The sequence below is a fragment of the Coturnix japonica genome, chromosome 10 (assembly GCF_054131305.1).
Source record: "Coturnix japonica strain WE chromosome 10, WE-NBRP24, whole genome shotgun sequence".
Taxonomy (NCBI): domain Eukaryota; kingdom Metazoa; phylum Chordata; class Aves; order Galliformes; family Phasianidae; genus Coturnix; species Coturnix japonica.
In genome coordinates, this window is record NC_140672.1 from 10,879,758 (window position 1) to 10,949,728 (window position 69,971).

Here is a 69,971-nt window from a genome sequence, read left to right on the forward strand (position 1 = left end):
GAAACGCTTGATTAGGTTAATTGAATGAGATTCAATGTGGTGTGTGTGTGGCCAACTTAAAAGCTTTCTAACTTTGTCTTGGGTGGAGGTAACTGTATGTCAGGAGTATGAAACACTGAGGGGGCACTACTGAATTAGCAGGGGGAATCTAATTTCTTTCTGTAACAAAACTCCAACAGCACCAGGGTGCATGTGAAGACAGGTAAACCAGAAGAGCACGTCGCTTTCAGGAGGACTGGGAAGCATTGAAAGTACTGGGATGTCCACTCTCATCCATTCATCATCACTGAACAGTGAATTCTTTCCCGTTTCTGTCTGAGTTCATATCCAAATCCAGAGTGATAACAGCGGTCACAGGGACCCAGCTTGGAGGAGAGTTTGTGTTTGTGATATCCGTGATGGTGTACCTTGTAGCAGCCCAGTTATCTTTTCTATCATCTTTTATACCAAAGTCTGAGGATCCCCCAGGGAGTCCTAGTTGTCAAGCGAGGTGCTTTCATTAAGCCATGATGTGAGATTGATAAGCCATATTTTCCATGCAAATTCGTGCCTTATAGGATAGGATATAGCAGAGTCTGGTGTTTGGAAAGACATTGCAGGAAATAACCTTGAAATACCAACTTCTTGCCTCTTTTATTATGTATGCTGGAGAGTAAGGGTTCGTAATGTCTGCTGGGGAGCTCTGTCCTCCTCCTGATTTTGGTTTATGGTCATGCTCTGACGGTTGCCCTGTGCCCCTATCCGCTGTGTCTGGAAATAGAACACACAAAATGCAGCCCACTGTGCTCCCATTAATAGGAGCAGCACCCATCTCTCTGTAGCCCAGCACTGAGGTTAAATGCAGCAGATCTGAGTGCAGCAATTGCCTGTGTTAGAAGGGGCCAGTTAGATCCTCCATCCTGCAATACAGTTCACAGGACTAGTTGTGGCTTTTGGGAAGGGACTAAGGGATTAAAAAGTACAATATTTACTTTCATCTTTGTTAGCATCTTTATTTTTGCAGGACAGAAAGACAGTGATATTGAAAGTCCTTCTTAAAGTGCTAAGCCTTATCTTATAGATGCACCTGTCTGCAGAGAGGCCAGGAAAGCACGTGTTGTCCAAGCACTGCAGAGAACCACTCAAAGGGTTGAACTCTCATTTTAATTACTAGCTCTGCTTTATACGATGTCTTTAGAGCTAACTTTATAAGAACCTCTGCATCTGGATTCTGGGATGATGAAGTGATGGAGACTCTAGAGGGCAGTGCAGTATCCTTGTAATATGAGGAGCTCAAGTATGTTTGTTTCTTTAATACCAATCTTACTCATTATGATGATTGTTTAAAATATTTGGCAGTAGTTTAGGCTTTATTTTAGAGAAGGTTTTGGCTGCTGAATAGTTTTGTGCAAAGAAGACCTGCTCTTTGTCAGAGAACTCCAGACATTACACTGGCTGTGCTGAATTTAAAAGCTTTTAATCACTTGTGGGATACTCATGCAGGATTTAATCAAGCAACCAGCCTAACCTCAGCATTCCTGTGCATCCACATCTGAGCTATTTGTTCCCACACTGCTTTCCTCCACCTCCAGCAGCATATCTTTATGACTGGAGGTGCTATGTGCTTTCCTTGTGTAGAGAAAAATCAATAAATCATTATGTCAGCGAAACACAGCTTGAAAAGAAACTTCCCTGTTCTGGATGGTTTCGAATTAAATTTGGATGGGAACTCAAATGTGCCATCCACACGTCTGCGGATAACCTTATGAGGCTGCTTTCAAAATGATAAGGTGGTGATTCAGGTTGGCAAGCTGCTGCTCTTAAGGATATTGAGCTACAAGCTCAAGGCTGCTTTAGCTGTCAGAAGGGGTCGGTAGCTCCTTTCTGCTCAGTTCAGCTGGCTGAATTACCTAATGAGCATTTAACACGGGCTTTTGCTTTATGACTTTTTGTGTTTCTGCAGAGTGAACCAAAGCCCAGGTCTGGCAGTGCAGGAAGGCTGCGGAGCTGGTTGTCCTCTGGGCATTTGCTTGTTGTGAGCTAGTGCAGGAGCCATACTTGGGTGCCTGCAGTTCTTTTTGGAAGTGTGTGTGTGCGCGTGCAGATAATTATAGAGAAGGATGGAGGGCATGCTTGGCATACGTGACCCTCTTTCCCTGATAGCAGAGAAGAGGTGCATGCAGTACCACCTGCTGTTGTACAGCATCAGCAAGGCTCGCTGCTGTGCTCGCATCCTCCCAGAGGTGCCATGGGGCTGCCCCTACCTTGGGCAGCACCTGCACACTGCTCACACAGGTGCACAGAAGAAGAGGATCATCCCAAACAGTTGCTCTGGGTGCATGCAAGAATCTCTGAGTGAACTCAGCATTACAGAACAGATCACTCTCCTTTGATGTGCATCATTTCTGTTTAGGGGCATTCCATTAATACCATTACCAACAGCTACTGCCTTGTGTGTTATGTCAATTACAAAATGAGCATCCCTGGGCAAAGTGTTTTCACTTCTCTTTGATACTTTTGAAATAATCTGTTTGTTTTCTAACTAAGATGCACCTTGTCAGGTTGAGCAAATTAGAATTGATAGGTAAGGATAAACAGGAGATAAGACACAGGGCTTTAAATTACAGAGCTGAAAAATAAGACAGAACATTCTCTGGTTTCAACCATCCCTGACTGTGCTCAGGGCTGTGTTGGATGGAGCTCTGGGCAGCCTGTTCTGGTGCAGGTTGTCCCTGCCCATGGCAGGTCTTGGAAATGAATGAGATTTAATGTCCCTTCCAACCTAGACTGTGCAGTGGTTCTGTGAGCTGTCACAGGTGTTACTTGGAGCAGCCCAGCTGCAGGCTCATGGAGCTCTGTAGGGGCACAGCAGGTAAATCAGCCAGGTCCATTGCACCCTGGGATCTGTAGGGCATTTTTTCAGGGCTAGCAGTGGTGTTGGTGTGTTCAGCTGGCCAAGTGAATGGATACTGTCTGTTGGACAGCCCTGCTTTTCAAACACTTGTTCTTAAGTATGTTACTTATCAGTAAGTCTTTCTGAATCCTGTTGACTGCTGAGCGATGTGTTGCATAGGTGTTATGTAGAAATGACAGTTAATTTATGTTTGTGCCAATTAATTTCACTGTTTTCTAATTAGTTAAGGTGTGACTTTAAAGTGGATTAACAGAATGATGATAAAACTCCGTGTACGCACTTTCCTTGTGAATGGAGGTTATTTCTCTGCCGCTTAAAACTGATCTGCATGTGCTATCTTAATAGATTTAAATTAAAGGAGCAATCAGCTTAATTGTGTACTGTTGTGATTCAGGGCTGCTTTGGCTTTTGAAGAGGAGATATTGCAGAAGGCCTTACTGCTGTTGAGCTGATACGCTGTGAGTTCTTGCCTTTAGCATTTCTTCTCTGTGCATCTCTGCCAGCCCTTGTAAAGTGAGAGGCCCCTTCCCTGCTCCCGCTGCTGCCCTCATTGTCTACTTGGCATTCTCACTCTGTTCCTTGGACTGCTGGTGCTCCAGCTGTTCAGCAGCCGAGGTAGAACAGAAGAAAAAAATCAATATTTTTTTTTTTCCTGCAATTTGAGAGTCCAAGCAAGGCTGTGAGGTTTTTAAGCTCTTTTCTTGCTGTTTTCCTCCAGTTGATTTGGTCCTTCATTAATGGGGGCAGATCTGCCACTAGGCACTGAACTTGGCCTGTTTTGATAACAAAAGATTAAAAAAAGAAACCCTGACACACACAAAAAACCTCCCTGTAATAGTTCAAAAACAGCAGAGGATTCAGTATAAGCAGGCTGTGAATGTGTAGATTTCTTACGCTGTGCCTAGAACTTCCATTTACCAGCTATAGAGAGAAGTTAACTGTCCTCCTAATGACAGATACCTCTGTCAGCTGGGTCAGTAGGGAATTAAACAGCCAGCATCCTGTCTGTGACAGCAAGGAACGTCTGCGAGGAACACAGGAGCAAGGCAGACAAGAGCTGCTTCTGCTCGCATGGCTTCTCCCAGCTTCCATGATTTGCAGTCCTCAAGCAGAGATGGTTATCAGCTGCTTTCCTTCCCCGAGCTACACAGATGTGAACTGCAGGCTGGCAAGGTCACTCTGCTTTCCTGTAAATGGCAGGCATGTGCAAAGTGTAATGGATAATTCCATGATGTCAACGACCAAAAGCAAACGTCTTGCAGGGTGTAATTGTTTTTTCTATAGTGTCAAGAGCTTTTATGTGTTCAGCATAAATATCTTCATATTGATTGGGTGGAGGAGATAAAAATCGATGATTTACAATGCTGAAGTGCTTAGAACATGACATTAAAATGATTCTGGAAGACTTAGCTCATAGGAGACATAGTAAATACTCAGGAGGTACAGGAAATGAAGAGGCTCTTCCCAAGTCCTGAAATTAAGCAATAAATTTAATAGAGTCTGTCTTTTTCCACCTAATGGGTTTTAATACTGACTTTCCTTTAGCAGATTTACTCTCACTTTTGATGTTTGGCTGTGGTTGGTTTGTAACTGTTTTGTTGTTGTAGTAGTTCTTGTTATTTGGCTGTTTAGAACCTGAGGCTGATGGGAGGCTGTTTTATGAGGAAACTTTAGCTTGAATGAAATGGGCACCAAACCCTATTCTGACTGGCTTTGTGTACTGATCAGCAAGAGGGTGTCTTGAACAATGGCATCTTAGGAGCACAGATAATCGTAGAGAGTAATGGTGGAAGGACCACAGGTCCATTCCCTTGCTCTGTGTATAGATGAGCTTATCTAAATCACTCCTAACAGATCTTCCTGCTGCATCGTATCTAGTAAATTTTGAGATCATATCCTTCTGTTTCTATACGTAGTAATATTTGTACATTTCCCTCCCTTTTCAGCCTAAATTGATCCTTTCTTTGCCCTCTCCTTGTGCACTGAGATATTTCTTCACCTTTTGTTATATTATTCTTTCAGTGGGTATTTACATTGCTCCTTTCTTTATCCCCATTTTGCTCCCATACACTAGAAGGAGTATGGAGAAGTCCTGAGAAGTACAAGAGGAGGGGTTGCTTCTCATGCTTCATGCAAGGATGATCACAGCTCCATTCTACCAAACACAAACATCTCCTGTCACGTGGGATTTGCAGTGTAAAGGCAAGAGGAGGGTTGTGCAACTCAGCAGTGCCAGGTGCAGATGGAGCTGACATCTCTTGGCTGTAGGTGCTCTGTAGTTATAGAAGACTCTTCACAGGTGAGAGAGTTTCATTGCAGAGAAGCTTACAGGCTTTTCTGTGTCTATCCTGAAAATGATTTGTTGGCAAGATTAATTCATATGAGAATTTGATTCCTTCAGGGCTGCAGAATGAGAGGCTGGAGAATGGGAATGCAGTAGTGGCTTGTGCTGCAACTATTTGTATTTTGTTTTTGTGTCAAGCAGGAAAATGCTGCCTTTCCTTGCTAACAGCAGCTGCCATTAGTAGCTGTTCCTTGAAGAGGATAAAGGAGGAGCTCTGGGCTTATTGCAGCTTCTTCTCTGAGGATCTCAACTTGAGTTTAGGTTTTAAACCAGAAGGAGAATGTCACTGTAGGGATGAAGAATCCTAGATTGCATTGTTAGAGGAGCAAGAGTCCGTGTAGCAGCACCTGCCAGTGGATTGCTGGTCTGTTTTGCTGGAAGTCAGATGCTGCATTCTATGTGAGGGGCGTACAATGTGGGATGTTCCTAAAGCTCATCCACATGAGCAAATGGCCCAGAAGGCTTTACTCTGTTCATCAGACATCTGTAAGTAGCAAGGCCGGGCAATTACCTGAAGTAGTTTTTCCATGGTTCTGTCAAGAATTTGTGTGCTGCTGCCTGCAGATACAAGTAAAAGGTGGCATAGATCTGCTGTCTCTCTCTGTCTTTCCTGAATCTATATGGAGGAAAGAAAAACTGTTCACTCAAGACTTTGTGTCTCATCAATGCACGGGTCAAATTTGACTTTGGCTGCTTGCTTTAATTGCTGTTTAATGGAAAAGCTAGACAAAGCCTTTGGAGCAGCCAATAAGTCAGTAATACATATGGCAAAATGAAAAAGCACATGCATTCCTCAGATGACATGAGAACAGCTGGGGGTGTGATTTGCTGAGGTCTTTCCACCTTTCTTCCCCCAGAAGCTCAGGGGAAGCTCCGTCTGTCCCTTCCACTGCTTTAGCCCAGCTGTGCAGAGCTGTGTGTGCTGACTGTGCATTGCCCAGCACTACCAGGGAGCTCTGCTCAGGATGAGGCCACAGGGACTCTTATTGTTGGGATTTTGCAAAACCAAAAGGCTACTGCTAAACAGAGGAGAGTGCTGTGAACTGAAATAATTAACAGTGCTTTCATTATTGAAACATGGATTGCTTTGTGTGTGCACTATGAGTACTACAGAGTTTAAAGGAAAGAGTGAAAGGTGTTAATGATGCCTCCTCATTAACCTAATCCTTCAGATGGGTGTTTCGAGGATTAGGTCCTGTTTTCTCTCCTTGCCAGCAAAGTGATGCATGATCTGTATTCCACCCCTTCCCTGCTGTGCCTGCTCTTTCTTAGTGTGGCTGCGTAGCACCTCGCGCTGTGGTGTCCCAGTCATGGTTGACGTCTGTGAAAGTGATAAAGCAAAGCAAGTCTCAGTGTGCCAAAATGGGCTTTATTAATGCATACAGATGCGGTTGTCGCAGAGCTCCAGATGAATGAAGCAGGTCTGTCAGTGAGCAGGAAGGCTGCCTGCTCAGTGCTGCATGTTTCTCACCAAGGGCTGCGTGCACTGGATTCTTGATGGGAAACCAACCTGGTTTCTGGATGACTGGTTAGCTGTGTTGATTTGCTTATACCTGCAAAGCCATGAGGGATGCAAAACTGCCCTTTGTTTGGTTTTTAGGGGTAAAGATCTGAACGAAGAGTCAATCATGCTTTTTGTTATGTGATTAAATAGGTCTTTCTTCTTAGCACATCTCCTCTTCCTGTGCCTCTCCCATTGCTCCAGTTTGTGGTTTGTTGCGGGGAGATGCTGGGTAGAATGAATGTGTGGTGGTTTAAAGCAGTCTAGGTGGCCCAGCCATGTGGTTGCTGCTGGCTCACCCACCACAAGGTCAGCATTGCTGGTGTCACTTCACATGGATGAGTGGAGTTGTCCCAGCCTGCCCTCCAGGCAAGGTGCTCAGCAGGAGCACAGGCCTGACTGCAGAGCTGCAGCAGGATGCTCTGGGAAGAAGGCCATGCTTTTTTTTTTTGCTGCCTGGCTATCACCACCTGCTGTTCTCTCCTTCTGCCACGCTAGGACAACCACAAACCCTGTGGTGCATCCCATTCTCCCCCTCCTGCGTGCCCTTGTAAGAGCCTGAGAGAATGAGGATCGTAGTGTGAATGCACAGCAGTGATTGGGAACATCTGCTCAAACCAAAGAATAAGCAGAAACAGCAATTTTGCAAAGCTGCTGGGAGTTTGGGGAAGTGGAAGTGATGAGTAAGAACTTTGCTGTCCAGTCCCATCCACCAGCAATGAGGTGTGTGGGGTGTCCTGGTCCAGGCACAGTCTATGCAGGGCTGGCAGTATTCCCTATTGGGGCAGCTCTCCTTGCAGACCCTGCCTGCCTGGAATGCTTGGCTGGAAGAAAAAAGATTAGTAGAAGCAGAAATTCCTACAGCATGCCTACCTGCCAAGTGGTGGTTTCGGTTGGCCCATGATGCTGGAAAGCAGCTCTTAGCTTGGGCATGTGTCCATCTCCATCCGATCTGTGCAGCATCCAACCCCACAGAAGAGCAGTGAAGAGACTCCTAGGGCCTGTCGTGTAGAAGGTAAATCACCATATGGGAGTTGGTGGCACAGTGTGGCTGCGTGAGGCATCTGGGGCGGGAGAGAGGAAACCCAGGGCCTGCACCTCTTAAAGTAAACTTTTGGAAAACACTTTTTCCCTCCCTAACAATCTTTCTATGATCTGTGAGGTTGAAATAATTCAGCCTTGGAAGATAGTAGTGAAGATGGAGAATTAATTTTCCTTCTCATCAGTGGTCACCTCCTGCACTGCAGCGATTCAGAATGACAGCCCACCTCATTAAAACTCAGCGCGTGTGTACTTGATATTAAACAAATCAGATAGCTCTGAGATTGCTTATTTATTCCAGAGAGATAAGGCTGAATTGAACCAAAGCAGCTTGCAGCCCGATGTGTTTCAGCTGAAGGCTGCTAATGACGCATCCTAGAAATACAGAGCATCAGCAAGTCCTTTGTACCTTGCTAATATTTCCCCTGCAGTAACATGAGTGCAATTATAGCTTGGAAGGATGGGAGCTGGAAGGCTGGAGGAGAAATCTGAAAAGAGGATTTCATGATACGAAGTCAGGGGGTGTATGTGGGTGAGTGGGGAGCGGTACCTATAAATAGTTGGTGCTGAAAGCTGCTTTAGGATTGTATGGGAATTTGGAAAGATACAGGTGAAACACTTGTAAATGTGCTTGTTTTACAGAAAGAGGAGAGCAGTGTGCATGCAGGTTGAGGAAAGGAGCAGAGAAGCTGGACAGGAATCCGTGGGAGGGGTGAGAGAAAGCGGAGCCTTAATGGGGAGAAGCTGGGGAAGAAAGAGATGAGTGTGAAGCTGTTTGCGGGAAGGGATGTAAAACTACCATGTGGCTGATGGAAAATTTACTGTCTTGCTCATGACCACCAGGGAGGAGAGATTGCTGCTGCCTGCCCTCCCTCCCCCCGGTTCATCTTTTGATTTATAGTAATAAGAAACTGTCCTTCCTAAGAGCAGATCATGGGGCTCAGCCGAGGGATTAGAGCCGCACCGCTGACCTCTGAGCGTGCTGTGATGCCGGTGAGTCACCGACTCATCCTCTGTATTGGCAGCCTGATGGATCCCCTGGCAGCTTGTTGGTGGCATCTTTGTGTTGCTGCCTGAGCTGTGCCTGTTGTGCTTAAACTCTGACCTGAGGAACAAGTTCATTCCCGGCTCTTTGTGTTTCTCTCCTCCTCCTTTTCTCAGCTTTTACTTCTTAAAATGTAGACTTCTTTGACAGATCATCTCCATGGTAACTAACAGGACCGGGCTGCCTACAGAAATTGTAGTAATAAAGTGGATGGTTTTTACACATGATGAAAAGATGATGAAGCACAATGATAGGTGATAAAGACACAGGTAATTGCTCTAGAATAATATTGCTGCCAAGAAGATGACTGAACTTCCCACACAGAAGATGAACAGATGGCGTATTTATTGAAATTCGTAAGCTGCGAGCAGGAAAAATGTAATTGATGGCTGTGTAGGTTTTGTTTCAGTTTACTATATGTTAAATGGAGCTGGGGAGCAGCGTGCCAGCAGATGGAGCCCGTATGCAGAGCCACCACTCTTCTCTTGGGGAGCTTGTTTTTTGCCTTAGCTCAGAATTCCAATCAGAGTCATAAAAGCAGCAGAACTGCTAATTGCTCTGATGCATTTGCTGGTTTAGATCTGTCGCGTAGCCCTGTTTTATTTTAGAAAGGGTGTAACACTTTTGTAAGAACAGTTGTGGTAAATTATCTCAGCCTGCTGGGAGGGCTGGAGGAGAAAGCAGAGAAGTGAGTACTTGTGAAACTTGTGCTCAGTGCTGGCTCAGGTGCACGGTTGTGTTAGTAAACAGCAGCTGGAGCTTATTTGCTACCTCAGCTGCTGAAGACTCTCCTCTGGTAGGACGTTCTGTTTTGCAGAAGCCATGGGAAGACAAAGGCAGGATTTCTGCTCCAGTTGGAAAAGACCAGTGAGATCATCTGTCTAACCCAACCAAAGATCACCTAGTCCAGCTTGGTCTCAATGGCTCCCTCGCCTCTTTGTGGTGCTGTGCGAGGGCTCTGAGCGTGCAGGGCTGTGGCACCCCTAACTAAGGGCTAGGAGCCCTTAGTTCCCAAAAGATCACAGCAGCTCGAGCTGAAGTGCCACTGCTTCCTCAGCTGCTCCAGCACCTTGGTGTGCCCTGCTGGCTCCCCACGAGCATCGGTAAGAATGTTGTGTGCTGCTTGGTGCATCATAGGGCTCTCTCCCTCTATGGTGTGGTGCTACTTTATTGATTGGGTAACTCGTTTTCTCATCAGGTTTGCTAAGGAAGCCACTTCCCACCTGGGTTTACATCCTACTGCTCCTGCTCATATCGACTACATTTGTAGGACTTGCATGCAAGGGGTTTGGAGGGGGAGTGTAAATAAAAGAAAAAAACAGGGTCTTTGTCTTACAGTGTCAATGAGACTGAAAATAAATGCAGTGTAGAACAGACTCTCTCCAAGACGCTCTGCCCCAGGGAAGAGCTGTAAATTGCAAGTTCATCACTTGGCAGTGTTTGTGTCAAACTCACCCTGCCTTCCTCCAGGTTGTCAGAGCACCCACATCTTCAGTGGCACCTGAAAAATCTGATTTGTATGCAAATTGCTCCTGTTTAGGTTAAGAAAACCAGCTCGCTGTCATTCCTTTTTTCAAACTTCTTTCCTTTTCTTACAGAAAAGGAGGGGGAGAAGGAGTATGGAGAAGGTGTATCACTTAAGTAACAAGATGAAACAAAATTGCACTGGCAGGAGAAAGATGTGCTTTTTTGAGACCTGTCAGCCAGCCAACAAATGGAGTATTAAGTTAAAGAGATGCCAGAGATGTGCTATGTTAATAAAAGAGAGGATAGGAAAGGAAAGGAAGAACGTGAATCTAAGCCCTGAAAGGAGACTGGCTTACCAGCCGTATTTGAGCAGTTACTCGAGTGCATGGAGTATGACTGGAGTTCGTTCTGGGCTGTTTTCTGCCTCAGATGTACTGAGGTTTCTCTCATTTCCATCCTTGTCAGGGCAAAAAGAGCCTGTGGGGCAGAGTGGGGCTGTGGTATCCAGAGCCCTTAGTGAAGCTGCAGAGCCCCCTGAGAAGCTCTCAGCCTCCGTGGTGATGTGCACAGACATTGATGATGTGTGCAACCGAAACTGGAATAGGATGCTGTTGGATCACTGCTGGAATAACGTGACCCAACCAAGCAAACTGCAGATCACTGTGCTTTGAGCTGGGGCTGGAGGAGATTGCAGCCTGGTAGAGGGCTCATTAGAGAGCAGCAACCTTTCCCTGCACTGCTTGGCATGAATTAAAAGCCCCTTAGTAAAATGAGCGTGAATAAAGATAAGGCTCCAGTGAATGCCTTGCCTTAGTCTAGGTGAGTGTTTGGGTTATGCAGTGTTCCCAATGCTTCTGTGCAGTTGAGCTGCAGGACCCAGCAACTCGTAGTTGCAGGTGTGTACACAGCGTGGGGCCGACATGCTGTGCTGTTAGTTGCCAGGTGATCAGCAGCACGAACCAGCTTTTAGGTTCCAGTTCTGCAGGGTCTACTGCCCGCCAGCTTAAGGCAAGTGATCAGGAAGGTGCATTTGACAGGTGAAGCTACTGGAGCAGTTTGTTTGTTCAACTGAGTGAAAGCTGCAAACCAAGTGTTTATTTCCCAACTTCTGCTGTAGCTGCCAATCGTGTGTGCTCAGATTAACTTCAAAACTAAAAGTGTTTTTGAAAGTTAAACCAGTTAAGGCAGTACCAGAAACTTGGCTGTGAGGTTTTTTTTATTACCCTGATTCCACTGGCATCTCTTTCTCCATCTGACAAAGTCTTGAGCAGAAGCTATTGCATACCTCTGCTTCTCACTGCTTTAGCATAGCTGGGTTAAAACCTTTTTGGATTTTGTACTTTGCATTGACAAGCAAGACGTGCAGCATGGGTTTGTAGCAGCAGCACTGCTTTTGTACACTCACTCACTGCTTTTCACATTGCTTTATTTGCCTTGTTACTGAGGCACCGATCTATTTTCAAAGAATTATTCGGAGAGTCGTTGAGATCCCTTTTCTGAGTGGAAATAGCTGAATTGGGTCTTTCAGGTTCTCTGCAGGTAACACTGATGCAACATTCAGCTTCCTTGCTCTAGGCCGGTCGTTATGAGTGTTCCTGGTGCACCTTCATCATCTTTGACCCCAGCAGCTCTCTGGAAGGCGTCCTATTTCTGCAGCACTTGAAAAGGAATTGTAATGAAATTTTTATGCCGTCAGGAAGTTGCTTACCACAGTTGTTTCTTGCTCTGCCCTCTTATGATTCTACATTTAACTTGCTACAAGTTCCCGGTCTTTTATTTTTACTTTCCTCCTTTGAACGTGATATTCAGGTTCTGAAGGACAGGTTTTTTTCCTTTATTCTTTGCTGTCCTCAGTCATCTTAATCCATCGTGTAACCCCATCAACAAAGTGAAATTCAGCTTTTGTTGTTGCTGTTCATTTGGAGTGTTTTCACTTGGTGATACAGGTGGCCTGCTGCTTTCCTGTAATACCTGTACGTGCTTTCTTGGAAGTGCTTCCAGCTTTTCAGCTCTTTCCTTTTACTGCTACACTGGTTTTTATGCAGTTCTTTTTCAAAGATTATGGCTTTCATTTCTGTGGGCTTTTTCTCTTCTGCAGGGCTGCTGAAGAATTGCCTTCCTTTGTGCATCTGAAGACTGGCTGCTTCTCTGACACAAGTTTTTAACTCATTATTTCCAATATCTAAATGGTGTTTACATCACCCTGTCATGATATTTTCCCCATCTGCCTGTTTTAATTGTGGTTTCAGATTGCTGTTGCTTGCTGTTTGCATACCTGTCTCCCTTAGCCCTGCAGCCAGTATCCCAAACTGGTTGCTTTTGCTTATCTGTTCCTTTTTTATCCCATCACACCGCTTCCCTACTGGCCTTGCTTGCTGTGCTGCCCCTCTGCTCTCCATGTTTGGGGATTTTCAGTGTCCTCTGGGTTTTTTCTGCCTCTGAACCTTCCCTGCTGCCTCTGTGGTTCACAGATCAGGAGCAATTCTTAATGAAAAGCTGGGGACTGACAGTGGAAGCTGCCCATTCTTTCCAAGCATCTTATTTACAAAGTACTTATATTTACGTGTTGTTTTCAGATAAATGCTTTTCCAAGTGATAGGAATATGGAATATTGCAGCTGAAATCCACTTATAAACAAACCTGTGTTGCTACACTGTTGTATAAGCCCAGAGTTTAGCTTAAGTACTGCACATGCTTTTATCCCCTCCCCTCCAGCAGAACTGGAAGGGTTCCTGACACAGGGCTGGACTGATTTGCAAAGGCTCATTAATGGTTTAGGTTGGAAGAGACCTTAAAGATCATCTACTTCCAACCCCCCTCCTTAGGCTGGCTGCTCCCCACCAGCTCAGGCTGCCCAGGGCCCCATCCGTGGCCTTGGGCACCTGCAGGGATGGAGCACCCACAGCTCAGGGCAGCAGTGCCAGCACATCACCACCCTCTGAAATAAAGGAAAGGCAGTTTGCTCTTTGGGGTCTGACAGAGATCTGCAGGGTAGCAGCAGAGGGATTTGTAGGGAGTCCCCTTCATGGCCTCGTGAGGTCTGGGGGTGTCACAAGAAAGCAAGCTCAGAAGGAGCAGAAAGAGGGGGACCTTCATGCATAAGGTGGTCAGCCTGGAGGGGTCCTGGTGAGGAGGGACTGTGTCCTCATCTTGTGCTGAAGCTCTTGGAGTAGGTTTTGATTTACATCTCTGATCTCCACCAGACCTTCACCTAATTGAGTAGATTGACCCTGGCTCATACACAGCAGGCAATTAATCATAGACTGACTAATCAGCTTTCTCAATGGCTGGCACCTTGCAGAAAGGCTGAGAATCGCACACTACCTCCACTCACCAGTTTCAAGATTTGTAGCCAGCTAATTCTATTGAATTCTGTGGATTTACTGTAAACTTTAATTATTATAAGCTCTGAAATGTAATGAAAGTTACTTTGCTTAGCTAACCAAAGTGGTTATTTAAATACTACGTTCTGTAGATGCTTTAAGTAATTGCACTCAATAGTTTTCCACGCTGTTAACATTTAGCTCAAATCTGTCATATCTATCTAAATGCAAATCCCTTGAAAACCGAGTACCAGAGTGTAGAAGTGTTATAGAAGTGTTATTTAAGGTTTAAAGGTAGTTTTATTCAGATGTCTTCATTTTTCTCTTTCCTCTGGTTCACCTTCTCACTGCCCTGAACTGTGGAGGACCTTCATGAGCTTATTCATTGCTTCCAATGACTGCTGGACAAGTGGAGCCCGGTCACGTTCTCCTCTGCTGTGTGCTTTATAGTCCTTGGTGCCTGTGTTGTAGAAGCTTCTATACTACAGCCATTGCTCATTCTCCCACTGGACAAGCTATCACTGAGCACATTTATCAAACACTGAAATCCATTCTTATTATTAAACAAAAAAGGGGGAATATGGGAGACACACTACAAGAAATATTATGCAAGGTTTTGCTTGTTTTGCTTGTGCTGAATTTTTTGAAAATATTATGTAAGGTTTTGCTTGTTTCGCTTGTGCTGAATTTTTTGAATCGTGTTCATAGAGATACAGCTTATGTGGATCGTCATTTTGAGGCTTCCCCAGTGCTAAAGGAACAGCCTATGGTTAATGTTTGGAATATGGCCACAGGACTTTGGGACTGTCCCCTACCACTGACAACTTGGGGTCGTGAATATGCTCGTATTTCCACAGGGACTGGCCCTATGTGGGATCCAACATGATATCTTCGGTCTCATCTGAAGGCAGAAAATAGCATCCAGCCTTTATAGTAATTGTAATTGTGTGTTTCTTACTTAGTGGTATTGCTTTGTAACTTGCTGTGTTATAGATAATATTAGTAATAGTTTGACATAGTGTGTGATTTTCTGTTCTACCAATGCAGTCTCAAGATTTAGAGTTTAAGGCATTAGCTAGGATGTTGTGTGCTTCTTCTATTTTAGTAATAGATCAGATGTGTATTAAACAGGATTTGATCTAATCAATGCTAGAATCTACAGGAATAGCTCTTTTAATGTTTTAGTACTGTTTGGTTATGATGTTATTAGCCTATTAATTAGCTTTTCTTAATTTGCAAAGACAAAACCTGGAAAGGAATCCCAGGCAAAGAGATGACCCTGTATCATAGAATAGATACCTCTCTTACATCCAACTAATTGGGATTTTTGAAATATAACCATGCATCATTTTAGACAAAAGTGCACGCTAATAGAACTAAATTTGATAGTTTATTCTGTTTTCCAAGCAGGTGTTCCACTTGGGCTCTATATCACGCACTGGCCATGCGGATATGGTGTACAACTGGAAGAAATCCTTCAGACCCTGAATGCAGGAGAGAATCTGTGATGGGTGAGAGAGGAAATGTGCACCTTGAAGCAGGGGACGCCCTGCTGGCACTACCTGTCGCATCCACCACCAACACAGCTTGCTGTTTCTCAAGGGTCAATAAGTAATAATGCCCCTAGTGATACTCTAGTACGTTTGTCCTCTAAAATTGGTTCTATTTGACATGTTACTTCATAAAATTGCACGATCATTAATCAATTATTAGCCCGGATAACTCAGTCGGTAGAGCATGGTTATGAGCATCTTAAAAGCATTTACTGCACAAATTTTAGTGGTCATTAAATTCAATATATCAGAGTATATGAAAATTGAAGACTTTTCCTGATCAGTTACAGATTAACACAATGGGACCCTCATGGATTTATTTTCAGGTTACAGAAACTTAGGTTGCAGTACAAACATGTTTGTTCTTTTTAGTGGGTTTAACAGTAATGTTGTTATGTTGTATTTGACTTGTCTCTTTTTTCACTTTTAGAATATTGTCAATCGAGGCCTTGATTGAGTTATAATAGTTATGTTAATAATTTAAGTAGTGTTGCTATTCTATTGGCAGTATTGTAAGAAGAATTCTACGGAGCGTCCGTCATGAATCCAGATGAGAAGTTCACAGAACAGCAGCTACGAAGCAGGATAAAACTACATGAGAACTGATTGAACAAATGAACTGAACTGCATGTTAAATATGATTGATCGGTCGTTAAATCAAACCCTTTTTCAGCCTAAAAGAAAACGGGGGAAATGTAGAGAGTGTTTTTTACAGCTAGTTAGCTGAGAAGGGTCGTAAACATGGTGCAGCTAAGCAAGCAGCCATAACACCTGCAAGGACAGCAAGAACAACAGGATGCCCTGGGATGGTGAGAAACTAGCCATGGTTCTGGGAACTCAGCAAGGGAGTAGCTTTCAGTTGATAACAACAAGCTGTTAAGATACTCGGGGACAGTATGTAATTGGGAACCAATGATGAGCTCCACTTTTGCAATATGTATGAGCTAATTATCCGTATTATAAAGGTACATGCAGCCAAGGAATAAATGAGATTCGCTGATCATGTCAATGACAGGTGTGGTCGTCTGCTTTTCTCCCGCCGTTCTGCAACAAACACCTATATACAAATTTAAGAACACAACGGAGTAACTGTTACCGTTTATTAACAACCAGTTTTAATAATACGATAAAAGTATGTCCTGAGAAAGGGGAACAAACACGCTTCTTCAAGGTTTTTTAGCTGTTCTGGATCTCAGCTGTCGCTTGATGATCAGATGATCACTTTCCTTCTTTTGTTCCTCAGATTCCTGAAGAAAACATTTCAAAAGTTACTCATCTTTTCACACAAGACTGACAAGCTCTTCTTGACCCACGCAAACATATTTCTTCCCCTAAATGGATTTCAGAATGGAATTTGCTTATTATATTTTATTCAGAAAACTATGGGATACCGAGATCATTTTAATGCAGCTTAATCACAAGGAACAAATATGGAGAATGTACAAAATCCTGTTTATCTTAAAAAAGCACACACATCTGAGGAAAGCCTGAAGGCAGCTTTCATTTTGAAATACTTGTTTTCAAAAGAGTATTATAATACTTGTTTTGTGAAACATGAAGCGTTCAGAAAACATTTTTAGCCTCAATCCCTGTAGCTATGACTTGCCCAGAATTTCAGTTCTCGGTTCAGTTCCATGTTCTCAGAACTACAGTGAGAGAAGAAATTGTCTCATCTTCTTCATCCTCTAACAAAAAAAATATAACATTTTGGTTTCTGCCCCTATCATTCGTCAAATCATCAAAGAATTCAGAGGGATATTACAGTATGGGCAAATGATCACTATGCTGAACAGAAAAAGGACTCTAATATAATTAAAAGATGCAGTTCCAACAGAGCAAGAATGTTCTTAGCACAATAGCTGCCGACAGAGTCATGAAACTGGCACATCAGATCCTTGCAAGTTGGCTTAGACAGGAGATCATAGTTTAAGCATACCTAAAAAGCTGTCTAAGTTGTGCTCTAGAAAAGCGTGTAGTAGAATAATCCCACTCCGACACACTGAAATTATCTATGATTCCAAATTAGAAGACATCTCCGTGATTGCTACATCACCTACTTAGTAAACTGTAAGCCAGCCAAACACAGAGATCTTTGAGGACAAACTAAAACAGAACAGACTGAAACCTCCAGTCTGTTTGGACTCCTTAGTAGTTTATTTTAAGCCAAGACTACAGTATAATCACTTACCGAAGAAGCAGGTATATCTAGAGGGCCAGAAACGACAATGGAATACAGCTTCCTTTTGCATCGTTTTGGCTTGGTCTCTCCTTCTTCGAGACTTTCAGGTTCGTTTGATTTAGGAGAACTTACTGCTGACATCAGCTTCTTGGCTAGAAGAAATTTGTTTTGATACATAAACCAATCAACTTACTGGTTTTGTGAGTCTTTAAATCACTGAATGCATAAAAAGCTTCGTAACAAACTTGGTTTATAAATGACACGTAAAATTTAAGTGAAAATACCCAGAAACTGTATTTGTTCATCGAGGTTCTTTATTGCTTCTATAGCTGAAACTGTTTATAGGTTCAGGTACGGCAGCTTAAAGCACGCATTAAAATGGAGTATGAAAGACAGTCATGGCTCAGAAGTCGCTGGAAGTCAGAAACTTCAGCAGGAGTTAAACAACAGGCCTAACTTTCGTGCTGACAGAAGCACAAGACAGAACCAACTTTCTCTGTATACTTGTAGGTTTTCACAAATGTAATAATGAATCTCTGAAGAGACGAATAAATGCATTTACTTCATAAATCAAAGGACAACTTAACATGGCAGACAAGTCTAAGAACACATACATTAATAGCCTACAGCAGAAACAAGCCATTCTACAATGTCTAGAAAACATGGAATAAAACTTATTCTACACCAACCTTTAGAGTGTATAATAGAAGGAGAGCTTTGAATAAAATCTCCAACTTTTTGCAGTGTTTCATCCTTCTTTTTAGTCAGTCTTGAAGCATGTACTCGCTTTCTCAGGAAGTAGTCTTTTCCGGATTTCTGTTCAACAGAGATGTGAACATGTGAAACAAGAGCATTGTTTAAACTTCATTTTAGTTCAACGTTATTTTAAGTTGACATTTTGAGCTTTACTACTGACACCTCTGTTCATTATGCTGATGATACCACAACGGCAAGTAATGTAGACAATTTTATACCCTTTAGGGAGTTGTCAAAATCTCAGCTATTTCAAGGCATACGTTTCTTAAAGTTTCTTAATAAGGCAGTAGTTTCTTTAAAAGTAGCTCCCAAGCTGTGGAGTTGTTTCTTACATAAGCTGTTCTAATTACATAAAATAAACAAACATACAAAACAGAAGACAACAGACGGGAAAAATCTACTACTCATACTCTGACCATGCCAAGGATACTGCTATCACATGTGAACATCTGTTTTTAATAACTGCCATGCATATTAATGATATGAACCTTAGTTTAATACAAGGGCTTCACTTACAAAAGCACACGATAATACACTAAAGCTTCTCTTCCCAACTATTCAGTGTGCAATATCCTTCCCTCCAAATCATTACACAGTACAGCCATTACACGCTCTGGGGACAGACTGACTTGCCCTTTGGTTAGCTTATGGAATTTAATAGGAAGAGCTCATAAGCATGTAAGATTCCCATTCAGGTATACACATAAGGATAAGACACTGCTTCTTTCGTGTGACCACACAATTACAGGAAGTCCCAAGCTAGCTTCAAAACTAGAACAAAAACCAACCATTTTCTCGTCACTTGCAGAGTGTGAATTAAAAGCCATGACAGATCTTGTATTTTTCGTGCTCTCACTTTTCACAAAATCCTGGGAAAATAAGACAAGTTTCAGCCATGATTCTTTTGGAAAGAACAACTGATGTCACAAAAGTGAACACTTTAAACACTTTTGCTAATAGTAGGGAAGTATTTGCTAGTGGTAACTATTCCACTGTAAATCAAATAATAAATAAGCATTCAATTATAAAAACAGGACATTAAGATATCAGTATTAGACATCTCATGATGTCTAAAAAGCTGATTTATGTCTACAGGTTTCAAAGAAAATACACAATGGAATTAAGAGAAATTCCCTTCTCTTAAACCATTATCACTGAGCTTGGCTATTAGTTTTGTTCATTAAAGCAGTTCATTGATTAAATTCTTCAACTACTTTACTGAGGTAGAACTAGCATTTTAATGCTTAAATGAGAATGGTAAAAAGGCATCAGATATTTTGTTTTCTGTTGGGTCTAGGTCATACCTCATCCATGTCATCACTTCTTTTCTTTTTTGCCTTAGGCATTTTCACTCCTAAAGGTATCATGCTGCCGTGCTGCTTTATCTCCATCTTATCAGGTTGCAGAGGTGTCAGTGGGATTTCCAGCTCCGGTTTTGGGAACCGACTAGTTTTGCCATTTTCTGCGGACACTCCAGAAGAGTCGAGGACAGTTTCCAAATGCTCCTGATAGCACAGAAGAATTTTAAGTGCAAGTGTTAAGGTAGCCATGAGATTAAAAAACTATAAAGCATTTGGAAACGGATATGTAAGCATTCGATTTTCCTGCTGTAAGAACACTTGTAACAGAAGGAGTCTATTTCAGTTACAGCAGAGTTTTACCCTTCTTTCCTAGAACTTGTTACATTTAAAATTATTTCCAATCTATGATCACAAAAAAAGTTCTCCATGTTAAACTGAGCCTGATACTTTACAAGTCATTTTTTCTCAAGGGCACAGACAACTACACTTTTTTTTAATAGAGAATGGTTGTAGAACTGACACGATTTTCTTCATCTCAACTCTGCTGCGTCAGAACTGGGCAGGAACAGGAGCATTTGATTCAAGTGTTCGATTAACTTCCAGCTTAATCTTAGGGAATTTGCCCTTCCTCTTCTACACTAGAGATGTTATTTACATAAGTAAGGTCCAGCTGGCAAGGTGCAAGCCCAGTACAAGTCATTAAAAAACTCCATTGTTATCTTTTCCCTGGAGATAATACAGACATTCAAGCAATGACACCGTACTTAAGCTGAAGGCTATCATGTACCTGCTCATGGTCAAATGGCAGCAAATGCACAGCTAAGTGACAGGGAAATGTCAGTATGCATTTCCCCAGCAGCACTTACTGTCCACAATCCACCCAATCCTGTTTTTCTCAACAGGAACAACAAAGTCAGAACTGAGATCACCTGGACTCCTCCTTCTCTATGGCAGGAATTCAGCTAGCATATCAAAAATGAGTTCAGATGCTGGTTGAACACATGGAAGACAGGCTGCTGGGGACATCAGAAAATGGGAGATGGCTGCTTCTACTGCTGCTAGTAACTAGCAAACTCCAGTGTCCCAAACACAGACTAGCAGCTTTTACTACTTACACTGTTCCGACCCCCTGAGGGGAGTCTTCTTCCTCTCCAAAAGTTACCAAAGATTGTAGAAAGACAAAAAGTAGTCAGAGCCACTTTATCAGGCTCTGCTAAGAATCTGAAAGGAGTATCACCACCCACTGTATTTCCAAGAATTAAGTTGGTTAATAAATACTTTGTTTTTAAAATATATGTAACTGCTATTTTATGAAAGTTAGCAATTAAAAACTTATATAGGAATGATTAACATCATCTGCTAACAAAACAATATCCAGAAATCCTGCAGAGGAAGAAAATAAGTTCAATTTGCTGTGCCCGTTTCAGTGGCTCCATGAATTTTTTCCAAGTAACTTATCTAATCATGAGCCACTTCATAAGCATTAACATGAGGAGAGTTTTCAACAGCACCTGACAAAAATTCATCACACAATTGTTTCAACAGCTTTTATTCCTATCAAAGGCTATAAGAACAGGTGATCTGATCACCTTGAAAGGGATAAATAAATTAAAACTTGGGAATTGTTTAGAGAACATGAGATCTTTTCCTACTCATTCCTTATCAAAAGCAATACAATCACAACATTTTCAGATCTGAAGTTTCATACTAACCTCAGATTCATTTAATGAAGTGAGGCTCCTAGTACATCGACGTGACAAATAATTGTCTTCAGCTTTGCATCTTAATGGAATACTTTCTCCAGTTTTAGTTTTGCTTTGTTGTTTCCTAGGCTGTAAATATTTAAAAGGAGTAAAGATTAGGCTATGCATTAGACCTCCAAAATATCTCGAGTTTTCTAAAGTTACAGTGTAAAACCTCAAGCTCAGACGCCACATGAACACGTAAGCTGAAACACAGCACAAGTGTGGGAAGGTAGTAACATCTATTCATTGTGTGATCTTCAGATACACCCTACTGGGTCTCACTAACAGTCTCAGGCAGTATTCTGCCTCCAAAAGAGAGAAAGCGAGACATTATTTAGGGCCAAAATCTGTAACGCTGGTCGTTTTGTCATCCATTCCCCCCATACTCTGCACGCTCACAGCTGCTATGTTAGAACACCAAAGGCCAAACCTCTCCCTAATCTTCAGCATCCACATACGAATACATGGAAAACTGCATGGAAAAGTTCCATAATGTACACAGAGAGATGGTGTTCTAGTAAATAAAATATTTTTTGAGAAGATGAGAGCTTGTGTTTGAGTGGAAGACAAAAAGAACCAACAAGTAATCATCACTGAATATGTAGTTAAAGGACTATATGCTAAGAAAAATGATTCCAGCTCCAGTATCTCCTAGGAAAACAGAAGAACAAAAAGGGGTTAACAAGATGTTAAGTACTGACTTTCTATAAATATAATCATACCTTTTCATTTACAGAGTCATTCCTTCTACTTTGTCTTTCTTCAAGTAAAGGTATTTCTGGCAAACACTGAGGGCTACTGTGGTTAATGCGTTGTTTTAATTCCTTTATAAAGTCATCTTTGTCAGCCAGTTCTTTTCTTAACTCTTCTATCACAGTTGCATTATCCTAATAAACAGTAAAAACTGCTGAGTTGTGGGATTGGCAAAAGGAATTAACACACACAAGCAGTATTGCAATTACTTAGTAGCATCAGTTTTAGAATTGCAGGCTAGAACACTTAACTATTCCAGAACAGTAACATTTCACGGATTTGTACGGTCACTGTTACAAGTGCAGTAGTCACAGAATTGCCTGGGAAGTTGTAATACAATATATTTTGATTCTTCTATTTTACTTATGTGCTCCAGCCTTCATCTCCCTTAAGATATAATAACCCGAGTTTTTATTTGTTCCCAAATCCTCGGTACTGTGACAAAGTCGGCAGTTGTAGGGGAAGTTTTGCTATGAGAACATCTTTCTTCTCAGAGAAAGTGAATCCAAACATTCTCAAAAGAGCACAACTCATTTAGTCTTCTGTTTAGCTTCTGAAATTCTATGCTACGGCTTAGATTGGCTATCCTGATTAAAAGCTGGATGTTGAAATAAGAAATGCAACTTCCAGAGATCATCCCCCCTCTGCTTTCTGATGCTTCCCTTAATCTCTCTCCACGTCCCCTTCTGTCTTTTCATGCCATTGTAGATACTACCTCAGAGAAAGCAAAGAAAATAAGAAACCTGAGACAGAACTACTGAGTATTGAGCCTAGCTTGGGATCCGGAAATGCTGTGAATTATCAGAAAAAGCTACAGATGTCCAGTCTGATTGTAGGATCATAAGCATCAAACTGACATCTGCTTATCTGAACTACTGAAAAAATTGAAATTTTAGTAATTAACAGAAATTCTGTTTCTGAAGAACAAAAATAAAAGCTGGTGCTTTTTTTGGTTAGTTGCACATGATGTCAATACGACAGTGTTCAAGAACAGAACCACACCCAGAATACAAAGAGCAGGTACAGGAGTTTTACAGAATTTGTGGGTAGCTAATCAGGTAGGAGGAAAGGAGAGCTGACCTTGCTTGAATCCTTTAAGGCAGATTGTCTCAGTTCTGCTATTTCTGTCTCTTTTTGTATGACATTAGAAGCCAAAGTTTTGAGCTGTTCTTCCAAAGCTTCAACTAACTGATCTCTCTCCTCACGCCACTTTTGAAGATTATGGTCCTTTTCCTCCAGCTCCTATATTTCATGTTGAAAGAAAAGCATACACAGTAGAAACAAGCAGAATCTTTAAGACAGCCTAGAATTAATAAGTTTTTCATATAGCATAAATAAGGACTCAAGCTGATAAAAAGAGTTTATGGTAAGACATTTCAATTAACATATTGTGATGTCACTCAACAAGATCAGGTTACATGCATGTATTATATATGTATTTACTATGCAGATTATTGTATTTAAAGCAATCTGCCAGTGCTCTGTAGTGACTAATTATTTGAATATCTTTCATGGCCTACCACTAATTTCAGTTGGCCACTTTCATTTTGCTCCAATTTTTTTTTTTTTCTTTGACCTTTTTCCTGTTGCTTGGAAAACCTGCATCATTCATTTAATAAAAATTAAGAGCAAGAAAAATACCTGTTTAAGTTGTTGGATAGTATAGTCTTTATAATCCAGCTCATCCTTAAACTGGTTATTAATCCTTACAAGTTCATCCATCCTGTTCCTGAGGGATTCCTCCACAGAACGCATCGTGGACACCTGTAATGTAAGCACAGCTCACGGTTCATTAAAAGACTTCTGTAATACAACCTGGCCAAATACTTCTTTGTTAAATAAAGAGGAATTCACAAACAAGTGCTGAGTAGGAAAACGACAGCAAGTGCAAGGTTACCAAGGAAGACATGAATTCATTTTTAAGCTTCAATTTTCCACCCCAAGCACACCCAATAAACTTTCAGACTAAGATCCTGCAAAATGGGTTTTAAAATATCTTCTTGTTTAATAATTAAATTTTAACTATTAATATCACTGAAGCTGAAATTGAAGAAAAAAAATATACATGCTTATATTAAAGAGCCTCTGGGAATTAGTCTATTTCTCTTCAAGTAAATAGCATTCTTCTTCTCAGTTATCAGCGTTTTTTCACAAGACTTAGGTTTTAGTCTTTGGAGTTACCACGGATACCAATGGCAAGTCACCAGTAACGTAGAGATAATAACAAGTCCCCTCCAGAGGCAGATTAGCTATTCTCTTCACAAACCTTATTCCAGACTACTAACCAACTTTACTTTCCTCTGTTCATTATCTATGCGAAACCATGTTTTAACTTCTGGTCCCCTCTAGAGCTTCAATGGCAACTTTACCTAAGATTTGCTGCTAGCCACACTAGTGTGAAATTTCCAGCTTCATAGTTAAAGTTTGAGAAGTTTTAACAGCAGAAAGCCAAGCATAATCTTACAGAAAAAAATATCTCAGTTGACTACAAACCTCGCTTTGTACTTGCTGAATTTGTGTCTCGGCATCAGAATGTTTGTCTTTTAGATCTGCATACTCTTCTTCTTTCCTCTGCAAATCTTTTTTCAAATTCAGTACAAGGGCAGAACTCTCAGAAAGAATATTTTCTAGCCTTATGTTAAAAATAAAGAGACAAAGAACATTACTGTTACACATCTCATGGAAACAGCAATTACAGCTTCATCCATGCCCTGCCTGTTGGTTTCTATTTGTAAATAGACTCTTAAATCTATCTAGACCAGTGACAAGATTTAAACAATTACTTTTGAATTTCAGCTTGCTTCTCATAATCAGATGCTGAAGCAATAAATTATTCAGATGCTATTCTGAGGGATATACAACAAAACCACCAGAAATCCCCATATTATTCTTCATTTCCTTGCACACTCCTGTTTTCCCTTGGAACTCAAGTAGCATACCAAAGCATCCTAAGGTAGTAGTTTGGCCATTGATAAGCATGCAGATGCATTAAGTCAAAGGGATGTTCCCATTAACTATTTTTAACTCTAGTTCATTCTCAAAGGGCTCTAAGTTAACTCAGTGGTTACTTACGATTCTATACGTTGCACTTTCTCCATTTCACTCTTTTCCTTTTCCCGAAGAGAATGTTTCATCTGCTCCAAGCTTTCATTTAAAGCCAAACTTTTGAGCTGTTCTTCCAAAGCTTCTACTAACTGATCTCTCTCCTCACGCCACTTTTGAAGATTACGGTCCTTTTCCTCCAGCTGGGCAACAAGTCTTTCCTAAAAGAAGAACAGATGAACAGTGAACATCACCTACTACACACTGAACTGTTCTAACACTTCGGTAGTTAGCACCGTTTTACAGTCTTAGTAAATGTATGATCTCTTCAAGATCCACAGGAGCTCTAGAACTAGTTGCACTACAAACTTAAAGAAGCAAAACCATGCTTCTATTAGACAACCTACATTACTCTCCTTGTGAAAAAATATTAGTATTATTTAACAACTTCAATTTGCTCATTTAATGATTACTAATGAGCTTTAGGAAAATAAAGTCACAAAGTGATAATAATACTAAGCTCCTCACATCCTTCTATGCTGCTTGTAGGTCCAGAAAGTCAGGACTAACTACTTCCAGATGTAAAAGAAGCTTTGCAGAATGTACAGATTCACATGTTTAAGAAGTTACATGACAAGAGCCCAGCAAACAGCTCAAGTAACTCAAGTGACTTTGTTATCAGTCACTATTTGGAAAGTGATAAAGGAGCAAAACTGTGGCCGTTTGACCAAGTATTTTTATTCAGTATCTGGAGAGAAGTTTGTGGGGTTTCTTTAGAAACTCAATTGCCTTTTCTTCCTTATAAAGGCTTAAAGGCCTTCTGCTTTGCAGAAAAGAGAACAAACAAAAGCTATTGTACAAAATACTTTCTTAGCCTCATTAAATAGTGATCTATTTTTCAACTGTAATTTTCTTATTGATGTCCCACATACGTGACATTTCATTATGCACTTATGAAAGATCTTTCTATTTGTGGCCCCCCCATTCCTTCCTTTTCCAAATCAAGCAGTTCTCATATGGGCTTTGCCATATAAGAAAGCAAGGGGACTTGGACAAGCTGCTCTTATGCACCCTTACTGTTAATACTTGGTATGTAGTTGTCTCCAAACTACAGGCACCAGACAACTCTGCCAGGACCTCATCACTTACAGTTTCTGCTTGTTGCTTTCCATAATGTTGTCGGTCCTCAGCAAATTGTTTCATTTCTTTGTTGCGAAGATTCTCAGCTTCTTTTAACTGATTTAGGAGCTCTTCTTTCTCCTCCAGCCACTTTTTTCTATCAGTTTGATACTTAGTCTCACTTTCCTGTTTCAAAGAAACCAAAAATGAAATAGTGAGTCATTAAGGAATAAAAGTCTTAAAAGCCAGGTCATCATTAAATAGACTTGTTTCTGCAAGATAACAGAAACATTAGCAGTTTTTACAACAGAATAATCCCAAAGGCAGGTATTGGATAATCATTAGTTCTTTTCCATTAAAAAATAATCATTTCCAGTATTTCTTATTCAGACTGGAGAGCCCCCATAAAACATCTCTTTTTCTTTATAAATGTTCACACAAGCTTTACAGAACTTACACCAAAAGTCAGTATAAGAAAAACTCTTTTAACTTAAAAACTTCTAACACTTTACACTGCCTTGCAGCAGTTGTAGAAAAACTTGCAGCTCCTTCAGGGTTGAAAGACAAAGAAAAGCAACACAGTTTACACTGTAGGAGTAGTCTCCTTTCCTATCAAACCTACTGGCAGACATTCTCATATATAGGACAGAGCACCTGAGAAACTGCTTGGAAAAAATAAAAGTCTTTTAACCAGGGAAAATTAGTAGACCCGCAGCCCAACAAAAAAGGCTTCCTGGTGATAAAGTTAGATGATGATTTCGATAGCTTATATTAGTTGCACAAGCAACTAACAGAAAACAGTTTTGACAAATACACCGTAAGTTACAATTTGCTTTGACTTAGTATTCCTTTCTTGCAAACAACAATTGTATAAGTATACTCTGCTTATAGCACATTGACGTGGTATAGAATGAAGCAATGAATGTTCAACTTTCCCCTCTTCTTGAAAAAGTGAATTGGCTCTGCGCATTAAAAAAAATATCATGAATAAGCTTACTCAAGGTGAAGGAGGAAAGAAGTTCAAAACCATTCCACTAACAGAGTGGATGTAACCTATTGTATACTCACTTAGAAAACTCCCACTGCCAGCCCATTACTTTTATTTAAAAAAACAAACAAACAACAACAACAAAAAATAACATCAGATGGGATAAGACAACTAACTGTTCAGAGGCCAGCAAAAGAAGCACTGCTCATGGCAGCATAATGTAGGGAAGGCTACACTTCCTATACTATGGGGGCATCAGTGATGCCATTCTTAACGTACCACAAAAAAGCTGCACCTGGTCCCTATTGCATGTTGCACTGCAGCTTTTACAGGAAGTTTCTGTAATCAATATAACAGTTTATCAAGTTACAACTTTGAAGTTAAGTTACCTCCAGCTCTTTTTGCAGCTTTATTAATTCTGTATTGTTTTCATTCAAATTTGCCTCATCACTTTCGTTGTTCTTTTGCTGCCAGTCACCATTGCTCTGGTATTCCAGCTCACTGTATTTCTGTTTCCATGCAATCAGTTCTACTCAATACACAAAATGAGGTTAGATAGCATATCATTTCAAATATATATTTGAAATACCACACCAATGACTTTTTACTAAAGCAGCTTCGGTTTTATCTGCTACAGACATAAAGAAATAACAGAAGCCTTTAACTACAAGAGATTTGTTGTTTACTATGGAACGTTAATGCCTAAGTAACAGTCACATGAAAATGGAAGTGGCTATCACAGTACGTCTAAACCCCTTTTGCATCCCTGCTCCCTTTCCCTGGAAAGATTACCTGAAGCTAATTTTTCGTTCCCTTCTAACAGACCTTCAAGCATTTCATCTTGTTCAAGCTGCATTTCCTCTTGTTCTTCTAATGCCATCTGCATAACTTCAATTATTCTATCCCTTGCACACAGATCTGAAGGTTTGAAAATTTACAGATGAACTCCCTACTAGCTCCCATTATTCTCAAATCAAGATTCTCCCATGACCAAAAGCTCTTTTAAAAGAAATAGAGCATCTCCATTGAAATATTTACATACAAATATATGCAGACATGTTTTAAAATCGAAACACAGAAGACTCAAAGTCATTAGCAATGTGACAACATTTACACGGATATTCCACACACACACAAACACACACACACAAATAATGGCTGACCGTCACATAGTTGGTCATAGTCTTTGGAGATATCTTCCATCCTCTCAGTTTCCACCAGCTCCTATATTTCATGTTGAAAGAAAAGCATACACAGTAGAAACAAGCAGAATCTTTAAGACAGCCTCAAGCTGATAAAAAGAGTTTATGGTAAGACATTTCAATTAACATATCGTGATGTCACTCAACAAGATCAGGTTATATGCATGTATTACATATGTATTTATTATGCAGATTATTGTATTTAAAGCAATCTGCCAGTGCTCTGTAGTGACTAATTATTTGAATATCTTTCATGGTCTACCACTAATTTCAGTTGGCCACTTTCATTTTGCTCCAATTTTTTTTTTTTTTTTTTTGACCTTTTTCCTGTTGCTTGGAAAACCTGCATCATTCATTTAATAAAAAATAAGAGCAAGTAAAATACCTGCTTAAGTTGTTGGATATAGAAGTCTTTATAATCCAGCTCATCCTTAAAATAGTTAATAACCCTTTCAAGTTCATACGTCTTGATTCTGAGGGATTCCTCCACAGAACGCATCGTGGACACCTGTAATGTAAGCACAGCTCACGGTTCATTAAAAGACTTCTGTAATACAACCTGGCCAAATACTTCTTTGTTAAATAAAGAGGAATTCACAAACAAGTGCTGAGTAGGAAAATGACAGCAAGTGCAAGGTTACCAAGGAAGACATGAATTCATTTTTAAGCTTCAATTTTCCACCCCAAGCACACCCAATAAACTTTCAGACTAAGATCCTGTTTCATCTGCTCCAAGCTGTTTTTCAGCTGCATAACTTCTTGAATCAGATTTGCTTCTTTGCTACTTAACTCTTCAAACTTTTTGTCTGCATTTGCAGACTTCTCCTGCAGAGTTGCTGTAACTGTCTCTAGATTAACAATAATAGATTCTTTTCTTTAAGTAATTCATTGAGTTTTGACACTTTGTCTTCCATTGTCTTGGAAGCCTCCAGGAGATATTCAAGCTCTCTTATTTTTACCTCACAGTTGGCAACTTCCTCCTGAAATTGTGCAATCACTCTCTGATCTTCTGCAGTCTTTTCTTCAAAGTCCTGAGTTTTCTATTTGCTCATGTAACTGATTCACAAGATCATCTTCCTGACTAGTGTGAGTTGTAATCTCACATAGCTTCATTACAAGTTGATGATTATGATTTTCAGCATTATTCAGTCCCGCCTTTAGGTTTTCATTGTCTTGAAGCAGTGCTTTGATGTGCTGACTTTTTTGTGAGGAAACATCAACAATACTTCTGCATACTTCCCAAATCCTTTCAAGACTATAGTTAAAGGAGAGGCCCTGCACAAGATCTGAGATGGAAGAAGTCTGTGACTGAATGCATGCAGAACTAATTTGAGATGTCCCTGTCTCATCTTTTTCAGAGTCTGAGGAATCCTTTACACTGACAAAGTCAGTACCGATGGCGTGAAACTCTAAGTGACATTTGTATAATTCATCTAATTTGGTCTGCATTTCTTTTACTTGTGACACTTTATCAATTATATATTCTTTGGCAACTTCTATGTTGTTAGTTAGTTGGGCATTTTTGTCTTCTAGTGTCATATTTATAGATTTCTGTTCATCCAGTTCAGAAGCAATTTCCCGATAGTCAGCTTGACCCTGCAGAATTTGTTCACGGAGGACATCAGCTGTTTCTTCAGAAAAAGAAAGCTCAATACGCAGGCTTGTTACCTGCTTACTGAAGTCTTCTTTTTTATTTTTTTCTCTTCTGCATTGTTCTTCAAGCACAGCTAAATGATGTTCCAAGATTTCAGTTCTTTCCCTCAGTGCTAGTACTTCCTTTCGGTACGCGGAGCACTTTTGTTTCATGTGTTCAATTGTCTTTTGCTCTACAGTGTTCTTTTTCTTTCTCTCATTTACAACTACTGTAAAACAAACAAACAAAGAAAAAAAAAAAAAGGGAAAAGGAATGTAGCTCAGATTGATTAAAATCATTATTACACAGCAGTTCACAACACCAAGTAGCAACTTCTAAGTGAAAAACTGTCACAAATATGCAAGCCATACCCTCACATCACATAGTATTTGATACTAGTGAAGGAATTAAAGTCCTCTGGACACGTAATCAGGTGCCTCAGATTTCTATACAGAATTAACAGCAAAAGGTTTTCAGTCTGGAAGAACACTTTTACCATGGCACTACTCAAACCTTCCACTCCACACCAGTAGAAAATCTAATTAGATTTAAGAAACATGGGAACGAGATAGATAATTCACAGCTATATTCTTTCTATCTTCCGTGCTTCAGCAATCCCTATAAGGCAGCCAGGAATCACTCCATCTACATCTAAATGGTAGATAAACAGTTCTCTAAGAAATTTCATTCCAACTCACAGTCCTCTTACTTTCAAAAGAAAGATAAAACCCTGGACAAGTTGATCACTTAAGTGTTGATATCTGTCTCTCTTATTCAGTTGATCTCTAAACAAAATATGAGGATTCCTACTTCTGTCCACACTTACTCTTTTGCATATAAAGTTCACTCATAAAGTTGTACAAATTTGCAGATTCAAGTTTCCATAAATATTCCATTAGCTTGGGGCTGTTTTTTTCTTTAACTGGCGAGCAATTAGCTAAAATCACATGCATTTTCTTTCTATCAAAAGCGACTTCTGCTGTATTTCATCATTTCTTTAGAATCCAGTTATGCCCATTCCATAATATGCATACTTTAAGCATTAAAAAAAATAAATATAAGTCAAGACTTACTAGGGATTGGGTCACCACAACAATATATTCCATGGTGATTCTTGTACAGTCCTTTTATTACTACAACTACAGAAATGCAGAATTTTATAGCGCCCACGTGCAGCCTGCATTACATACAGATTCACATGTACTGCATGGAAACAGCCTCTTAACTCATCTAAGGAGTTTTATATACAGCCCTCAACTGATTTAAAAGTCATACTGAAGAAACAGCAGTGGCATATTCCACCCCAAACCAGGTTTTGGGTTTTGACTGCTGCTCCCAGCAACACTAGTGAGGGGAATATGATTTATAAGTAATCTAAACACTTTATGCTGAAAACAACAAGCAAGCACTAAAGCAAGATAAATAAGACTAGGGAGAAGATGTGTAATGTTCAGTCTAGAAGCTCCTTACAGAGGAAGTAGGGAAAAAGCATTATTACAGAGCATAGGAAACAAGACCTAAAAGCTCAGAGAATGGTGTAAATACCCTGAACTTTAAGCTGAGATAACCTAGCATCTCCTAAAACACTTTTGCTCGTGCTACTTATATAACTAATTCTACAAAAGAACCAGCACAACATACCTGTGCTCATTGTTCTACTGTGTATATTTAACATAGCTAAAGAATATATATTAAGCGTTTTTTGAAATTGGACGCTATTAATACTCACAAATAGAAGAAAATTTTAACATGATTGAATACTCAGTACTTCTTAACAGAAAACTTCATGCTGACATTGTGACTATCAGCTACCCATTTTAATTCCTATGTGGAGCATTGCTGTCATTAATTTTTAAATGAGAGCTTTGGTCATATGATTAGAACAAACCCACTACTATTTGGAGTATGGAGGAGTCCACATCCCTCCCTCAGTCTCTGGTAAGATGCTTATATGTGATGCCATTCAGTGGTCACATTAGGATTCAATATTTATGCCAAATAAAGGCAGCAGGGACAAATCATCCAAGAACAGCATCTCATCCAAAGAAGGCCTTGACTTTCTCCCTTGCACATATTTTGCAAGAGGAATAGAAGAAAGGAAGGGAATACAGCTAAGTTTTAGATTTTCCCTTCTACATTGTATATGCCTTCCGTAATTCTAGGAACACTGATGCTCAGCTGTGCCCAGAAGTGAAGTTAAATGCATCAGAGCTTATCCAAACCATTTTGCTCAAATATTGCCCATGAGCGAGCAATTAGTAGGTCATCAACAATTTTGATAGTTGCTTCAGGAAAAACAAAACCAACAAACAAAAAAAAGCACTTGAGCAGCTGATGCTACTCAGAAGATCAGCAACAGCAGTTGAAACAATCCTAAAGAAACTGCTTTAAAACTATTACCAAATCTGCAAGTGCATCAACAGATGAGGAAAAAGCAGCAAAAAGGAAAAAAATAGTGCAAAAACTTTTATTCTTAAGCATTCAAAAATGAACAGCATAGGACCTTCTGAAAAAGGGATATTTACATAACAGTTACTTCTATTTACAGTTTAACACAGTGGCTTTTCTCCTTATACCATAAGGTACGCGCTTCACAGCCTTTTGCTTCCAATCCGGAATAGGAAGCAATTTATTGTTTTGGAAGACACCCTGTTCAACGATGGAAGAAACTGTACCTTTCTTTGGAGGTGGCTCTTCCACAGTAGGCTTATCTTCATCAGTACTGCGCTTTCTTCCCACTTCCAACTCAGTTTTCTCTTGTTTCAGTGCTTTAACTGAAAGCACTGAAAATTGGCTGCTTTCAGTTCCTTTATTAGTGTTCTCTTCTGCCGGTTCTGCTTTAATGGTAGTTAAATGGTAGGTAGTCTTTTCCTGTATTGATATAAGATCAGTTACATTGAAGCTTAACAAAAGGAGCACTTAAGTCTCAGTAATCTTCTGTAGGCAAATATTTACACAAAACCATACAGCTAAAATATTTACCCGGTGACTCTATAGACATCAGTTACAAATCTCAATAGCAGACAGAACAAGTACACCTTCAGATAATGACAAGTGCAATACTCGGTAGAGTATACAAGGGAAAGCAAGAGCCTAGCAGGTTACAAAGTAAAAGACTTGCACACAATCAAGAGTTTACCAGTTTATCAAAGAATTTCCTGTTTCCAAGAAGTCAACAAAATTACAAACATGGTCAAAGAGCAAATGGTCAGCTCTCATACAAGTTCATCACATCACACTTCTGCTAAGCTGCTAAAATCACTTTCATCGTGACAGATATAATCCAACCTTAAAGCTTAGTCAGCTCTGTCACGCATATTTTAGATTGTGTCCTTGACCACAAGTGAAGCTTCCTTACTTACAAGATGACGATTGTTAAGCCATGCTGGCACTGCCAAGGACTGATTATTCATCTTTAGTAACTTATGAAAAGAAAAGCCTCAGAAGTGTTCAGGCCACACAATCTCACAGATAGAGTTGGAGCCTTGTTCTTGGAAGAAGTAATAGGTGAGGACATGACTACTCATCACAGTCAGCTTTAATGCCATGGAAATACTAAGTTGCAGTGATGCAGACAGTCAAAGACTAAGAAGGGTCAAGTTGCTAAGCTTACAAGGTTAGAGATCTGAGTGACAGAATTAACTATAAATGTTTTCAGAGCTACTTCAGGCTACCAAACATCAAAAAATGAACAAAAACCACCAGAAGTGGAATGCACACATACTTAATCAAGCTAGTCTTCACATATTCAGTAGCTCGCAGTACATTAGTCAGGATAAAGTTTTATGGACTGCATAGAACGTGGAGATATCCTGAGCATTCATAGCATTTTAAGCTACCACAAGTTGGTATTAAAACAATTTTACACAATATCTTCTTGATAAAGTTACCTCAGTTGCTTCTTTAAGTTTCTCAGCAGACTCATCCAATTTAATCGCCTGCATTTCAAAGTCTGTAACACACAGAAAAGGTTGTATTACATAAGTAGCCAATAGATAGTTTATTAAGTAATCAATTTTTCCAGATATTCTAATGTTTAGGTAGCTTTTGAACAGATTAATTAATTTGCATGTGGTCTTCACTTATTGGGAGTGATTCAAAAGTTTTCTATATTTCTTGGAACGAAAACATTGCATCAACAAGACATAAAGAAGAGTAGAGATTACAATATAAAAGTAAAAATCAAGATATAGACATTTAACCCCATACTTATGAAAGCGTAAAGCTGCTAGTTGCAGTTTAAAGGAGAGGGGGAAAAAAAGAAAAGAAATAACCAAAAACCGTGGAATTGCTGAACCTGAATATACACAAGGAACAAACTATCACTTATCTACAGGCTATGGTTCCAAAGGTAGAACATCTCCTCTAATTCCTACTCAAACTGGTTATTTCTCTTTTAGATTAATGAACTATTTCTGTCTTCTACCTTTCACATCGCATAACTCACCTTTGTTCTTCTGCATCAGCTCTTCTTCAGTTTTAAGTAGTTTGGTGTTTTTCTCTGGTAGCTCTTCTTTGGTCTCCATCAGTTCAAAGTTAGTTTTCTCCAGCTGCTTTTCAAACCAGCCAGTATCTTCCTTCAGGTCCCCCAGGGATACAATGGAACTATGTGCTGCCTCAGCTTGCTCTTTAATATCCATGACATCATAATGCACAGAATCAAGAATGCCCTCAGGATCAACACAGGTGACAGGCACTATGCTATGTTCTCCACCCTGAAACGTAATTTATAATCAGTTAAAACTGCTGAATAGCTGACTACATAATAGCTGTTATTTCTACACATAGTCTAGATATCCACTATGAAGACAGCCATACAAGAAGTTTTTAATTTCAGCTTCAAAACCCACCTCACAAATTCACATACAACATGACAGTGATTCGTATGGGGGGAAGATAAGTGGCATTCTAGTAACAGCTAATATATTTTATAGTATTTGATGACCACGCTCCCTTTTTTTTTTTTTTTTTTTTTTTTTTTTTTTAAATATTACCCCAGATTGATCTCCTTCAAATTTAACGTACAAGTTCGGACTCCCCTTTTCTTTGTATACAGCGTAAATTTTCATTTTGTGTTGCAGAAACAAGGAAAACGCCCAAATTCCCAAAGCTTTCTGAAACTGTTCTTAAGGCTCAGCAACTATTCCTGCTAGATGAAGAGTAGATGTATCTTGCTCATCATACAGCAACACAGCATGCACTTCTTTGTAAACAGCCTTGTGTTTCTATAAGATGTGCCCATAACATTTAAATAGTAAAAAGGAAAATATTTAAGAAAAAAAAAAGAAAATATTTAAGAAAAAAAAAAGGAAAATATTTAAGAAAAAAAAAAGGAAAATATATAAAAAAAAAAAAGAAAAATACCAGGGTGTCATGGTTTAATAATTTTGTAATTTTGCTATCAGTATTCCACATCATAACATCATATAAAGCATGAATAATTTTACTGAATCTGCAACTTACAGAAGAACCAATTACATGATCCTGAAGCAGTCCGCGTTCCACGACAAATGTGGCGTGACTTTACAAAAGCAGCTCCAGAAAAGCATGCCAGTGCACTTGCATTAGTATATGGCAAAGGGGAAAGGAAACCCTTTGTGAATGAACTAATTGGCAGACTTCAGGAACCTGAATTATTTATAAGCGCTACAGAAGTTAATCTGTATACTTCAGCCATTGTCAAAATTGTGGAAAGATTAAACAAAATCGAGGGAACACAAAATGATATTATTGACAAATTGGCTAATGTGCCTGATGTAGATGAATCCACGGTGGTACAAGATGATGGAAACCAGGATTTCCACGATCGCCTATTGAGAAAGCTAAACAACATGAGTTCCTCTCGACCTGTATCATCGAAAATCTCAACCATTAAAAAGAGACGTCCTCGTATTCAAGCAAATGACAATGATAAGTCACCTCGAATCAACGATGAGACTACACGTCTTGCCTTGTTGCTTTTCCTCTGTAGTCATGGGGAGGACATGAAGAAGTGGTGTAATTCATCCACTTCTGCACTTCAGGCATGAGTGGAAGAATTACAAGGTGAAACAACTACCAAGGTGAACTCTTCCAAGAAGGGGAGAGTTCCAGTTGCTGCAAGCCACCAAGGTAAACAATAGAGGGGCCCTGCCCCCAGCCAGGGGGGGGAAAGGGACAATAGAGTATACTGGACTGTGTGGATTAAGTGGCCTGGCACATCTCAACCACAGAAATATAAAGCCTTGGTGGACACTGGTGCACAATGCACCCTAATGCCCTCAAGTCACCAAGGGACACAACCAATATATATCCATGGAGTGACTGGGGGTTCCCAAGAATTGACTATGTTGGAGGCCGAAATAAGCCTCACTGGTAAAAACTGGCAAAAACACCCTATTGTGACTGGTCCAGAGGCTCCATGTATACTGGGAATCGATTACCCTAGGATGGGATATTTTAAGGATCCCAAGGGGTATCAATGGGCCTTTGGGATAGCTGCTGTTAACACAAATGGTGTTTATCTGCTGTCAGCTTTACCTGGTCTGTCAGATGATCCTTCTGCTGTGAGGTTGCTCCAGGTAAAAGACCAAGAGGTACCAATTGCCACCAGAGTGGTTCACAGACGGCAGTACCGCACCAACAGGGACTCATTGCTCCCCATTCACAAGCTAATTCGCCAATTAGAGAATCAGGGAGCGATTAGCAAAACTCACTCGCCTTTTAACAGCCCCATATGGCCAGTGGATAAAGTCAGTGAAGAATGGAGGCTGACGGTGGATTACCGTGGCCTAAATGAAATCACACCTCACAGAATCACAGAATCACAGAATTACCCGGGTTGGAAGGGACCTCAAGGATTCATGTAGTTCCAACCCCCCTGCCTAGCAGGGCCACCAAACATACACATTTACTAGATCAGGTTGCCCAGGGCCCCGTCCAACCTGGTCTTGAACACCTCCAAGGACGGGGCATCTACAACCTCACTGGGCAGCCTGTTCCAGGACCTAACCACCCTTCTAGTAAAGAACTTACCCCTAACATCCAACCTAAATCTTCCCTCCTTCAACTTAAAACCATTTCCCCTAGTCCTGCTATTATCAGCCCTTTCGAAGAGTTTACTCCCCTCCTGGGAGTAAGTTCCCTTCAGGTACTGAAAGGCTGCAATGAGGTCACCCCGCAACCTTCTCTTCTCCAGGCTGAACAAACCCAACTCCCTCAGCCTGTCCTCATAGGGGAGGTGCTCCAGCCCCCTGATCATCTTTGTGGCCCTCCTCTGGACCCTTTCCAAAATCTCCATATCTTTTTTGTACTGAGGGCTCCACACCTGGACACAGTACTCCAGATGGGGCCTCACAAGAGCAGAGTAGAGAGGGACGATCACCTCCCTATCCCTGCTGACCACCCCTCTCCTGATGGAGCCCAGGATCCCATTTGCTTTCCGGGCTGCCAGAGCGCACTGCTGGCTCATGTTAAGTTTCTCATCTATCAGGACCCCTAGGTCTTTTTCAGCCGAGCTGCTCTCAAGGACAACTCCTCCCAGCCTGTACAGGTGCCTGGGGTTCTTCTGGCCCAAGTGCAAAACCTTGCACTTCGCCGTGTTGAACCTCATTAGGTTCACCCGAGCCCAGCTTTCCAGCCTGTCAAGGTCCCTCTGAATGGCATCCGTTCCCTCCACCGTATCAACTGCACCACTCAGCTTGGTGTCATCAGCAAACTTGCTGAGGGTGCACTCCATTCCCTCATCGATGTCATTAATAAAGATGTTAAAGAGCACCGGTCCCAAGACAGACCCTTGAGGGACGCCGCTCGTTACCGGCCTCCACCTGGACATAGAGCCATTGACCACCACCCTGTGTCTGCGGCCTTTCAACCAATTGCTTATCCATCTAGTTGTCCACCCATCAAATCCACCTCCCTCCAATTTGGAGATGAGGATGTGATGGGGGACCATGTCAAAGGCCTTGCTCAGGTCCAGATAAATGACATCGGTCGCCTTCCCTTCATCCACCAACGCCGTCACTCCATCATAGAAGGCCACAAGATTAGTTAAGCATGACCTTCCCCTGGTGAAGCCGTGCTGGCTGTCTCGGATCACATGCTTGTTCTTTATGCGATCAAGCATGTTGTCCAGGAGGATCTGTTCCATAATCTTCCCAGGCACAGAGGTGAGACTCACCGGCCTGTAGTTACCCGGGTCGCCCCTGCTCCCCTTCTTGTAAATGGGAGTGACGTGACCCTTCCTCCAATCATCCGGGACCTCACCTGACAGCCACGACTTCTCAAATATGATGGGGAGCGGCTCAGCAACCACCTCAGCCAGCTCCTTCAGGACCCTGGGATGCACGCCATCTGGCCCCATAGACTTATACTCATTCAGTCTAAGGAGGCACTCTCGGACTTGCTCTACCCTTACAGTGGGGAGGGATTTACCTCCTTGGTCCCCACATGGAGGGATGGGGGTGCAAGACTTAGGGACGTGAAAAAGACTAGAATCCTGGCCACCAGTGAAGACCGAGGTGAAGAACTCATTCAGCACCTCAGCTTTCTCTTCATCTGTTGAAGCCATTTCTCCTTTTGAATTTACCAGAGTAGGTACGCCCATTTTGGCCTGTCTCTTCTGGCCAATGTACCTGTAGAAGGTTTTCTTATTGTTTTTCACATCCCTCGCCAAGTTCAGTTCTGCCTGCGCCTTGGCTTTCCTGATCCCACATCTGCAAGTTCGGACGGCATCCCTGTATTCTTCCCAGGTGACACAGCCTTGTTTCCAGAGCTTGTACACCCCTTTCTTCACCCTCAGTTCTCTAAGCAGGTCCTTGCTGAGCCATGCCGGTTTTCTACCTCTCCTGCCCACTTTCTTAATCAGGGGAATGGAGACCTCTTCTGCTGCCAGGAGGAGCAGCACCTCCATTGAGTGCTGCTGTACCAGACATGACAGAACTCCAGTATGAACTGGAGTCAAAAGAAGCTAGGTGGTATGCCACCATTGACATTGCTAATGCCTTCTTTTCCATCCCATTGGCTGCAAAATGAAGGCCACAGTTTGCTTTTTCCTGTAGAGCTGTTCAGTATACCTGGAACCGTTTAACTCAAGGGTAGAAGCACAGCCCAACAATTTGCCATGGGTTGATCCAAGCTGTCTTGGAACAGGGTAATGCTCCCGAACACTTGCAGTATATTGATGATATTGTCGTGTGGGGCCATACAGCAGCAGAGATTTTCAAGAAAAGAAAACAGATAATCCTAATTCTTTTGCAAGCTGGTTTTGCCATTAAGCGCATCAAGGTGAAGGGGCCTGCCCAGGAAATCCAGTTCTTAGGTGTAAAATGGCAAGATGGGCATCGACACATCCCAGCAGATGTGATTGAAAAAATCACTGCTATGTCTCCTCCCACCAACAAGACAGAGACCCAATCTTTTCTGGGAGTAGTGGGCTTTTGGAGAATGCATGTCCCAAACTACAGCCACATAGTGAGCCCCCTCTATCAGGTAACACAGAAGAAGAATAATTTCTCATGGGGTCCTGAGCAGCAGCAGGCTTTTGAGCAGAGAAAACAAGAGATAGCCCGTGCCGTGGCCTTGGGGCCAGTACGGATGGGACAGGATGTGAAGAACATCCTCTACACTGCTGCTGGAGAGAAAGGTCCCACTTGGAGTTTGTGGCAAAGAGCTTTAGGAGAAACCCAAGGCCAACCCCCGGGACTTTGGAGTCGAGCATATAAAGGGTCTGAGGACTGCTACACTCCAACTGAGAAGGAGATCATAGCCATGTACGAGGGGGTTTGGGCTGCTTCTGAAGTAGTTGGGACAGAGGTTCAGCTCCTTCTAGCACCTCACTTGCCTGTGGCCCCCCTGTCACGGACACAGGTAGATTTTTATTTAAACCGTGACAACTACCCAGAATGCAGCATAAGGGAATTTTTGCCTAGAACTCTGGAGGACTATTTTTAACTCAGAAAGGTCAGAGATAGAAAGTTCACACTGATTTCTGGGTCACCAGCCTCACCGTACATCAGCATTTTTGGTTTTTAAATGATACATAAAGTTCTCAATGGCACTGCTCTAGTCGGTAGTTCTTTCCCTTTCCGTGCAGCTTGCTCTGTGCATGGCTTGTGAACCGCTATTCAGGCCAGACAGCTGCAGCCCCAAAGACCTGCCATAAATGTACAAATTCTACCAGGATAATGTCTTGGTAGTGGAGAAACAGGATGCGCAGTCATATGGCTCTCACACATACCTTGTACAACCAGCTTGGCTCTGGACTGGGCATCACCAATGTCACAGGTGTACACGTCACTGTCACTTTTCTCCAGATTTTTTATGCACAGCTGCAGGTCTCGTCCTTTCTGTGCCCTCTTGTATTTCCTGCCAGGCCTGAGCTCAGCAATGCCTTTCCTCCATATGACGAAGGATGCGGCTTTCTTGCTCTGACATGTAAAAAGTGCACTTCCACTTTCTTCAATTTTCACATCTGAAAGTTCCTTGATAAAGTAATTAGGTTTTTCTGGAAGGAAAAAAAAAAGGATGAGGGTGTAGGACAAAGGGATTTGTTACCACAACAAGTCCCAAGCATACAGAGGTGTCCTGAATCTCCTTTGCCCTCATTTCAGAATATCACATAGAGATGCAAAGAGTCTAAGAAGACCACAGAGTCCACCCATTTACATAGGTTTGATAATTCCAGTAGATATCTGGAAAGTTCAATACCATTATACATGCGCTGGTAGGATCTCATCTGATAAACTGCATATAGTTTTGATTACACATATTCAATATAGACTAATTCAGATTGCCATCTTTTCTTGGCTCACTAACACCCAAGATCATAGAATCATAGAATGATCACAGAATCATAGAGTGGCCTGAGTAGAAAAGGACCTCAAAGATCATCTAGTTTCAAACCCCCTCCAAGGGGTCACCAACCACCAGACCAGGCTGCCCAGATCCACATCACACTGGAGAATCATTCAGTTTCCAGATTATTTTAAGGAAAAGATTTTAATCCATCATATTTTCTGAAAACTAAGAATTGATCCTGCTCAAGGAAACAGAAGAGAAAAACATCACCCACAGGCTGCAGATATTTACCTCGACTTCTCTACATGCCATCCTCAGTGTGCTTTTCAACTCACCTTGCACAGTGACCCTGGCTTTTGTTATGGAGTCCTCTGTCTCACAGGGGTACTCCCCACTGTCCTTGGCAGTAGAGTCATGGATGATCAGAATGGCCCCAGTTCCCTCCTGCTGCAAGTCGTACTTCTGGCTTTTTCTGATTGCTTTGCCATCCTTGTACCACCTGATGTTCAAATCCGGTTTTGACAGCTCACAGCTCAGGCTGATGTCCTGCCCTGCTGCTGCTGTCTTATCCTCCAGCTGTTTTGAAACCTCAGTAGGTTTTCCTGGAAGAAAACATTGCTTTTTGAGTAACATACACTTAGGGTAGGATGCCTCTCTCAAAATACATGCATCTACATGCTGGAGATAAGTTAGAGAGGCACTTGCAACAGACGCCATCCTACAGCCAGCAGTAATCTGCAAAGTACAGACAATAGAATTCCAGGCAGCATTTATTTTCTCTTAAATCTACCCAATTGAGGATGATGAACCATGTCTGAAAACTGCCTCTCTCTTCTCTCCACTCATCACACTGGGAGCCTCGGATGATGCTCTCAGATGCACATGTTCTAGATAGGAATTTGTTGTACAGCTAGATGATGTGAAGGCCATCCCTTCAGCTTATACTTAGAGGATATTTGCTCCCACAGTTCCCTCAACAGATCATTCCTGATTTACTGTTAATGGAACAAGCTGTAGTGAGATGACCATTGCCAACACTACCCCAGTGCTTTGGGTAGTTCTCACATTTGTGTAAAATGTTTCCTCCTTTTACTTATTTTTAAAAGAAATTCTCAGTGCTTCGAGTTTCAAGTAGAAGGCTGCTATTCACTTTAACCATATTATGAGTTAGCTCTCACGACAATCTTATCAAAAGACAGTTGAAGGAATCAGGCCCCAGAATCTCTCCCATCTCATCACCTTTCACAGACAGAGAGGCTTTGGAGGTTAGACCAAGGGCAGTAAAAACGACTTCCCCAGCGTCAGTAGGAGTCACACTTTTGATAAGGAGAGTCTATTTCTGACTCACGTTAGAAGCTTTAAATCGCCCATTACTTTCCACTCTGCTTCCAGTCAGTGTCCACTTGAACTCATCAATGCTTTCATGGGACGGAATGCATTCAAAAGTACAATCTTCTCCCTCCTGGATTTCAGTGGTTTTCAGCCGTTTGGTAATGCCACTATTCAGCTCTGGAAGGTAAGAGATACGTTAGTATGAGGTTTATATGGAGAAAAGGCATTTGTGACATATGTGAGTAGCAGTACTGGTGTTTTAACGCAGGATTTGCAGAACATGGCTGTGTTCCTTACTGATGTATTCTCTAAGACATTCTCCACTCAGAATTACCAGAAAGCTATAAAAAAAAAGAGACGTAAATCTCTCGGCTTTGCTCTGGAAGAACTACAAGGCGAGCAGCTCAGTCCATGGAGCAGAATGAAGATTCAATGAGCAACAGAGGGAACAACCTAACAGAGAGGACAACTCTAGGATGCTGCGTGAGAAAAAGGGTTTTGCCTATGACAAGAAATTAACTGTTTCTATTAGCTCATTTGTTACCATCCTACCCCTATTGGTGTTCAAACCATTTCTCCATTTTAGGGATGGTTTGAAAGGAAACATTTCCAGGACATTCTTGATGTGTTTGGTGATTTTCATGGCAAAATGAGATACATTTACATCAAAAGCAATGGGAATTTTCCAGACATCACTGTGCTAAATTGCAGTAATACACTTCTATTGTAGAAACTATTAAGGCTCATGGGGGAATAGGTGTAAGACATAGTGACCACACTGAATGTGCTTTCAGCACTCCTTTACTTTCCACAGTACTTACCCTGAACGCCGACCTTTGATTTGGCAACATCAGTGCCAATATCACAGGTATAGAAACCTGCATCTGACATCTCGAGGTCATGGATAAGGGGACATAGGGTCTTGCCAGACTGTACCAGCTCATACTTGTTGCCAGAAGTGAGCAGAACACCGTCCTTTTTCCACACTGGTTTGACCTTCTCTTTATAGAGACTTCGCATTCCAATTTAATCACACCCCGCTCCTCACCAAAAACATCATCCAAGGACTTCATGAAAACAGCAGGCTTCTCTGCAATTAAACAGGCAAAACAGAACAACATGATACAGAAGATCAGACATTTCCAGTTGCTTTCAGATTTTTAAAGAGGGATAAATAAATCTTTACCAGCACTGATGACACCAATATAGAACCTAAAGCGGTTTCATGTCTGTTGACTGAATACGCTTTATGGAATTCTGAACTAATCAGTAGGAGAATACAGGGAACAGGAGGGACAGCCTGCATTGCCTTGGGTGGGACTGATATCATATGAAGTAATTGGGATGCAGCTCTTCTAAAGCTGGAGAGCTGGCATTGCCCTCACATGGAGCAGAGCTCATACAGCAGGCCACAGGATTAAGAGGATAAGCTGCTGAACACTTTTGATTTTCCTGTTTTATTGACTCCTTTTATCTATCTTCTATTTCACACATCAGATGTTTATACTGGGGAAAAAACTTCCACCAAATGCAAAAGAAAGGAGAAAGAGGAAATCCTTCAAACTCTGAGCGCATAGAGTAAAAGAGCTTAATTGCTGGGGAGAGCAGATTAGAATCACAGTATCCTTAGAATTGGAAGAGACCCTTAAAGGCCATCTAGCCCAGCTCCCCTGCAATAAAAAGGGACATTCACAGTTAGATCAGGTTGCTCACAGCCTGGTCATTAGTCATCCCAGAGGCAAAACACACACTGAATGATCTCTCCCTGCAGTCATAAATCCTTGGAGACAACAGCATTGACACTGCATGTTACTGAAGCAGTAAAAGAAATTGCTCTTGTAACTCTCCTTGTGCTAAATAAAATGATGATAAAAAGCAATGGAATGCTTTGGCAGGACACCAAAACCATCCTCCTTCGTTGATATCTGCTGCAATGGAACCTTCCACTGGAAGAAAGCCTCTGATGACTTGTCACCCCAGAGAGGTGGGCTTTAGAAGCAGGATTGCTGCACAATAGAATGAACTGGAGCTCCTTAGCATCTCTTACATCCAGGAGGGGTGTGATCAGACCCACCTATCACCTTCAGGTGCGCTTTCTGACACCTTGTCTGACTTCACTGTCACTGTGCCAGCATCCTCAGGCTTAACCTGCTTCATTGTCAGTGTGCAGCAATTGCCAACGTTCTTGATGTCATTGTAATTGTTGGTGTAAAGGAGGTTGCCATTCAGGAACCATTCCACGTCCTCGTCATTATGGGACAGCTCGCAGGAGAAGACAGCAGAGCTCTCTTCAATTTCCACATCCTGCAGGTGCTTCGTTACTTCTACATTGCAGGCTGTGGGGAAACAAGGTGAACTGTTACCACTGTTACTATAAATCATACTGGTTTGTGGTAGAATGGTTGGACTAGATAATCTTTGTGTAATCTTCTCAGTGAAGATTATACATTTATAAAGTTAGCAGGAGAGAATGGCAGAAATCAACCTCAAGAAGAGAAATCTGAGGTGAAATAGGACATGGAAGAGGCCACCCTCCCTTCTCATACCTTCAGCTGTCAGCGTGGCCTCAGTCTCTGCAATTCCTGCCTTGCACTTGTACACATCAGCATCATCGGGCTTCAGCTTCAGAATCTTGAGCTCTGCTGAATGCTTATCCCTCTTGATCTTGTACTTCTCAGAGGGTTTGATGGGTGTGTGGCCCTTGAACCATTTCACAACCTTTGGAGAAGGCCTGAAGTCACAGGACAGGATGACAGAATGATGTTCCAAAGCTGTCTTGTCCTCCAACTTCCTGGTGATTTCTATATGGTAATCTGCAAAGCAGGGGTGGAAGAGAAGAAAGGATGAGGACAATTGGAAGAAGAGGAAAGTCTCTTGCATGTATTCCATTCCAATTAATGTCAAGTTCACAATGGTTCTTTGAACGATTCTAAAGATAAAACAAACTATTGTCTATAGGGAATGCCATTGACTACATTTCTATAAAGTAATACTGTATATTATCTACCAAATGCAAGGTCCAGCTCTTGTTCTTTGCTTATTAAATTGCTCCCAATTGTTGAGGCTTTTATTCAAATAAGAGTGAGTTGAAAATATAACAAGTGCTTTAGGATGTGAATGGAGACTCTTACGCTGGGTACTGGTACGCAGCGCCTGGTACGCTGGACTTTTTTGGTACAGCCAAGGACAAAACCTCAGCTCTGTAGATCTGAATAGTAAGCACATCACAGCTATTCAAACACATCTTTTACTGAGATGCAGCTGTCTCATTTAGTGTCCAATGACTTTGAACTGGAAATGGAGCAGACCCTCCAGACACACACACAATATTTCAAAGACCCCAGTGAAGGGAGACTGTACGTTAATTAATTCTTCATCTTCATGATGTAAACCAAGCCAGGATATGTTACCTCTGACAAGCAGACTGGCTGTGGATTTTGATTTTCCAATTGAGAACTGAATGGTGCTTGTCATATCAGTGGTGGTTTTCGGTATGGTCAGCTGGTGGATGGTGCCTTCTTGCTGCATAATCAAGTTTCTGCCAGCCTGTAAGACTTCCCCACGTAGATACCACTACGTGGTTCTTGCCCTTATAATGGTAACAGTGGCAAAGCTGGGGACTGAACTCTTGAGTAGTGTGCTAACTCAAATGTCTCCCTTTTCTTTATCACACTTAACATCATATATGTACCCTAACATTTTATATATTAAAAAAAAACACAAAAACCCTGTGTTCTTTTGAAACAGCAAGAGAAAATGAAGAAAAAGTCAAGCTATGTTTTTTATCCCTCAACGTTCAAACACAAATCTGAAGTCTAAACGTAGAAAATCAACATCCTAAGAAAATTATCTGTTTTACTTAGCAAAAGTAAATTCCAAAAGAGAAGCTGGATATTTTGTGGGCAGAAAGGTAGGTAGGTAGGAGTTTTCATTTCTGTGGTGGTGTTTAACTTCCTTGACATTAAAGCAAAGGATGTTAGCTCGTTTATAACATAATTTAATCAAAATTGTCATCAGAAGCATAATTACCTTTAACTGTAAGATGGGCACGAGATTCTGCCTTTTCTGCTACAGATTTTATTTCTTCTGCATCCTTGACTTGGACACGTGTGTAAGTCAGCGAGTAGGTCTTTCCTGAAGCAGAGAACCACAGAGTCACTAAGGCTGGAAAAGACCACTAAGGTCATCTAGTCCAACCGCCAGCTCATCCCTACCAAACTGTGCTCTTGAGAGCAAACCCACAACTACACTTTGCTTCCTTGAGCAAAGAGCTCTGAGGCACATGGCCAGGCTGAGCATCATCCATCTGGTATCACAGCATCACTGCCTGTTCTCTCATGACAATGAAACCACCCATTCCCCCACGTCCACATCCCCACCAAAGTGTAATCTAAACATGGCTTCTACAAGGACTGACCAAATGTGGCCGTCGTCACCTTCAAAGAACCTGATACAGAAGGATCACACTCACTGTCAGACAAAACCTCATTGGAGAGGTGAACTGACTGCCCTGTTCACCCCCACTTTCGAAATAACTGCACTCATTTCCTACCTGCTCCCGGCACTGTGGGATGGTGCGATAGCATCACACTTCCCACACTAAGCATCCCACCATGTCACTTGTTCCACCCTAACCTCAGTCCCAAAACAAAACGGGAACTCCCTTCTGAACCCTCTTCACTTCATTTCAGATGTCTTATATGCTTGATCTCCAACCCACCCCCCACTCAGGAGAAAGATCCCCCTCTTACACCCTACCATCTTGCCGTATTCTGATGCTGTCATCAGCCTTCAGCTTGTTGTCATCTTTGTACCACTGGGTCTGAACCTCATCGTGTGAAATCTCAGACAAAAGATGCACTCCCATATTCATTCACTTCCAGCTGTGAAACAGTAGATATATTTGTCAGGATATTTCCAGAACTGAGTGCAGCATCTTTTCCTTACACATATTTGCATAGAAAATAAGTAGGATTATGTTTTATTCTAAACCATCATCCATTTCTGAGTCATTTCTCTCTTCAACACAGTCAATGCATTATTGCCCTTGAACTTAAAGACAGACCTACTAGCTACAATGGAGCTCCCTGCAAACAGTTTTCATGGAAACCAGAATCTCATTTATTCTAAAACCTTTCAAGCAAAATTAAGGGTAGAAAAACAATAGAACTGACTGAATCTTTAAGGTCATTTAGTTCCAGTCCCCCTGCTATAGGCAGGGACACCTCCCTCCACACCAACTCTTCTCCTCAGGGTCAAGGCTTCTCTCAAATCATTCTCCTCTAAGCCTGTGCCTGTGCTTGGGATTGCCCTGACCCAGGTGCAGGGCCTTGTACTTGGCCACACTCAAGTTCATGAGGCTGCCAAGGGCCCACCTCTCCAGCCTGTCCAGGTCCCTCTGGGTAGCATCCCTTCCCTCTAGCACATCAACAGCACCGCTCAGCTTGTTGTCATCTGCAAACTTGCTGAGGGTTCATTTGATTCCACTGTCCGTGTTGCCTACAAAAATGTTAAATAACACTGTTCCCAACACCACCCTCCACCTTGACACTGAGCTATTGACTGCAGCTCTCTGAGTGTGACCATCCAGCCAGTTCCCTATCCTGCAACTGGTCCATCCATCAAAACCATTTTTCTCCGGTTTGGTGACGAGGAAGTCCAAGTAGATGATGTCAGTTGCTCTCCCATTATCCACTGATGCTGTTACTCCATCATGAAAGGCCACCAAGTTTGTCAGGCATGGCTTGAATTTGAGGAAGCCATATTGGTTACCACCAATCTCCTCATCTTCATTTTCCAAACTATGCCAAGGAGAACTAGACAGAACTCTACAATGTCGTGTCACTACAAACCTGTCTGAACCATTGGCTTCTCTGCATGCTCATCACTAGTCTCTCCTTAGCTTGTGTGCCCACAGTGTATGGGGAATGTCAGCCACAAATCTTACCTAGGGGACATCTTTGCTTCAAAGTCCCTTGAACATCACACAATCTTTTTTAACTGTCCAGGTCTGCACTTATTTATGTCAGAATCAGACCATATTTCTGTGCTGCTATTTCCCTTTCCTTCTGAAAGGCCTGGATACAACTTAGATTAACCTCAGGAGCAGAGTTCCTGCATAAAACAGCCAGTACTGAAACAGCAACCCAACCTGGTTGCAGACTGAGAGAGAAAATGAGAGTTCACCAAAGTCATGGGACAGGACACATGTTCATGTTCATGCTAACACTGAACCCAAGTGGCCACATGAGGACAGCATCTAGTAGGAAATCAGAAAAAAGCATCCTTTCAGACGTCCCTTGGGAAGGTGGCATCTACCAGGGCACAGCAGACCTGTGTGTTCAGTAACCAGTCTGATGCTTCAGAGTCCAATGATGAGCTACAAACTGGGGCTTAACCAATGCAACACATGGAGGGAAAATCTGTCTTGAGCATAAAGAAGAAAGAGAAAGGTATCCAAAAGGACTAACCAAGAAGTGCCCAAACTGCCCATGAAGCATTTCTTCCTGTGGTGCAAAATACCACAATAGGATTTATTTGCTCTTTCATTTAAACATACCATGAACCTTTAGGGTAGCTGATGTCTTGTCTTCAGCTGCTTGGCATGTGCATGTTCCCTGATTTTCATATTCACACGAGTGAATAATAAGACTTCCCTTATTTCCCTGGGAAGTAATGCCCACTTCTTTTACTTTGACGGAGCTCCTTCCCATCCTAGAAAGGAAAACATCAAGTCAGATCTCCATGAGTCCTTCCATCTCTGCACTGAGCAAAGGGAGCCTTCAGATCTATGCTTAATTCACCCACTCCCCTAGAATTAATGGAACTGTGCTTACTGGAACATATGCTGAAGCTTAAGCACAGTGCAGTGTTTTCAACATGTAGGAATGGCTATAGAACTTGCATAAATTCTGGCTGACCTATGACAGCTTAAAGCACTGCAGAGGACTGTTAACAAGCTCGTTTGGACATCACCTTGAATAAATGACGTTATCCTCAAGTAAGGGAAGGAACAGCTGAGCACCGGGGAGGTACACAAAGGGCCAGAGCAAATTCTCACACTGTCAGGTGCAAAGAAAACTGAGATTTCACCCTAAAACCCAGTTCACAACAAGGCTATAAAATCTTGGCTGAGAATTTCTGTGTTAGAGTTGAAGCTCAAGACTGTGCTCCAACCAACAATATTTTGTGCAGCAAGACCTCAGGAGTTCACAAGAAACCCAAAACAAACTTCCATTTCAACTTGATAAATGAACTCAGGACATAATAACAAAGAGTGCTGATCTGGGCAAGTTAAAGAGCACAAAGAAAAGAGAGCAATGCAAAAGCTATCAAGCAAAAGCTCAGACTCGCATCCCTTGGAAGTGAAATTAAAGGCTCTCATTCATTTCCAGAGAAGTCAGAAAGGAAAATACCATTACATGCCATACCTTGAACCACTTGACGTCCACCTTGGGCCTGGACAGCTCACACTCAAATGTGACCTTGTCCTTCTGAGTGACGCTAATGTCTGCCAATGGCTTGCTGATTTTCACAGGCAATTCTGAGATGGAGAAAGAAGGATGTGGATTTAGTTGGGAATGAGGTCTCTAGGAGCATCTGGCATAAGGAATAATGAAAGGCAGTGCCTACTCTCCATGCTTACTAGAACTTGCAATTAACAACAAAAAAACCTATTGTTTTGAGCACATTATCATTACTTGTGCTAGGGACAATAACGTTCCAATAATCCTCTTGATATCTGAGGGATACTCTGGTGGCAATGGCCCAGTGCAAAACATTCTTTGCAGCTGGAAGGAAAGCTGGTTCTGCTGTTCAAGTAATCTGGGACAGGAGCAGATAATGACACCTTGCACCAACCAATACATGTCACAGTGAGCCTCCCCAATGAATTGATGCCTTCTGCTTTAAAGGAAATGAGTCCTGCATCTTCAAGGGTCACAGAAGAAAGTGTCAAGGAATGTTTCTTCCCCTGGACACCCATCGTGATATTTGGTGCAGGCTTCAGCCGCACGCCGTCCTTCTGCCAAGTCCCTTCCACATCCTCATGGGACACCTCCACCGAAAAGGTGACAGTTCCCTTCTCAGGGAATTCCAGGGGCTGCAGACCTTTCACCAGATTCATCTGCCGCACTGAAAGACAGCGGGGAGAGGTTGGAGATCTCACACCAGCAGCTGAGAAATAGAATCATCAAAGGAATCAGAGAAAGGTTTAGGTTGGAAGGGACCTTTGAGATCACCCAGTTCCAAACCTCCTGCTCTAGGCAGGGATGCTTCCCTCTACACCAGATTGCACAAAGCCCCATCCAGCCTGGCCTTGAATGCTTGAATAGCATCAGGACTTCCAAAACAAGTTACTTCCCTCTTCCTCTCCCAGGTACAGTATCTGCTAATTAAGCAACAGCCTTTGCAAAGAAGAAAACTTGTTCATAACCAGGTCCATGGGTGCTCTTAAATGGATCCTTCCAGATGGAAAAAACATTTCAGGTGGCCTCCTAGATTTTACCCCTTTTTGTGTTGCACACAAGACTGAAAAAAAAAATAAAAATTTACTTTTGCAAAGTTCTTCTTGTCATAATGAAACAAACATTTGGGGAATGGCAGAACCAGGTAAAGTTTACCTTCACATCAAGAAATTTGAAATATCACTCACATGTTCTTGGTGTGGTGTTTCTGCTATAATTATTTGGACTAATTAAGCTTTTCCCTGATGAAAGCCTAGAAGTATATCACAAGAAGGACCAACTTACCCATGACCTTTTATTTGTCTTACTCAAGCATCTCCTCCTGACCAAAACTGACAATAAAATATTCACCCAGACTACAGGTTTGAGCAGCTGAGTTGTTTCTAGGATCTCCTGCAATCTTAAGCTTGGAACACACACTTGTCTTTTGACTAAGTGTCTTTTATAGTGCACTAAAACAACAGGTTTTCACATGGCTATTCCTCATTTACCTTGCTCTGAAATCATTCTCAAACCATGTGGGATCAGTCCAGGGAGAAGGGGAGGAGAGGGGAAGGGAAAGGGGAAGTCCACAGTCCTCTAAAATCAGGCTTCTTAGCCTAAAGCTCAACAGCAAATAGCAGTCCACTTGCCCACATTGCTAGACTCCGAGCATTTAAAGAACATCAGCTGACCTCATTATGAGCTCTAACATAGCCAAAGGAATTCATATATTCAAATATTCTCTTGAGTGATGAGAATTATGGAGCATAACTTCAGATTTCTGCTGTTAAACTCTCACTTCTATCATAAACCAGGGTAAGAGTTCAATGCTGTTTTAGATGGAGGACTCATATTTTAAATAACTCATCTCATTAAGGCTTGGATTCCCTACTACAATTAGCTAAATTCCAGTTTGGATCATGCTTCACCTTGGATCACTTAGGGTTTCAGCCACGTAATGGAACTAACTCAATTTGTCTACAGATAAGCTGTTTTCTATAGTAACAATAAGCTGTGATTGCAACTGGATGTCGGGAGAGCACAAATCTCGCAGTTATCCTGTACCAACATCCTCTCCTTCCATCAGAACAGCAAGTTTTTAAACCAGACTCATGCAAGCTTGCATGACACACCTTGTGCAAAACTGTTGGCAGCCATCAGGACAGCCAGTTGCTTCCTGTATAGACACTGTTCCATCAGTTTGGGTTTTTTGTCTCGCTAGAACAACAGCCAGTGGCTGAAAACTCACACAACTGAAGCAACCACGCTGATATACCACAGTCACTGGAGGTGCTCAAGAGCCACAGGTATGTGGCACTGGGGACGTGGTTAGTAAGTCCAGTGAGGGTGGGCAGGGGTTGGGCTCAGCTATCTCAGTGGTCTTTTCCAGCCTTGGGTGCAACTTGTAAGAGGGAATGAAGCAGCAAACTGCCCAGCACTGAGCTGCATTCTTCCGACACGTGATATCAATGAACTGCTGTATTTCCCTATCTTCTCTGGAGCTATTCATCTAACCTAACTGAAACAGTAAGCCTGAACCTAGATATAAATCAGGATCATAGTCACCCATGGTTCCTTCTATATTCAGAAAGACACTCTAGAGGGTAATTCACTGCATCTAGAAATTAAAGTAGTCTCTGAAGGTCTATGTATTTTCCAATCTCTGTTGGACGCAGAAGGATGTGAAGTGCTGCACATGGCCCAACGATCAGCACTGACAATCAGCTGCAAGTTAATATCTGTGGGTTGTTTGGTTTGTTTGCTTGTCTGTTTTATTTCCTACAACCATTCAGTTTGGAGAAAAGATGAGCAACTGCCAATACAAGTGATAAGTGCACATTTTGGGACACAGAAGCAGAATTTTGTGACAACAGTCAGCCCGGAATATGTTGATGATGAAGTTGTCCTAACAGTGCATGCCAGTGATTTGACAAACCCTGCTCGGTATGACACAGTTTGTCTTTAATTTTTGGTATCTTTGATTCCCAGTTGGCTCTTAGGCAAGAAAAAAAAAGCCACCCAAACAACCTAGTCCTCATCTCACCCTTCCCATCCAGCTGCTGCCTCACAGAAGGGGTAAAATAAAAACTCTCTTGGACTAGCAGAGAGATTTACAATGGAGTAACTTAAGTAAGGATGGGAGACTGAAGGTGTTGGGGAAGACATCCAGGCTTTAGCTACAGGGCATGCATGCAGAATCACAAAACAAAGGCCAGTCAGAGAAATCAGAGCTTCGTCAGAATTAATGGGGTTGTTTCTACATGCCCACCCTATCTGCCAGTGTAAAACCTTCCAGTGAAAAAAAAGAAAGCTACAGATGGGTGGGGAGAATTGTTGGTGAAATTATTTGTGATATTTTTTGCTAATAATATGCTTAAAATCCTGGAGCAAGACTTAAAGTTAAGCAACTCATTCTGTGCAAGTAGACTTACAGAAGGGAACCATAAAGCTTATGGAAGGGAACTGTCAAGCTAATCCACAGCTAAAACAGAGTAGAGACAAATTGCAGGAGCTTGTTTACTTTGCAGAAGTGTGAGCTTTAACCACTGCTGAGCTCCCAGTACAAAAGTCTGAACCAATGCAACAAACCAACCCATCCATGTTGTACGAAGGAATGTACTGACACCACCAGAACACAAAATTCTATGGCTGAAAATACCCACAAAAATCATCCAGCCCTTCTCCATTGCTCCAGGACATGCTCAGCTCTTTGTGCCCCAGATATTTCACTAACCTTTTCTGAAACCCACCGTGAAGGCTTCAAAGCCCCTCCAAATGACTTATCCAGTCATCCAACCATTAAAAAGCTTTTCTGTTGTAGAACTTGCATCTTTGTCATTGCAATTGAAGTCCCTTATTTCTGCACAGAGAACAGATTGTTTGCTTCCACTTTCTAAGAGCCTTTTATATACTCAAAGCCTGCTATCATATTATATATGAGCACCTTCAAAGAACCAACAGAGTCAATGATTTCATTGGAAGCATCAGATTTTATGACTCGCAGGAAGTGATCACCATAACTCACACTCACATCTCCTGCCTGTAGAGGAGATCCTCCTTGCATCTACAAAGATGCAAGAAGAAAAGAGGCAAAGAAGGGGTAAAATAAATCCCATCTTACATTTGGGATGCTTAATTCCAGCCTTGAAGGCTGATTTGCCCACTTAACAGCTGTGCTCTTCAGAAGCAGTTGTTCCACAGTTATTTAGAGAGAAAGACAAGTTTTGTACTTGGTTGTTAACACAAAGAACAGCATAAACACACAAATGAACTCAGCTTTGCAGTGTTGTAATGGCTGATGAGGAAAGCCAAGGATCCTTCCACACTGTCAGCCTTCATTTCCAGAGACATACCTTTGGGGGTGATGGTAATGCTGCTCTTGTCATCTCTGGACTCACACAAGTACTCTCCCTCATCCTCAGCCCGGATCCCTCTTATTGTCAGGGTTCTTCTGACCCCTTCCTCATCAATCTGGAAACGTTTGCTGGGTTTGATCTCAACTGCATTCCTGCGCCACACCACCTTCCCTTTGGCATGGCTCACTTCACAGCTTAAAGTGACACTGCCTCCAATCTCAGCATTAACAGCTTCGAGCTTCTTGGTGAACTTCACTGGGATTTCTAAGATGCAGAGGAAAGAAAAGAACTATGAGAATGCACAAGTTAACAAACGTGTTCTACAAAACCAAATGAAAAACCCCATGAACAGACACACTCGGGGATCATAGCAGGCTGAAAGAAATCCAAAAGATAGAAATCTGGAGATATTATCAGCATGGAATTATATTATCAATCTATTTCTGCAATGTAAGAACAGCGCCTTAAAGAGACTTAAAGACTACCTTCCGGTGTCTCTAATCTTCTACCTAATGAGATGTGTGGTGGTTTTTTGCTGCTATTGTCGGTTGGTTGGGATTGTCTCTTGTTGCTGCTTTTATTGTTCTGTTTTTTAGCATCAGAGTCTAATTTGCCTGACTACCATTAAAAATCTGTACAGATGGAAGAACCCCAGCAGCCACAGTTGTATTTCATGTCACTGGAGACACAGCCAATGGAATCAGAGATCTGGAAATGTGACACATTCAACCTGTTGACATGACCTGCTAGCAACCACTCCCATGCAGTAACAGCCAAAGGGGTTGTTGCTGGTGGGGTGCATGCCAGCTGCAGATTTCTCCAGTGTGGGTGTCTGAAGGGACACAAACCCCATTCTACATCCTCCTCATCAGCTCTGACATGCTTAGCAGAGTCAGGAAGAGCTGAGGCTCTGAACACACCCTACCAACTGCTTTAGGAAGAGATAGAAACTGGGTGATGACAGTGAAGAGCAAACACCAGAAAAGAACCCATCATAGTCCCTGAGCTCTCAAGTGGCCAGCAGAGGACAAACTTGGATCTCTGGAGGCAAGAAGGTCTTTTCTGGTCTATGCTGGGGATGCTACAGCAGCTGCAACAGCAAATCAAGAGTAAAGGTTGGAAAAGCTTGTAGAATAGACCAATCTTCTTCACTTCATCCTCCCATAAGAAAAGAGCAGCTGTAAAAAAGGACACAACTTGCAGGCTTCTACCTCCTTACCTTTCACTTCTAGAATTCTAAAACTAACTGAGAAGTATTAATACACTGAGTATGGCCTAAGTAAGGCATATTTTCTATTCATTCTACTCCCAATCTCTTGGCCTCTTCATCTTGTACAACACTTTGCCACAGAACTGGGCAGTTCTGGGACACACAGCAGCAGAGGGGATTGTCTTAAACACCTTCCTCCCTATCTCTTTCTCTGCTCTTCAGAACATCCCATGCCTGCTTTCAGCTTCTGCTCACTGACACAGATCAGGTGATGAGGCGTGCAAAGATGAACAAAATCTATATAGAAGTTCCTTAGTCAAAAATATTCCACAGCCACATTTTCACCTCACTACCACTACATTAAAAAGGAGAATCCAATTAGTGGTGTGGGTCATTGATGTTGTTCCAGGGGGAATTGTGGCTGTTCCATGCCCACAGTGTAGAAGACAGACAGTCTTCCTCTAAGCCACATAAACAGCTGCTTAGTGCTCCCAAAGCGAATATCAGCTCTTCTGTTGAAACAAAGTGTCAAATCTAGGCAAGAAAGAACCTAGGAACTGAAGGAACCAAGAGGGTCCTTGAACACCAGTCCCATGGTTGCAAGTCACTATGCAAACATATTGAACCCAAAAGAACATCTGTCCTGCAGGCAACCAAAACCTGAGTTCCTTTTACTTAAGACCCACTGTGAAACATCAGAACATATAAACATGTGATAGTCAAACCACTGGCTGCCTTTTCATGACACAGAACAGTACTCCTGGCTTCCTGATGGAAGGTTGGGAACATGCAGCCAAAGGGACAGGATCAAAGGCCTCCCTGAAATCTAGAAAGATTACATCCTTTTCCTTCATACACTGAGTCGGTGGCCTTATCATAGAACAAGATTTGATGACCAAGACCGGTTGCACACATGCTCCCTCACCGATGTTTAGGCCACCAGACTGTTTACCTGGGCAGAGCTTCAGCACACAGAGGCATTTTGACCAGAACCTTGTGCTGAACTCTAAAACTTACCCCCAGGCTTCCTGACTGTGTGGTACTGGCACGTCCTGTTTGGGATGGAATTCTCAAGGGAATGTGCTTGCCACGAGCCTTCTTAGACTGAAGCAAGAGATAGGTTGCCACAACTGGTCGTAATTCTGCTAGAAAACAAGAGGATGTAGATCTCTTCAGAAACATTGTCAGTACAAAGACAATTTCTGCATGTCTGCCATATTTTCCCCTTGATGTGCAACCTTCATGTCTGATCACATTAGGGTAGTTTCAGGCCTCAGCTGATTCACACAATATGTAAGAGATAAAGAAGCAGACTATTCTCGTTTTTGCTTGAAAGTTAGTGTATTGTACAATTGCTGGAAGTGAAATCTAAAGCTGGTGCCAGAATCTCTCTACTGAAGTGAATGGCAAAGCTCCTACTAATTCAGTTTGCACAGCGTTTCAGCTGGACTCCCATTTCTGGGGCCAAGTTTCAGCCCAGCTCCAAGGAGCATCGACATTCAGCTGGATTTTCAGCAGCTTTTTGACTACTATGAGAACCGTGGGTACAATGCTTGAGAGACTCAGTGTAGTATAATAAGCTTGAATTACTTATCAGGCATTAGAAGTCCTTTGAATTAAGACTGTGATAATATCACAGACTTGAACTGAAGAACTTTTTCCCCTTGTAGGTCGATCGTTCTCTTTATTCCCTGTACCTAAAAAAGAAGTAACAGTGACTCCACAATTGATCTTGCCTAGATAAAACTTATATTTTATATCTAGTCTTACTAAGGTTATATGGAAATCTTAACAATCCTTCAAATTCTACCACTTTCTATTTAACAGAAAGACAACTCAATTTCAAGAGACAACTTTCAGATTCAGGTTAAAGCCAGAGTACCCATCATGTTTTAAATCTCTTCTACAGCTTGGAATGTCATTATTGACATTTATACAGCATCTCTAGAAGCACTCAGTTCAGCTTTTCTCATTTATTTTCTAAAGTTACTGGAATTAATTTATTTCCTGAAGTATTTGTGAACTGTAATTCCAAATTTGCTTGGTTGTCCTACCTGATGTGTTGATATTTTCCACCTATCAGTGAATCATTTCAAAGCAGGGAGTTAAGCCAGCATGTGACATCTGCTGTTCATCCACCAGTTTCTGTTTTGAGTCTGCCTGGACTTCCAGAGATTCATAAGGAATTCAGCATGGTAAAAAAATAACAAAAAGGCTGAGAAAACACAATTAAAGGAGAAAAAAGGAATAAATGTGAACTTCAGAAATGCAGTTATTAGGTAGACTATGAAGTTCTGCAGTGGTAACTTACCTCTGAAAGGTGTGAAATATTTCATGTTTGAGAATAAGTGAGTGTTAGAGTCTGTTAATACAGTAAGGTTATTTACTGTAGGAGTGGGCTTAAATACAGAGAATTACTGACATACGTTTATTACCTCTGACGTTAATGCTGATCTACTCTCTCTTCTCTTGTTGTGAAACACAGAAAGCTGTTACACAGTCTTCATCAAGGTGTCCCAGCTGCAAGAATAAGACCTATACTGAGGAAACAGCTTTCAAGTCATCTCACAGCCCAATCTCACCGTGGTAGTGTTCTGCTGTGCAGCAGTCAATAATTAGCCATGATTTCAGATTCTTTTTTAAATAGTGTTATGGCTACATATTACAAGGAGTAAACAGAAAGAGTCGTCCAACTTCAGCAACTAGTCCCTCTGTGGCAACAGGTCCTGAGTTCTGAATTCAAGTACAAAAGCCTGTCAGCAGATGAGACCTTTTACTAGAGCAGAAGTGACACTTCTATCTCTTCTTGATTCCTACTTCCATGGCTTGCACAGCATGCTGTGCTGCATGCACAGCACAGCTGTTCTTCAGAGCAACAGTGGCACCCAGTGACCAACAGCAGCCATTGTCTGCAAATACACAGCAACTTCCCAGGATCTGCAGCAACAATCTCCCCACACACTCCACTGCACACAGACACTATGACCCTGATTAGACTCAAGCAGCAGACTTAAAACAAGTCAGAGTTTTAGATTCCAGGATATTTCAGGACCTATCACGTGTGAAATTCAGTTACACAACAGTGATTAGGTGCCTGCGTTTCAAGCAACTTTCAGATCACGGCCATGTAAAATAAAAACAAATTCAGTGCAGAAATAGCAAGCTTGTACCTTAATACCTACAGGATTATCCATGTTATAGTGCATTCTGATTGAGTTCTAAAACTTTCTCATCCTAGATCACTTCAACAAGTTCCACCAGTTCAAGCAATGCAGTTCTGAGATCCTGTGTATGTCAGGCAGATAGAATTGAACAGTGCAGAAATAATCTCTGACAGCTTTAATAGCTCCGTTCTGCTTACAAACTCTCAGTCCAAAACTATTCTCAGTTTTAAGGAAATGAACACCTGAAGCAGTTGGATCATCTGCCATTTGCCGCATTCTGCTTCTTGGCGTCATGATTAGCACAAAGGGTTTTCTGCTGTCCTGCAGAGATGGACAAAGTCCTGCTTACAAATGGACCAAGTTTCAGTGTACAGCAGAGTTTGTACCAGACTAAAAAGCCACGTCATTCAATTCATGTGCTCAGGTTGTTATGCACTCCGAAAGGAAACAGAACTAACTGTTGGATTCTGAAGGCAATCTGTGGGGTCCTACATTACCTCCTGATTCTGGAAGAGGAAATTCTAATAGCAAATGCAGAACTTTGATCTTTGTAGACATGAGAAGAGCTGGCATTTAGGAACATTCATTTCAGGGAAATCAAATGATGTGTCTGTATTTTTACTAGAGATAGTATAGGGAGCAGCCAGTTGAAGAACCAGATACAAAAAATCCAGACCATTGGCAAGAAAATACTTCTCCTTAAATTCTGTATGCTATCATGGTACAGAATTAGGCTACAGTGCCACATAGGCCAACCAAGCGTAGAACCAAATCCACAAAATACTGGTAGACAAAGCAGCAAAAACAGGGACAATATTCAGAAGACAGGCCTTTCTACCCACAGCTCAGCCTGTTCTGCCATCCGAAAAGCAAGGCCTCTTGTCAAGCTCTGCTATTTCCCTTCTCAGTGTATTCTAGCACAACTGATACCCACTGGTATCCTCCTGTAGAGTGCCATCATATTGTCATCATCCAAAGGAAAAACCCACACAGCAGAGCGTACAGCAGTACACCCATGCTCCAAATATCCGCCTGAAAAACAAAAAGACAAGCTTACAAACCTGAAGCACCTCAAATGGCTTCCTGACAGACTGGATTGTCTGCCCTTGCCAAAGCCCACATATAGCCCATGAAAAGCTGGCTCTTTCCCTCAGGAAAAAAAAACCTTATCGTCCCAGAGAAAGCATATAACCCTCATTCAATTGCCCTTCCACTCAGCTTAGAGCACTACTAAAACCAGCATCTTCACCTTAGCTCATCACACTGCTGCAGTTCCTTTTACAAGGATTTCACTGGCAAAAATGAAATCAAAGCCGTCACAAGGGATTTAGCACAGTTACGTGTTACTGGCTACGAGAGCTGTCAGCACAGTCACCTGTCTGGCTTTGCTGCTGTTCTATTTATGTATAGGCACAACAAGGTTCAGACACCTCACAGTGAAATTCTCACTTTGACTGTAAAGAAAAAGGAGGCTTGAAAAGCAGTGTGTGGAAAACAAAGAAACAAGAATTAGAACAACAGTGGGGCCATGGCACTTGTAGGAATTGCTCCGCCTTTAACAGCGATTCAAGAAGGATGAGGGCATTCCAAACCAGACCAGTTTGGACAGATTAACAACTGCAAGTAGTGGGTTCCAAAATTCCAGACATGAAATCAAAGCTGGAAAAACTCTTTGCATTTACATCTCTCAATTTTTAGTACATTGTGCATTACAGTGCAAACAAGTCTTCACATACAACTTGGAAGCTAAAGACAAGTCTGACAAAACAGACTGCACAGAAATGATGGATAATGAACAGAGCAAATTGCTCTTTCAAAAACTTAGTAATAGAAAGAGATCTCTGAAGTTGCTGTTCTGTAGAGCCCCAAAGCAGTCGCTTGAGGCAGTTCCGGATTAGCCTGAGACAAACCAGCCAGCTGTGTGAACTGAGACCAATTGCACTTTTCTAGTCTGTGGCCACTGACAGCTTCTGAGAGCTACCAAGCGATGCAACCTAGCAGAATTCAGAAGGGAAACCAAGAGAGCCTACCTGAGCTCCACTGCCTTGAAATGCTCTGTGGAGAGGGAAGGGAAAGAGGGGAAAACAAACACCGCTCTACATCCCTTTGAGCCAATATACGCTTTGCCCTGGATTAGCTCTGGTCCTGCATAAGCTGGGCTTCCACAGCATGTGTTCAGGCGGTAATCAAGGCCTGCCTGGAATAACACAAAAAATAGAGAGAAATGTTTGCTTTAACAGAGTTTATGCCTTCTGATCATAACACTTCAGAAGCCTCAGAGGCTTCTTCTCCTGTGTATATTTTCATTCATCTTCTATTTTGCTTTCATTCAATGTGACCTCTCTAGGCAAATATTGTCTAAGACCATGAGTATCACATAAATGTGCAGATCTCAAGCTGCTCACTTATCTAGTACCCTTGGCATGATGCTTTATTTTCCTCAGCTGATCATCTAGATTGTGTCTGTTGATTGTGCAACAACAGCCTGTTGGTCTCGATTACCTGTGAGAGGCTCTAAATTTGGCCAGGAAAAATCATTTAAGGATAAGTAATTATCTGGGACTCAGTAAGTCTTCCCATGCTTTCATAACAGCAGAGATACACACACACACAAACTCGTGGAACCCCACTGCTTTGCACAATCCTGTGCACACTCACGTGTGTCATGCACTGATTTCCCAGCCAGTCCTCGTAGGGTCTCTTACTTAGGACAGGAGTGCAGGGGAGCAGCCAGAAGCTGTTTGCATTCCCTGCTGTCTGCTGGGCAGCTTTGCTGGAGATGCTTGAGTTGCTTTGTTTTTCCTTGGGAGTTGGGAAGGAGCTTTGGGTTGGAGGCACATCCTGTGCCAGAGCATCCCGATGGCACGTGTGGGGCACTGATCTGCAGCAGAGGAAGGGGAGGAGGTCCCAGCACAGCTCTGCACCATGCTCTGCCACACTGGACAGCTTGTTCCTGGCTCAGCAGTGCCATCAGACAAGAAGCAGGGAAGGAAATCAAGGTACCATCAAACGCAGTTAGTGCATGCCTGTGCAAGACAAACAGACCCAGAGCTTGCGGGTTGTTCCTGCTTTTGTAGCATTTGTGTGCTGTAGCTGAGCAAAAGGTTCTGCTGCTTGAATCTTCTTCTGCAAGAGCCGCCTACCGGTAAATGTCTGCGGGGATGTACTCGGTGTGCACGTCTGAAGCCATGTGAGAACCTAGTTGTTCTTGCTGCAGGACCCCTGTCTTCTGTTAAAAGCTGAACGGTCCCCAGAGCACCTGTTTCCATCAGCTACCACCATCCAAAGCAGCCAGCCTTCTTACAGTCACCTGGCCCAAACATCCCTTTTGCTCTACACTTGATTCCTGCAAGAGATGGGAGCTTGGCATGCACACTATCCTTCCAACACCCCATCCCAGCAGCAAGGGATCACAGCACTGGCACAGCTGAAACAAAAAGGGTGTGCGAGTTTCCTGTTAGCACTCAGTATGAACAAATCTACCAATGAGCAACACCGTGAGCCCCCACTCACCTCAGCACAGGTCAACCTGTAACCCCAACCTTCCCCTATCCATGTGCACACGCACACCCATTCACCACCCTGCCTGCTTTGCACACCCCCATGCACACTCTGCATCGTGTGCCCTCCTTTGCATTCACAGACGTGTGCCAACCACCCCTGGGAACACCTACGTGCCTACACCTTCCACAAACACCCCTTTGTGTGCACCTGTGTGCAACCCAACTCCTCAGCACACACACACGTTTGTGCCACACTGTCCATGCACTCACCACGTGCCCTCCAGCACCCAAGGATTGCAGAGATGCTCCAGACTGTGCCAGAGATGAAATATCACAGTGCTGGGACATGATTGATCACTATGGAAAACACTTGGAAGCACATTCAATCTGTGGAAGCTGAAATTACTGGGCACAGTCAGCTTTCCTATGGCTCAGCTGGAGGAGGCGGGTGCTCTCAGACATCTGAGACACTTGCACAATGCTGGGATCATTCTGACGGAAACTATGTCTTCAGATATCATGGTTAAAACCATCCAAGATGATCATGCAGAGCCTTAGCTCTGGAGAAGCACTTCTTCCCCACCCTTCACTACTCCAAGCAGCTCCAACAAACTTCTCAGAAGAAATCCAGGCCAGCACAGACCTGGCAGACCAGAACCAAGTGCAGCTTGCGGGAGGGCAGTGCCCACTCCTTGCTTCCACCCTGCTCCAGCAGGTTAAGGAGTCTGAGCCTCACTGGCCTTTGACAGCTCAAGACTTTCATCATCTCATGACAACATTTCTCACTAAGATACACCTCAGGCATTGAATTCTCTTCTCACTACCTCCTCCCAGTCCTTCCCTAGGAACAGAAACCATTCAGATTCTACAGCAAACTACAGCATCTGCACTGCAAGAGCACACTGAACCACCTGCAACAATGAAACGTGGTTTTGGAGAGTGGGTTTGAAAACACACCTTTAGACAGCTGTCTCCCTGTAGCCAAAAGGAAACCAAGTAGCAAAAGAAGAGTCCAGCCTGAAACATGCCCATGCTACTAGCCCAGGTTTTTCACAGTCAATGCAGAATCCATCCTGCTCTTGAGCTAACAAATGACCAGTGGGTCTCCTTTGCTCCACGCCTTCTCCTTCAAAGCCAGAAAAAGAAAGAATAAACAAGCAGAATAACCCAGACGTACCTTTCCACACACAGAGCAGAAAGTGGAACAGCAGTTGTCTCCTTCCTGAGACATGGTGGAGAGCATCCCAGAGGAAGCCCAAGTTCTTTGCTTCTCTCCACAGGGACTTCAAGCACTCTTGGCAAGAGCTGCTTTGGTTCTTTCTTCAACTGCTTCCATCACCAGAATCTCCTTTGGAAAAGGAACCCGAAAGAAAGAATCAGCAAATGAAAAAGAATGAGCAATAACCACTTTCCCAGTTTTCTTCTGACATGCAATTTAGACTCTCAACTCTGGCAAGGTCTTAAAATCAGCTGGTTACAAGAACTGTCCCACAATATATCCAGCTTCTGTACAGCTGCCGTTATTTCTGACAGCGAGTGTAATCACAGAATCATAGATTGGCCCGGGTTGGAAGGGACCTCAAGGATCATGAAGATCAATCACCTCCCTGTCCCTGCTGGCCATCCCCTCTTCTGATGGAGCCCAGGGGACCATTTGCTCTCTGAGCTGCAAGAGCACGCTGATGGCTCACGTTCTGTTTTTCATCCACCAGGACCCCCAGGTCCTTCTCTGCGGGGCTTCTCTTAAGGACTGCTCCTCCCAGTCTGTAGAAATGCCTGGGATTCCTCCAGCCCAAGTGCAAAACCTTGCACTTTGCTGTGTTCAACCTCATTAGATTCACGTAGGCCAACCTCTCGGTTGAGTTCCCTCTGAATGGCATCCCTTCCTTCCACTGCGTCAGCCGCACCACTCAGCAAACAGCAGAGGGTGCACTCCATTGCATCATTGGTGTCACTGATAACCATGTAAAAAAGCACTGGTCCCAAGACAGACTCCTGGATGACACCACTTGTTATCGGCCTCCACCTGGACACAGAACCATGAATCACCACCCTCTGTCTGTGGCCTTTCAACCAATCCCTTATCCACCAGGTGGTCCACCTGTCAAATCCACATCCCTCCAGTTTAGAGATAAGGATGTGGTGGAGGGCCATGTCAAAGATCTTGCTCAAGTCCAGGTCAGTGACATCTGTTACCTTCCTTTTGTCCACAAATGCCGTCACTCCATCATAGAAGGCCACCAGATTGGTTAGGCATGGCCTTCCCCTGCTAAAGCCACGCTGGCTGTCTTGGATCAAATGCTCATTCCTTATGTTATCAAGCATGTCTTTGAGGCGGATCTGTTCTTCACCATCTTCATCACAGTTCTACATATGAATCAAATAATTGGTGTTGGTGTCACCAAGAAAACCTTTGTCTTCTACTCCTGCTGCAGCTTTCACCAGAAGCAAAGGGAGAGGCCACCTCCTAGATCCAAATTTTAAGAAACCAACGCCCAGTAGGTGCCATCTGAAGTAAAATAGCAGAGAAATTAAGATGACTCTTCTGCATCCAGCTTTGATCACTTCTTCACTCAGGCACACCACCATGTGTGATCAAGGAGATGCTGCCTCTAGGCTGCATTCAGCTTACAGACTGTGTGGGAAATCACAGCTTGAACCTCTCATTAATCAGCTGAGGCAAGTGTTGGGTCAGCTGCGGGAGCACAGGTGAGAGTAATCTAGCTGTGCTCCAGTAAGGGGTGGACCTCGACTCCACCTCCTCTGAGACCTCATGTAAGGGCTGACCACCACTGAGGCAGCATCTCTTGGAGGTTGCTCCCCAGTTGAGACTGCCTCAGCTTTCTGATCAAGGTGGGTGAGTTTCCCTTTGCTAATAACCTTTGACTATTTACCACTATCTTGGTTATCATCTTTTTACTGGCCACCCTTACAGAGACCATAAGGGTTTGGGCTTCCAAACTCTCAGCAAGCATTTGGATCAGCCAGCTTCCTGCTGGGGAGCCCCCTGCATCACTGCTGCCTATTCTGGTACTGTACCCGCAGATGCTTCAGAGCTCATTAGCATGGACTTCCTTCCTCCCCTCAGCAGCTGCTCCTGCACTCACCTTCATTCCTACTCAGATACCGGCCGCTTCCAGCACCAGCTGACCTGCAATTCACAGAAAGGAAAGGTGGGAGTCATGCAAACGCACAAGCCCAAGGCTGCGTCACTACCACGTATGGCAGCCTCGGGAAGTCAGCTGCAACTACAGCCTTTGTCAGAATGGAGACAGGCACCGTCAATTAAGTGTGACCTCTGAACTCACTGCCACCATCAGAAACAGGCACTGAAATCGCTCACTTCACTGCAGCTGGTTATCTCCAAATTCTTTTGCTTTTGGGAAATGATGGACATGGAACTAAAGGACACCAGAAAATTGATACCTACTTCATTGTAGGTGGTCAAGCTTGGAAGCAAGACTTGAGCAAGAAAAGCTTCTCAGCTCCTTGTAAGGCACTAAGTGATGGGATGATTTCCCATCCCTGCAGAAATCCTGACCTCTGCCACAGGTGGGTGAGTGACACAAAAGTTGAGCTGCCCATTCAGAAGCACGTGGGGCAGGCCATGGAGCGGTTACATACCAACACATGAACAGGCACTTTCCCATCGCAAGGGAAATCCCTTCTCCCTGCCATGCCATGCCCACACCGCTCCTCAGGGCTGCACTGACAGCACAGACACAATTGAAACATCTTTTGTCATCATTGTGGTTTTTCACAGACCCAGACAATGAGATACTGGGTTGCTGTGTGGGCTCCGAGGCGGCACTGCCATTTCCAAGCCATTGCTTCCTAGGGGCACAGAAAGTAAAACACTTTAACAAAATCTCACCCAGAGATTGCTATTTTACCATTCTTCCATGCAAAACAGGAGGACAATACAGCGGATTTGTGCAGCTGCATCAACACCCCGGGTGCTAAAGGAATGCAAAGACAGAAATATCAAACCTACAAGGAGGGAAGCTATGTTTAGTAATATCTTTTCTCATTTACAACAGGCAGTTGGCACTCTGAAGGAAAATCCCAGGCCTCAAGTTCTGACAGTGCGGCAATCTGGTACGGACTCAGATGTGAGTGATCCAAATGGTTTATTCCAGGTTCTAATATCACTTCTGTGCATTCACACGTTTTCTCTCTTAACTTTCCCACAGCCTTCACATGTCCACAGAACATCCCACAAACTCTCCTTTACGGCGCACGTAGGCACTCATCCCACCAGAGCCATCAGTCATTCCTAGCCATGTGCTTCTCCTCCAGTCACGGACAGTATCACACGGCCATCATGCATCTTAAATGACTTAGTTTTTCTGTTCTTTCTGGAGGTGTCCTTGGTTCCTAGCCTTACCTTCTCATGCCGTTCATCTTGCTCTGCAGCTCCTGCTCTGAATAGTCTTCTTATGTTCCCACGTGACAACTAGAAAATGAAGACACAGCCCCTGCCACCAAGGTCAGCTCTGCAGCACACGTTACCTGAGGAGCATTTGGCTACTCATGCAAACTGCACAGTGCAAGGAAGATTGTTACATGTTGCACTTCTTCTTCTCCTGGCTCAGAAATTAGTTTTCCTACCTAGTAAATGTGAAAATAATAATAATTAAAAAAAGAAAACAAAAGTCTGACACAAATCAGACGTGATTGTTACTATGAAATTCTGGAGGACAAGGGATTTAACCTCTCTATGAAGAAGCTGACTGCAAAGGACTAAGAACAGCCATGATCACATTGAGAACTTGTGGGTAAAATTCGGGACTGAACCAATAATGGGCTTCTGGAGGTGAGGGTCTGCTCCAGGCCGCCTGGTCAAGGGAGCCTGTTGATGGGCCCTGCTTACTGCAGCTACCAGAAGCACCGCGCTCACTGACTCTCAACTTGATGGGGGATTCCGGTCAGTCTGGGAAATCAGCATGGCTGGCTGCAAGCTGTCTGAGACTGCTGGACTGCACTGGGAATAACTTTGTGGGCCAAGCATTAAGCACACCAAGCAGAAGGGAAGCATTACTGGACATGCTGCACAGCAGGGGTTAAGACTGGAGGTGGTCAGGGCTGTAGTGACCATGCCCTCCTAGAGTTCCTCATCTCAAGGAATGCGGGCCTGGCAAAAAGCAAAGTCAGGACCCGGAGCATCAGGAGAGTCAGCTGCAGGCTGTTCAAAGAATTCTTGGACGAGGGACACTGGAGAACTGCTTTTAGGGGCAAAGGGTTGAAACATTCCTTTGTCTGCACCCCTGTGCAACCCAACTCCTCAGCACAGCCCTGTGCAAGCACACATTTGTGCCACCGCGCCCACGCACTATCCATGTGCTCACACACACTCACACAACCACATCCCTTAGTGCAGCCCTGTGCGCACACACACTCACACATGTGTAACCCCTTCCTTTCACTCCCACAGTGCACACACACACCGGTACCACAATGTCCTTGTGCAGCTCCAACACTCTGCACACCCCTGTGCACGTACATATATGTGCATGCTCGTCCTTGCACACATACCCACAGACCTACACACACCTGAGCAACCCCACTGGTTTGTGCACTCATGGACACAAATGTGTGTACAACACCATCCATGCACAAATACACACACAAACACACACACACACACACACACAATCATGGATCCCCACTGCTTAGCACAATCCTGTGCACACTCACGTGTGTCATGCACTGATTTTCCAGCCAGTCCTCGAAGGGTCACTTACTTAGGACGGGAGTGCAGGGGAGCAGCCAGAAGCTGTTTGCATTCCCTGCTGTCTGCTGGGCAGCTTTGCTGGAGATGCATGGGTTGTTTTGCTTTTCCTTGGGAGGTGGGAAGGAGCTTTGAGTTTGAGGCACATACCGCGCCAGAGCATCTCGATGGCATGAGGGGGATCAGGGCCCCTCTATTGGTTACCTCGGTGGCTTGCAGCAACTGGAACTTTCCCCCTTTTGGAAGGGTTCACCTTGGTGGTTGTTTTGTGTTTTAATTCTTTCACTCGTGCCTGATGTAGATGAATCCACGGGGGTACCAGATGATAGAGACCATGGTTCCCACGATCGCCTATTGAGAAAGCTAAACAACGTGAGTTCCTCCCGACTCATATAATCAAAAATCTCAACCATAAAAAAGAGACGTCTTCGTATTCAAGCAAATGACAACAGTAAGACCATGCATGTTCTTTTGTTGTATTTCCTGTGTAATCATGGGGAGGATATGAAGAAGTGGATCCACTGATAAAGAAGTGCAGAATCCACTTCTGCACTTCAGGCACAAGTTCCTTAGAATTGGAAGAGAACCTTAAAGGCCATCTTGCCCAGCTCCCCTGCAATAAACAGGGACATTCACAGCTAGATCAGGTTGCTCACAGCCTGGTCATTAGTCATCCCGGAGGCAAAACACACACTGAACGATTTCTCCCTGCAGTCATAAATCCTTGGAGACAACAGCATTGACACTGCATGTTACTGAAGCAGTAAAAGAAATTGCTCTTGTAACTCTCCTTGTGTTAAGGAAAATGATGATAAAAAGCAATGGAATGCTTTGGCAGGACACCAAAACCATTCTCCTTCGTTGATATCTGCTGCAATGGAACCTTCCACTGGAAGAAGCCCCTGATGACTTGTCACCCCATAGTGGTGAGCTTTAGAAGCAGGATTGCTGCTCAATCGAATGAACTGGAGCTCCTTAGCATCTCTTACATCCAGGAGGGGTGTGATCAGACCCACCTATCACCTTCAGGCGCGCGCTTTCTGATACCCTGTCTGACTTCACTGTCACTGTGCCAGCATCCTCAGGCTTAACCTGCTTCATTGTCAGTGTGCAGCAATTGCCAGCGTTCTTGATGTCATTGTAATTGTTGGTGTAAAGGAGGTTGCCATTCAGGAACCATTCCACGTCCTCGTCATCATGGGACAGCTCGCAGGAGAAGACAGCACAGCTCTCTTCTTCAATTTCCACATCCTGCAGGTGCTTCGTTACTTCTACATTGCGAGCTGTGGGGAAACAAGGTGAACTGTTACCACTGTTACTATAAATCATACTGGGATGTGGTAGAATGGTTGGACTAGATGATCTTTGTGTAATCTTCTCAGTGGAGATTATACTTTTATAAAGTTAGCAGGAGAGAATGGCAGAAATCAACCTCAAGAAGAGAAATCTGAGGTGAAATAGGACATGGAAGAGGCCACCCTCCCTGCTCATACCTTCAGCTGTCAGCGTGGCCTCAGTCTCTGCAATTCCTGCCTTGCACTTGTACACACCAGCATCATCGGGCTTTAGCTTCAGAATCTTGAGCTCTGCTGAATGCTTATCCCTCTTGATCTTGAACTTCTCAGAGGGTTCAATGGGTGTGTGGCCCTTGAACCATTTCAACACCTTTGGAGAAGGCCTGAAGTCACAGGACAGGATGACAGAATGATGTTCCAAAGCTGTCTTGTCCTCCAACTTCCTGGTGATTTGTATATGGTAATCTGCAAAGCAAGGGTGGAAGAGAAGAAAGGATGAGGACAATTGGAAGAAGAGGAAAGTCTCTTGCGTCTATTCCATTCCATTTCATTTCATATTCACATCGGTTCTTTGAACCACTCTAAAGATAAAACAAATGATTGCCTATAGGGAATGCCTTTGACTACATTTCCATAAAGTAACACTGTATACTATATACCAAATGCAAGGTCCAGCTCTTGCTTATTAAACTGCTCCCAGTTGAGGCAATTATTCAAATAAGAGTGAGTTGAAAATATAACAAATACTTCAGGATGTGAATGGAGACTCTTACGCTGGGGACAACAGCAGATAAAAAGCCTGGAAGTTTCTTTCAGATGAAATCAATGACAAACTGCATCAAATTTAGGTGCTACCAAACTTAACCTTGTCTAGTTCAGAAATACAATTAATTTCACCTGATCTGACTTCTTTGGTATAGCCAAGGACAAAACCTCAGCTCTGTAGATCTGAATAGTAAGCACATTACAAATATTCAAACAGATCTTTTACTGAGATGCAGCTGTCTCATTTAGTGTCCAACGACTTTGAACTGGAAATGGAGGAGACCCTCCAGAAACACACACAATATTTCAAAGACCCCAGTGAAGGAAGACTGTACGTTAATTAATTCTTCATCTTCATGATGTAAACCAAGCCAGGATATGTTACCTCTGATGAGCAGACTGGCTGTGGATTTTGATTTGCCAATTGAGAACTGAATGGTGCCTGTCATATCAGTGGTGGTTTTCGGTATGCTCAGCCGGTGGATGGTGCCTTCTTGCTGCATAATC

At 42.6% G+C, this 69,971-nt stretch overlaps 4 protein-coding genes and 3 long non-coding RNA genes across 9 annotated transcripts; all 7 read right to left on the bottom strand.

Annotated features, from left to right (window-relative positions):
• Positions 1-16,253: 16,253 nt before the first annotated feature.
• Positions 16,254-17,494, bottom strand: LOC146759318 (uncharacterized). Its single transcript, XR_014932287.1, has 2 exons — positions 17,356-17,494; positions 16,254-16,414 (listed from the first exon to the last, which is right to left on the bottom strand). It is a non-coding gene; the product is annotated as an uncharacterized LOC146759318 (long non-coding RNA).
• A 153-nt stretch (positions 17,495-17,647) lies between these two features.
• LOC146759319 (kinesin-like protein KIF20B) lies at positions 17,648-19,652 on the bottom strand. The gene is made up of 4 exons (XM_085510352.1): positions 19,407-19,652; positions 18,891-18,971; positions 18,036-18,162; positions 17,648-17,658 (listed from the first exon to the last, which is right to left on the bottom strand). The coding sequence occupies exons 1-4, from the start codon at positions 19,650-19,652 to the stop codon at positions 17,648-17,650; spliced, it is 465 nt and encodes a 154-aa protein (XP_085366478.1).
• A 3,242-nt stretch (positions 19,653-22,894) lies between these two features.
• LOC146759320 (kinesin-like protein KIF20B) lies at positions 22,895-24,604 on the bottom strand. The gene is made up of 3 exons (XM_085510282.1): positions 24,395-24,604; positions 23,543-23,665; positions 22,895-23,143 (listed from the first exon to the last, which is right to left on the bottom strand). Exons 1-3 carry the CDS (start codon positions 24,575-24,577, stop codon positions 22,952-22,954), a joined length of 498 nt encoding a protein of 165 aa, XP_085366408.1. The 5' UTR covers positions 24,578-24,604; the 3' UTR covers positions 22,895-22,951.
• Positions 24,605-24,956: 352 nt separating this feature from the next.
• Positions 24,957-28,756, bottom strand: LOC146759321 (kinesin-like protein KIF20B). 2 transcript variants are annotated; one of them, XM_085510283.1, is made up of 6 exons: positions 28,638-28,756; positions 28,214-28,274; positions 27,843-27,968; positions 27,440-27,579; positions 26,093-26,248; positions 24,957-25,164 (listed from the first exon to the last, which is right to left on the bottom strand). In XM_085510283.1, exons 1-6 carry the CDS (start codon positions 28,749-28,751, stop codon positions 24,970-24,972), a joined length of 792 nt encoding a protein of 263 aa, XP_085366409.1. In that variant the 5' UTR covers positions 28,752-28,756; the 3' UTR covers positions 24,957-24,969. The 2 variants fall into 2 exon arrangements, with proteins under 2 accessions (XP_085366409.1, XP_085366410.1); XM_085510284.1 differs by lacking the exon at positions 27,843-27,968.
• Positions 28,757-28,977: 221 nt separating this feature from the next.
• LOC146759322 (kinesin-like protein KIF20B) lies at positions 28,978-42,005 on the bottom strand. Its single transcript, XM_085510214.1, has 7 exons — positions 41,901-42,005; positions 40,997-41,263; positions 40,102-40,368; positions 34,333-34,600; positions 33,776-33,837; positions 32,561-32,756; positions 28,978-30,114 (listed from the first exon to the last, which is right to left on the bottom strand). Exons 3-7 carry the CDS (start codon positions 40,132-40,134, stop codon positions 29,276-29,278), a joined length of 1,398 nt encoding a protein of 465 aa, XP_085366340.1. The 5' UTR covers positions 40,135-40,368; positions 40,997-41,263; positions 41,901-42,005; the 3' UTR covers positions 28,978-29,275.
• A 4,758-nt stretch (positions 42,006-46,763) lies between these two features.
• Positions 46,764-50,597, bottom strand: LOC146759323 (uncharacterized). Its single transcript, XR_014932288.1, has 3 exons — positions 49,424-50,597; positions 48,553-48,707; positions 46,764-46,876 (listed from the first exon to the last, which is right to left on the bottom strand). It is a non-coding gene; the product is annotated as an uncharacterized LOC146759323 (long non-coding RNA).
• A 2,521-nt stretch (positions 50,598-53,118) lies between these two features.
• Positions 53,119-57,789, bottom strand: LOC146759324 (uncharacterized). Of its 2 annotated transcripts, none has more exons than XR_014932289.1 (5): positions 57,442-57,789; positions 57,061-57,221; positions 56,597-56,703; positions 56,024-56,148; positions 53,119-54,060 (listed from the first exon to the last, which is right to left on the bottom strand). It is a non-coding gene; the product is annotated as an uncharacterized LOC146759324 (long non-coding RNA). The 2 variants fall into 2 exon arrangements; XR_014932290.1 differs by having other exon boundaries at positions 56,024-56,151.
• Positions 57,790-69,971: the final 12,182 nt, after the last annotated feature.

What these genes read in the sequence shown, in the direction of transcription:
- LOC146759319 (XM_085510352.1), bottom strand. Translation starts at nt 19,652, where the DNA reads ATGGCTACCTTAACACTTGCACTTAAAATTCTTCTGTGCTATCAGGAG. An exon ending in GAAGTGATGACATGGATGAG is followed by an intron (nt 18,972 to 19,406) that starts GTATGACCTAGA and finishes TTATTTTCCCAG; the next exon opens with GATTTTGTGAAAAGTGAGAG. An exon ending in CTGCAAGTGACGAGAAAATG is followed by an intron (nt 18,163 to 18,890) that starts GTTGGTTTTTGT and finishes TCTGTTGAACAG; the next exon opens with AAATCCGGAAAAGACTACTT.
- LOC146759320 (XM_085510282.1), bottom strand. Translation starts at nt 24,577, where the DNA reads ATGTGTAACAGTAATGTTCTTTGTCTCTTTATTTTTAACATAAGGCTA. An exon ending in TTCAGCAAGTACAAAGCGAG is followed by an intron (nt 23,666 to 24,394) that starts GTTTGTAGTCAA and finishes CTTACATTACAG; the next exon opens with GTGTCCACGATGCGTTCTGT. An exon ending in CTATCCAACAACTTAAACAG is followed by an intron (nt 23,144 to 23,542) that starts GTATTTTTCTTG and finishes CATGAAATATAG; the next exon opens with GAGCTGGAGGAAAAGGACCA.
- LOC146759321 (XM_085510283.1), bottom strand. Translation starts at nt 28,751, where the DNA reads ATGCGTTCTGTGGAGGAATCCCTCAGAATCAAGACGTATGAACTTGAA. An exon ending in ATATCCAACAACTTAAGCAG is followed by an intron (nt 28,275 to 28,637) that starts GTATTTTACTTG and finishes CATGAAATATAG; the next exon opens with GAGCTGGTGGAAACTGAGAG. An exon ending in GAACGAAAAATTAGCTTCAG is followed by an intron (nt 27,580 to 27,842) that starts GTAATCTTTCCA and finishes TGTATTGAGTAG; the next exon opens with AACTGATTGCATGGAAACAG.
- LOC146759322 (XM_085510214.1), bottom strand. Translation starts at nt 40,134, where the DNA reads ATGCCCAGTCCAGAGCCAAGCTGGTTGTACAAG. An exon ending in AACTTAAAGAAGCAACTGAG is followed by an intron (nt 32,757 to 33,775) that starts GTAACTTTATCA and finishes ATATCAATACAG; the next exon opens with GAAAAGACTACCTACCATTT. An exon ending in AGAGCCACCTCCAAAGAAAG is followed by an intron (nt 30,115 to 32,560) that starts GTACAGTTTCTT and finishes TTTGTTTTACAG; the next exon opens with TAGTTGTAAATGAGAGAAAG.